Below are 71,147 nucleotides of genomic sequence, written 5' to 3' on the forward strand. Positions count from 1 at the left end.
ATCACCCAAAAAAATATTTGTCTGAGGATGCTTTTTTTTTTTTTCTCCCCAATTACAAATATTTATTACGTTTGTCTCTGTCTCTGGTTTTTTTTTTTTTTTATTTGAACATCTACCTGGTACAGTTTCACTTTAATGCAAAAGCCAATAAACAGTGACTGCCTGGGGCTACGAGGCTACCTGACTGAGGCTCCACTGGCATTCGGCTCCTGTGTTCCTCGCATGTATTGACCTTATGCAGCGAAACATCTGCAACCTATTGTACATTGTTAGTTATATGCTTAAGAAACAAAGCAGATCCAAACAGGAGCACGTCTGCTTTATACCATCAAAGACACGTTAAAGATAAAGGAATATCAGAAATAAATCAAAAAGGGAAAAGTTCTTTTTTTTTTTTTTTCGTTTTTTTCCTTAAATTAACTTAGACATTGAGACAGCTGTTTGGACCTTGTTAGTTGTCAGACGGAGTGTGTTATGAGTAAACGTGCAGAAAATAAGCAGTATACAATATGACACAGTAGCAGCATTCAGCGGAGCTGAGTAGCCAGAGCCAAGCTCTCTTGAGTCCCAGAAGACAATCCCTAGAGAGAAGGAATTGCTCAGAGTGGTGACAGCTTAAAGGCAATAAGCCAATAATAAAGACCAGCAAAGTGGCCATGAGAGAGACTGCTATTCCTGCTGCCTTCAAAACAACACAGCAAACAAGTGTGGCTCACAAGTCTGCAACCTCGTGAGCAAAGTTAAAGTGATTTTTCTTTTTTCTTCTTGTTCTTTTTTGCAGCACATTAATAGAAATGTACTGTTTTCACTTTTTTTTTTTTTTTTTAACAAATCTCCAAATTTCTCTAAATCTTTCCCAATATGTAAGAAGAATTTAATTTCCATGTGTGACTTTTTTTTTTTTTTTTTTTTTTGTCTTTTACAGCAGGTCAGTGTTAATCCATTCGGTACAGAACATAAATTCATCATCCATTTACAAAGGTACATTACAAGTATTTTAGTGCTATAATAACTGTACAATTGCTTCCCCGCTGGGCGTCTTATTTAGCTGCACTGAAATGCCTTCCTACTGTCTGTAACTACTCAGAAACACTCAAAGGAAATCTGCAAATTGCAGCTAGTGTCTCCAAAGTTTTTGTCCGAGTGTACTGACACGAAGCAGAATTTGAAGACGACTGTATTTGGAAGCAAGAAAAAAAAAAAACAAAATCACAGGACTTAATCAGATATTTTCACATTGATCTATTTGTTTAAATAAAATAGTCATAAATGACAAGAATTATCGTTTGCATTAAATCTTTAAAGGGTTCCCCAAATCCTCCAAGGGTTTCTCTAAAAGACAGCCACTAATTAGTGTGTGAGGAGGAGAGACTACACAGAATGCATCGTGGCCCAGTTCTTTCAACCCGTCACACCTAACTTTTGACTTTCCATTCGCCCTCCACACCATCAACTTTCCTTGCTTGGAACTTTGGTGTTTGACTCCAGCGTTAGTCCTGTTCTTCGGCGCGGCCGTTACCCAGGAAGGATGACAAATTTCTGGGCTACTTTGGAAAGAAGAGTGCAGCAGAGGAAGCCGGAGACTAGTTTGTGATGGGGGGCCACGCGGTGGAAAACTCATTTGGAATTCAGCACTGCAACATTGCCATCTTTTGGCCAGAGTGTGTATTCTAAAATCTCCTGGATGCTTCATCTCCAGAGCCACTCTTGAGGTGCTCAGGTAGCTTGGCACAATGGTAGGTGATGGATTTAATCTTTTATTCTATTTCTGTATGATATTAAAATAAATAAACATGTTTTTTAGTGGTTGCATGTTTAAGGAATAAACCTTTAACTGCTTATTTCGTTCAAACCAGATGTTTTAAATATTCGTTTCATTATTTAATGTTCCTTTTTGATACATACAATCTTAAAATCTGATGTGAATTAATTATACTGAACTCTTTAACCACTACAGACAAAAGCAGCTGCCCAAAAATATTGATTCTGCATGTTTAATCATTTTATCTTTTGTCATCATTCAACAATGTTTTTCTTTCAAAAGTAAGTTCACAGTCTTCAGCATCCACGCTGTGAGTTTGCAGACGTGTAGTGAACAGGAAAGACTTGAGAGGCTCTGCTTATCCCCTACCTGAATAAATATTTGTCTGATGCGGCGGCGCCGTCCTGTTTTCCCACGGTGGTGTATGGGACATCATGGATAAGCGAGAGGATGGGCTCTGACAGAGAGTGACAATTCATCCCTTCATCCCCCCCTAACTGACATGTCACATTCTCTGATGACTTTATTGTGCTCCCTGTCACTGCACTTAATCTGTGTGTCAGTCAAGCCGGAGCAGCCCACACCACCACCTCCAGACAGCAAAGCTAATACCCACCCTTTTAATGACATTAGATTTGGAGTAATGCCATTCAGTATAGCACTGATATTATCTTCTATTTGCATCATTCAGCCAACGACACAGCCGGAGCTCGGGCCGATAGAGAGCTGGTCATTTCCCCATCCATTTCCACTCGGATGACAGATGTCAAGATGGAAACTGACTATTATTTACTGTAGCCATGTTTTTATCACACGCAGACATGATGTCTCACTTTACCCCGGGCTGTCAGCCAGTGCAACAAAACCTGTCTTTTTGTGATATTTGGAATACACCCCGTTAATAATTCTGATTCTTGTTTGCACTGATAAAACGTTCTAGATGGATATACGCTCACATAAGTGACTGTCCAAATCAGTAAACTACATGATGTAAGTCCCATATCTTAATATAGTCCTGGAGTGACAAAGATTGATGACGATACGTTAGTTTTAGCATCTTTCTGGCACTCTCAGCGTAAAGTGATTTAATAATCCCTGCCTGTGCATGCTCAAACACTGCTTCGTAAAAATTCCTCATCTCAATAAGCACCCATACTCTCCACTTCAGGTGTGATGATGGCGCTGTAATGAACATGCCACAATTGCTTTTGAGTGATTCAAAATCCCCGTGCAGTGCGCTGGGTCCCCCTGTCATTGAGAATGAGTAAGCAGCATTACCAGCCCATCAGCATTACAGGTAACAAAATCTTTTTCTTTTTTTTTTTTTTTTTTTTTTTTTAACTGACAGTGAATTCTCCCTCCCATCAGAGCTCCCAGTGCCTAATTAAATGTATTTAGCATCATAAATATTCCAGGGGGACAGGTTGACACGATGAATTAATGTCTCGCCTCAGTACCAGAGCCTCTCTATTGGCTGTGGAGAGAAAGTTAGCCTGATGCCTGATGGTAAATGCTGTTCGGCGCACTTCTTGTTATAAATCAGCGTCGCGTTTGTTTTCTGATAAAGTGAAAACTCAAAACTGCATCAGTGCTTGTTAGTATCCTGGACTGGAGAGGTGCTGCTTTTGGAATATTTGTAATGAAACTCAGCTGATGTTAGTCAGTCTAATTTGTTAGTTGTATTTTTCCTATCAACTTGTGGAAAAATCATCTTTCAGCTCTTTGGTCAAACTGAACTCACCTTTAAACACATGACTGAAGAGTTTCATAGTTTCGTGTCATGCAAAGAAATAACTTTTACCTTTAAGAGTGAACAAGCCCCACTTCGCCGGTGAGACGTTTTTCAGGTATGGCTGAATATCACTGTGTCCTTGTAATTGAATATCTAGACTCACACTCACTCGGGATCCGTTTGCACACAGTGTATCCTACATGTCGTCTCAGTCAGGGAGAGGATTGTCCCCGGTGAGCTGCTTTGGCAGTGCAGCCGCTATAAGCTGCTGGGGTATTGGGGTGGTACAGCCCCACCTAACCCGGCTGGGATATCCACCAGTGCACGGCACAAATCCCCACGCAAGACAGCGACAATTTTGGATGACTTCCTTGGGGTTTGAAGCTGATCCCAGGTCTTCATCCTTGAAGAGGGAAATATTTCACAGCTTATTTGCTTCACTTTTTTTTTTTTTTTTTCCCTTGAAAAACAAGAAAAAGTGTCCTTGTGTGTTAAGCCACCAGAACAGATAAAGCTGCCAGGCTGGGCAGAGGGGGGGCTGGGCGCAGGATAGAATTACACATTATTGTGTTCATTTTTAAATCTAGATATTTTTCCTAATTTCCTCACATTTTCTCTTACCTCTGAAAATGCACAGACATCACTTTTCTTTCCCCCAACACATGTAATTGCAATTTGCAAGAGCTAAACTAATTTTACGACACAGGGACACCTGTATTCATCTCCATATTAATAGAAAACAGCAAGTATAAATCCCAATTTTCCAGCAGCCAGTGTCAGTGAAGATGTTCCTTGAGGGAGAAGGCTGTCTCTTCTCCATTAAAATATTGGTGCTCTCCCTTCGCTTCCTCTCCAGAGCGTCCGTTTTGAGCCTAAATCAGATATCATAATTATGAATGGCACCCAATCTACATCACTGGGTTTGACACTTGTAATATCCATATATGCCAATGCACATTTAAGTTTCCACGATTGGGGTGCTCTGTGCTGAATTATGGCATCTGTGTGGCGCCGCTCTAGAATACAGGCCCCTGTGAGTCTCATTTAGCTGTGGTAAAGGGGGGGTTTGACTGATCGGCTCATTTGGATTAGGCACAAGTGCTCTGCCCTGAAACATCTTTTGAAAAAGAAAAAAAAAAAAAAGAAGAGAACAAACTTTTTCTGAAGCCACCAAAGACTCTCTCTCTACAATTAATCCAAGCTATTAACAGAAGGTAAAACAAAAACAAAAGAAAAAACCTAAATTAGTTATAATACAAATTGAGAAAACATTTTCATCATTGTGTTTTTAATAGACAATTAGAATTACGGTTGAACATTTTAGCCGTTGCGAAGTCTGGCTTGGGGGCTGTATCTGTGCGCCTGTTTCCCTTTGTGTGTAAGTCATACCATGGACAGGGAAGCACAGGAGCCTTTGTCAGGTCAGGCTCTTCAAAGCTACGGCTGATGTAGGTGGCCTACGTCGCCTCATTAGTAACAACATGAGCGGTGGTCTAATGAACTTAAGACAATGCTAATTAATTGAAGAGAACAAAGGCTTAACATTTTTTAGAAAGTGTGAAGCGCTGGATCTGCTTGTATGACAGCGTTTAAGCCACCTTAATCCGCTTGTGATGCGGCGCGTGGCGCCTCGACCGCGCGGCGCCCCGACCGCGCGGCGCCGGGGCAGGTCAGCGGGAGCAGCTCCATACCTCAGCAGATACAGTCACCTGTGACAATCCTTTATGGGCTGATAAAGTAAGGGAAGTCTCTCAAGGAACTGTGCACTGACTTGGCGGAGGGTCTCCCCGGGGAGCAAGTGTCAGGGTTGTCTATCAGAAGGCTGAAAGGAGAAAAGGGACGTGTTACCGGGCTCTATTGTATTCCGGTTGTCATTGACTGATCGGGTCCATTTAGCTGGCTTTCACAGTGAATGAAACCACCTGAATAGATGAAAGCGAGACAGCCTTCCCGACAAACAAGGAGCCCTGGAATATTCATGGAGGATCTGTGAGGAAAAGATTAATGTATTAGAAATTAAAATGGGGCCCGGACGTATGATCTTGCTCTAACACTTGGCCAGACCTGTGTCACCCGCCGCTAGCGCCTGAAGTCGGCACATGCCGCTGCCAAGGTGGAGAGGAATCATTAAGCACCCTGCCATTGTGTGAGCAGAATAATCAAACTTCACCCCCACCGCCACCGCTGCCGCCGCCGCCGCCACGCCATTCTTTCCTGCAGCACTGACAATGAATAATTCTGGAGCCATTTGCAATGTTAACGGCACCTATCTGGGCCATCCATGCCTTTATGATAAGAGCTCCAAATATGCATTTCAACGGTCTGAACAGAAGCTGCTTCTCCGGCATTTCAAAGGACACCTGTCAGTCATCTGAAAGAGCTGTCAGTCTCTGTCACGCAACGGTGCCAGTGAAATGGCCCAAAAGATAATCTTTACTCTCTCTCTTTCTCTCTCTCCACCTCTCTCTTTCAGATCAGAGCAGTTACATTTGCAATGGAGTGACAAGTGATTTACACTGGAAAATGGATTGTGTTTAAACTGAAAAAGGGAGGTTTATTCTTTTAGGCTGTGATATTCTTTGCCAGTGTACAGCTGTATCAAATATGCTATCATAAATGTGATCTGGGCGGCACTGAATGTCATTATGTGTGATACCATGAGCACTAGATGGGCTACTGAGCTCAAAAGGTGACTTTGATAAAGCCTATCTCTTCAAACAGAGCTAAATGTCTGTGAGGGGAAACGCGTGAGTCGGGTGGGATCAAACAGGTTTGAGCTTCCTAAAAAGTTTGACCTTCTTTTGTTTTAACTGGAGTGAGTTTTACAAACAGAGGAACATCTCTGTGGCTCATCTGCCACACTGGGTATTGCTCTAAAGATTTTACCTCAGTAAAATCCTTCTTTACCCCGAATTGCCTCTTCGACTAGACATGCCGATGTGATTTAATGAGCCAGACTCTTCTCACACGGAAACTTAGCTGACAAGGAGGCAAGAAGCCCCTTGCCCCTCCACATGTAGGCCAGAAATTTGTTTAAGCACGACTAACTTGTGTGCCACCAGCTGTTGGTGATATTTACAGCTGAGTGCGGAGGATGTGTTTGGACCGAGGCTTGCAGGGCCAGGCCTGCTCCAGACCCGGTCCCCGCTCCCCTCATGGCCACTCCAGGGGCGAGGACAGCCAGCACTCACAGCACGGAGCATGATACCATGAAATCACAACACAGAGGTACACGGAATGGCACAAAACTCCATTTTACATGCCCTGGACAGCTTGCTGGCTCAGCAGGGTAATGAACAACCCATGTGCCTAAAATATACAGACTCTGGAATTAGAGAATGACCTTTATGGCAAGTCCATCCTCTCCAAAATCCCTGCTGTCACCCTGTAAAATGCACGGCCAAACAAAGTAAAGGAGATCCCTATATGAGAGGGCCAGCTATTTCTTTGACCATGCGCTCAATCATAAAGAGATCACAGCTGAATTGTGGCACATTATTTCATGCGTTGCACACATTTCGATCACTGAAGTCCACTACAAGTGCCTGAAACTGTCTTCAGCGCGCTCCTGGGAACGCTGCCAAAAGCCAGAGTCACTTTAGTTCACCCAGTGCGAGCCAATGCGGAGCTCTGTGGAGCTCCTTATGCTTACCCATCCAAAATTCTTTGTTGTTTTCCAGCAAATCGAGCCATTTTCACACAGAACAAACAGCAATTTGACAGGCCGTTTGAATCCCGGGAACTCCTCTCCGTCGCATACTTTCCACACCATGTCCGCTCCTCCAACAATCTCCTCATTGTGGCTCAGCGCGGACGCGGTTCAAGAAGTGAGTCACTCGATGAATGTTCACGTTCATTTCAGAGCGCAGTAGGACGGCATAATCCCTGATACTGAACCCTGACTCACCGGCTTTTTGAGTGTTGTGTCCTTCTTCTTCCATTGTGGAAAAAAAGCACTGGCACTTGCACTTTTGAGTGGCTAAAGTTCAGCCGCGCACTCGCCGATGACATTACTCGTGTCAAAAAGACAACAAGACCGTTGTGAACAAACACAGTATGGAGGAACCCGCCGAAGACGAACGAGCACGCGATCAAATAATTCACGAGTGAATGAAATGTTGTGAGTTAATCAAATGAAGTGAATAAAAGAACAAAAGGGGGTAGTTATCTTGTCGACTGAATCCCCCCCATTTTGAAATCCTCACACAAATGAATGTCAATAGATGTGCTTGTACAACAGCTTCCTTTACAAATTATTCAGTGACTACAATTTTGCAGTTGAAAAAGTCACACGTAGAAAGCCATTTACCTGAGTCACAAATGAGTATGTAATTGACTCCTTAGGGAAAATAACTCAGCTTAACTACTGGAAATAATGTGTAAATTCAATACATTTCCTAATGAGCTCATTTGAGTTTTGCTGCAATTATATTTGCTAGTCTAGGTGCAGATAGGATTCTGCAGCTGAGTTGAGGTGAATAAAACCACATCTCCCTTGTATTCATTAAAATTAGCATATGGACCTGTCAACACTTCTCCGAGGCTGGTTGTAACAATGCCATTTAGCCCTGCATCAAGCAATGCCAATAGAATGAATGCGCGCGGCGGGTAAATGCCTCCCCACCCTCAGCGACAGGGGCGGAATGGGACTGGCAGCGCTGGCTCTGACGCACAAAAGAGGCTGCATTTTAACAGCCAGGCCCTGGCCTCTGACCAGGGGCCATTCACATCAACACAACTTACACTCCACCATACCTCCCAGCCACCGGGCCAGCCAGCCAGCCAGCCGGCTCGGCGCGCACGCCGAGAGAGCGCAAGACGAGAGAAATGAAGACTGCGCGAGCGAGAGCGAGTGGAGGTGAGCTGATAGTAGTGGGCACAAAGAGCAAAGAAGAAAGGATGTACGGAGGTCCCTGAAAGATACGCCTTTGTATTTCCTTGACTTGCGCTTATCCAATTAAATAAATGCAAAAACTTATAAATAAATATCACATGAAAAAAAAAAAAAAAACACAAGGGTATATCTCTGGATAAACTTATTCTTATCAAAAGGTACCAGGAATTGAGAGGCCCGTGAAAAAAAAGAGGCCCTTTATTGTTGTTTGTCATCGTTACAGTGAAGCTGCCAGTGAGAGAAGGTATTGTTGCTCAGTGGAGCACACAAGGCCCTAGTTGCATTGTTGTGCCAGGATTTTAAAACAGGCGCGAGTTATCAATAGACCGCAGACTATTCGACTCACTCAGCTGTGCCTCTCGATACACTTCAGAACCCCACGCGCCGAACAGCCAGCTGCGATCGCACACAATTGGGCTCTTTTACTGACAGACACTTTGTTTGGATCCAGGCTTGCGTCTGATGGACAGGCAGACCGTGCCATCATCTCAAAGATCCAAGCTTGTCCTTGAAACATTTGGATTGCAGCTTTAATTAATAAAATCTTTCCATTCTTTACATGTGCACCAGTATTTTTTTTAAATGCACCTTGATGGTGACAGAAATCCTCTCGGGGAAGTCCCACCCCGTGGAAATAGGCAGGGAAATAAAAGGCTGGATAAGAAAAAGACAAGGCCTCAGCTGTGCTCGGCACTGATCTGCACACTGTGATTACCTGGAGCAGAAAGCCGAATGTAAAGGCCTTGGGCTGGCTTTGATATTTCCATCTTTCTTTTGTCTGCTATGACCTGGACTACATCTAACAGACCTAGACTGGAGGTCAGTAGGAATCAGAGGAGAGGAGAGCAGAGCACGGTAAAGGAAAACACAAAGCTGAAAGAGGGGGTGAATTTGAGAATGTCTCTTCTGTATTCACCTGAAACACACAAGCACACACACACACACACACACACACACACGGACACTCATTATGTTTTTTTTTTCTGTCCGGTATCGGTGCCATTACCTCTCTAGCTTTTAAAGCGCTGAAACCAGCTTTCTGTCAGGGTGCTTATTAAAAGATTGCATATTCACACTTCTGTAGAATAAAGTCTTAATGAGGGTGAAGGGAGACTCCTGCAGTTTGTCCCCCTCTACCTTGACAAACTATAAGAATAAAGTGTGGCTGAAATAAAAAAAAGGGAGCCTATAGTCCTGGTACAAATACTGAAGGAGCAGGGGCTCTTGAGCTGAATACTGCAGAGAACAGGAGAAAGAATTTTACAATATGCTTCAGATTCTGCTTCTTTGTCATTGCCGTTCAGTATTTTATGGACACATGGAGCAGCAGAAAGGTTGAGACGACTTCCGAGGCTTGAACTGTAAGATGTATTGTTATCGAGCACTTATGCTGAGGCAGATTTTACTGAAGATCTTCGGCATAAAACTTAGAGAAGCTAAGATTTTGCCCCCGATGGAAACTGTGCTTCTGGTATCTGTGTGTAGATATGTGTATATTTGCAGCTGTTTTAGTGTAAATGAAATTGCACTTGACATCCAACAAAAAAGAAGTAATCGACACAAAGCAATGAAATTGAATAACCAATTTCTTTGTGGTGGTTTATGGATTTTTACATTACTATTTGCTTGTTCATGCAACTAAGGGAGCACTAATTAGACAGTTTTTGTTTAAATTAATCATAAGCAAACAAAGTATCTCAACATGTTGCAGGCAACATTCCAACGTGCAAAAATAATACTGAAAACAACCTGATTTCTTTGAAGTTTGAATGATTAAGAACCTGAATCAAACTGTAAAGGCAATCCAAAAATCTCAGTTTGAGGCTGCATTCATGGCAGATACTATATTTGCTTTATTTTACAGCTGTTTCTAAAAAATCCTGAGATTTTCAGTGTGACAGTTTTCAAATCCCCTCTTTATCTTGCTGCATCTTGTAATTGGAAAGATTAACTTTCGTGAATGAATCAAACCTGCTTACTGCAGCAGAATTTAACGGCACTTTAGCTCTGCCTTAGGTTCCATTGACAGCTCACAACTGTTTCTCAAAACATGTTTTTGTGTGTAGAGTATTACAGCCAGGCTCAAATCTCTCCCGTTCCTCCGAGCGCAAAATACAAAAGGCCCGGGCTGCCACTACCTGATTCAATCAAGTGTGTTACATTGTATACCCATGGGCAACAAGGCGACTTGTATTTTAATTAATAATATAATACCCTGGTCTCAAAGGCCTAGCCCTTGGCATTTTTTCCTTTCTTTCTTTTTAAAAAAAAAAAAAAAAAAATACTCAAAAGATCCCATCAAAGATGCTTGAAGCATTTTTCCTCATGCAACTCGATTTAATGCATAGTGCTCGAAACTAACACTCCAAAACATTGTGTTAGCCAGCAGAAACATTCTTTGTGGCATTAGACGATAACTCACGAACCCAGGGAAGTGCTTTCAGGAAGAGACGAATGCGGGGCAGAAAAGGTCCAATTAATGTAAAGAACAAGTAAGAAATAAGACAGGGGTATGAAAATATCCTGTGTAATCAGAGAGCGCAGTGTGAGAATGGAAGTTGATGTTCAGGGCTAAGAAAACGGAGACATGACCGTGGGTGCTGTGTTGAAGGAATAACAAGCACAGTCAAGGGTAAACGCACGCTTCTTTGGAGATTCTGTACCGGAAAGCGGCCTGGGGGATGCTTGAGAGGCTGGTGGGACACAGGCTGTGTTCAACCTTTCTCTGGAGCCACAAACACCAGAACAAGGGGCAGCGATGGCACTTTTACAGTATGCCATGAGAAGGACTGACTCATGTTCTTACGCATAACAAGAACGTTAACTAAACATACAGAAGGGACTGTTAAGTCTCTGGAAGCCTGCAGAATGACTGATGTGCTACGTTTTTGTCAAAATGTTCCATTATAACATTACAGATCGAACAGTTATACCACAACTAAATAAATTATTCCCCTTAAATAATGCTTTCCTAAATTACAAAACCATTTTTTTAACAAAACAAACATTTTAATTAGCTGGCATGAGCGCAGCCACAAGTAAATCTGAAGTGATTATTCTTGCCCTCAGAGAAAGGCTGTCTCCCTGTGCTCTGTCAAAAGGTCAATTATGGCCCCAAACCGGCATGCAGTGACAGTGACCTGGAAGCGCTACTGATGACCCCACATCCAGGGGCCCAAAAGAGTTGATCATCTAACATGCAGGCTGCCTGGAGCCATGGAAATCTGACATTTGTCCTTATTCAAATGAACACAAACAATATGCATCTCATGCCTCTCCCTAACCTGTGCCAAATCTAAGGCATAGGGACCAGCAGTCTTAATGCATTGTCCTCCAGTCCGAGTGTACGCCCGTCCTTGTGAGTACAGCCGCACAACAATCACACAGAGAGCCTGCAGTGAAAGAGCAGGCTGCAAAAAGGCACCTTCTTCACTTGCAGCACTGGTCATTATTGCTCTAGTCCCGCAGTGCTAAGGTCACAAATTGAAAATAAGGTCATGCTGGAAAACCAAGACTTGGAAAGGAAAACAGTTTCCAGCATGAATCCTTCAAAGAAAGTTGTGATGTTTATTTTTTATGTTCTTCCTGTTGATTGTTGGGTCTTTTCACTTTCAAACATGTTGCAGTTTATCTTGTTGTATTAACTAATGAAGTATGTAATGTGAATGGGCTTTCTCAGAAAAAAGTGACAGATATAAACTCTGCAGCTCTGCAGAGCTCCATAATGTCCTGCACCTATTATTTTGATTTCTGGTGCACAGCCTGGCTGTTTTCAGCCACTGTTATCACTCCTGGGCTGTTTTGGAACAGAGTATGCCTGTATGTTGCAGTCTTCTGCTGAAAGGGGTTCATGCAGCACCTTCCCAGCACGAGACAGACAGAATACGGCAACATTATTTTCTGTCGTGTCATATCTGTCTGGATACCAGGATAAACACAAACTCAGCTCAGCTGACGGATCGCAATGTGCTTTATAAGTCAGTTCCTTTGAACATGAAAATGATTCTCACCTTGAAAATTCAAGGTTCACTCTCAGCAGCAAACTAGAAATACACCAACACTGATTAAATACAGGACATTGTAGTTTATTTGAGGCGATCTCTAAAAAGCATGAGTACCTATTGGATTTAATTCCAGTTCAGCTACAATAACCATGTTTGTAAAAGAGGGACGTCTTCCGGTAAATAAAGGCTTTTTGGTAAATTCCAGAGGAATAACATTGTTCCTTAACAATTCCTTTTATGGGATATTTGATATTGAATTGCAGCTGAAGTTAGGAATGGCCAACATGAGTCTGTTTATTTTACCGAAGTAAAAAAAAAAAAAAAAGCTTTGCAAAAAACACCTCTATAAGAAGGTTATTGCCGTAACAACGGTGTATATACAGTAAATTCCCCCTGAATAGCACTTGCCCGAAGCAACACCTACCATAGTAAATGTTTATCCTCCTGGACTTCCCATCTCGTGCTGCTTTGTCTGTGTGTGCAGAAGGTAACGGTCTGGCCTTGAACTGTGTGACACGGAGCAGGAACTCTCATGTCTTCAGGGTGTTCCACAGAGCATGATCATGAAAAGCAGGAAACATGAAGAAAACTGCAAAAGGTTGAGCCGTGGAAACGTCTTTCTTCTGCACGTCAGTTAATTTCCTTCTTTTTCCCCTTTGGTTCCACATCGCTTTTCTATTATGTTTTGAACACAGAGAAACCATAATACAAATCATGCTGCTGGAAAAAGGAAAAAAAAAAAATCTAATCATTACACCTTCAAATGAAAAAAATGGATACTACTGAAAAATGTAGGGGAATTGTTATTTTTCACATTCTAATTCACATCACAAGGAACCGAAAAGAAACACATGCTGTATATCAGATTGGTTTGGTGCCTTTTGCCCCAAGCCATGCAGCACACACTGATATTAGTTTTAAATACAGATTGCTGGCAATAATAGAACAGAAGAGTCCATGCCTGCCACATGGGCCCTGTCTGGAGCGCCTCGCGCTGCCGGCTCTCCAAGACAGCTTCAATCAAAAAGCAAAAAATAAATGTAGTTCTTTGGGCTCTGTCAACTGTAAACTGTTATTGATCCCAACAAATGAAATTTGTTCACGTTGATCGATCAAACATATTATCTGTGTTTTCCAGTCTATTACCAGCAAGTGGAAACTCAGGAGGCATCAATAAATAGAGTTGGGTCACCCCGGGTAGATTCCTCTCTGGCTGTAAGGGCTGTAAAAAAACAGGCGACCAAACATAAGTACTTGTACTTAAAGGTAATGGACCTGCATCCTGGCTAAACGCTACGTGCCCGGGGTGTCTAGAGGCAGCGAGCACTTCTCCAGCACCTTGAAGGTCTAGAGGCACTTGTGTACGTACTGTATACTTGCCCTCGTCTCTTCTGCCCCTGCTAATACCCCCCCCACCCCTCCGCTCCACTCCTCGACGTACGTAAGCCTTCCAGCTGGCACCCACTGCCTGCTCTTGGCAGGTCGGAGGGAACATGAGAATTAAACCTATATGGCCCCAGCTACCAGTTCTCAAATATCAGTGGAGTCCAGCACTTCACCAGGGATTGGTGAAGGGAAAGCATGTCGGCGGAACAAAAACCTGCTCCTGGCAGTGCTCCACTCAACTGTTCTGCTCTCCGCCATGACAGCGGGAAAGTTTTCTAGAGGAATTACAGAAGGTCTAAAATGAGGAAGTGATCCATCTCAAGTTGCTTAGAGTAGAATAAATGCTAAATCAGCTTGCACGACGCAAGGTTTGGCTTCAAGCTTTCTGTAGAATTATAATGATGTGATGAGAAGCCAAAGGCTTTTGCAACATTCCCTATTTCACGATTTAATATGAAGAGCCACAGCCTGATTTATGATGTCCGGTTTAGACTTGTTTTTAGATGTTGTCAAACGTTTTAACACTGTAGTGTACATGTGTGAGCAACAGGAACATGTAGACAACACCCATAAAACTTTACTGATTGATATAAAGTTCATACGTAACAGCTGTAATCTTGCTTACCTGGAAAATACCTAACAGGAAGAGACAACAGCCTGGGCTTTCTCAACGTGCTTTACGTCACTCCGTTTATGAGATGTGGGATTAAAACACGCACCGTAGGGTTGGACGACTTTCTTCCTTCTGAACTTTGGTCACATAAACTTTAGCAGTGACGCTGCATGACGCTGATGAGCCTGTTTTGGTGCTGGGCCGGTCTGTCTCAGGACAAGCTTTTTTGATGCCGACACTGTATTACCCCCCGTGTGAGATTCCGAGGCCTCGGCTGAACTTAACAAAATCGTCTCCCTCTGTCTTTTCACATTTCTTCAGACTAACGGGAGAGAGTGACAGCTTGTCCACAAGCCAAGGGCGGCCGTACAAGAATAGGAATATCCGCCCCTCTACAGTGATAGAGCTGCTCTGATAGCTCCTTTATTATGGAAAATTATTTTAAACAGCATAAAACGGCGGAGGCTCATTTTTTCCATGTTTCTGCCACTATCACTCCAGCTATTGATAAGATGTCTAAATTTATTGCAGAATAATTCTGCGGGAACAGAGATAAAAGGTTGCTGAATAAAATATGAGGCGGAGGCTGTAAATTGTAGCAATGCATATCATTTCATTCAAATGTAGGATGCAATTACCATCTGCTACACTCATCAGTCCCCTCCTTTATGACTTAATTATATGTTTAATGCTATCAGATCAAGGAAAGGGCAAAACAGATGAATGAGAGAGAAAGAGAAAAGATTCCGCAACAAGACAAAAGGCAGATGAAAAGTAACATAAAAGGATGGAATTGATTTCATTCACCGGGAAATAGAGAAAAGTTAATTTAGATACAATGTTCCCTCATCTCCTGTGTCTTTGTAAGATAATAAGCGCAGCGTGTTGCCAATAGGTCCCGTAGCAGTCAAACAAAAGGAGTCAAGTTCCTCAAAACTGCAAGTCTTCCTGCTTCCGTTTAGAGATGACAGCAGCTGGTGGATCGTTCAGGAGTTCTGGAGTCGCCGCAGTAATTTAAGCCCATGCGATTGTCTCCATGACTTGGGTGCGTGTTCTCAGTCGTATCTGCCCCAGACTGCATGTCAAATAATGTATGTCATGTGTATATCCTGCACTCAAAATGACATTTGGGCTGGAATGAAGTTATGACAACTCCCCCCTTCCCCCCCCTTTTTTTTTTATTCCTGCTGTATTCATTTTATTTTCAAATTTCTTCTTTGTTTTCTGTGCAATAAACTCAACACACTGTTGCGGCCTTTTACAGAGCAAAATGAAACTTCATCACACTGAAACTTTTTGTTTGGATGCAAATGGTCGGCGGCGGCGGTTCACAAAGAAAGCCGGGGTTGGTCCAAATGGCTGTGGGGTACGGAGCTCGCCAGTGGGCATCCCAGGTGCCAGCGGGCACTGTCCTAACTGTGTACCTTTGGCCAGAACTCATTACAGGGTGACATTTAGGACTGCTGCTGTCCATGCCAAGTCAGCCCTCTGGATTGAGACAAATTATGTAGTTATTTTTTATGTCAGACATTAAGCCATATCCAATGGGAGCCAAATCAGTATCACCTTCATGTCACCTGGAAAAAAAAGAAGAAAAAAAAAATGATAAAAGCGGTGGACTTCTTAAACAGGGGCATCATTCAATTTGGTGAAGTGTTCTGGCTTCACAAAAAAGAAAAAAGAGTGAAAAATGAAATTTGACTTGATTTATAATGCAAAGATTGACATAAAATACAGCAATAGAAATTACAAGCTGTTTAATATTTTTGGAAGTAAGATTTTTCTGCTTATTAGTTCTCAAAGGCCTGATTTAAAAGGTGGGTGAAACAAACAAACAAAAACTTAACAGTTTGTCTTCTGTGTCATTTTCTGTTTTTACTGACTAAATTAGATTTAAACCTTGATGCAGCTGAAAGTATAAATAAATTCATTTGGAGATCGTATCTATTTCTGAGAAGAAGAGCATGAAAGCAACAAAATGAGAATAATACTGCAATTTGATCACCACAGCGTTTATATTTCCTTCCCAAAAAAAAAACGCCTTTAAACTCAATCCTACCTGGTTATCAAACAAGGCCAAACACCTGCGTCACTTCACCATAGGCACTTTGTTTAATCATCAAAAACACGATTGTGCCACAAAACTCTCAGAAAATCACATTTAGAAGACGGATTATAGTATTTCTATGCAAAATTATGTATTTTTTATATTATTTATGTATTATTATATCTTTGCTTCATTCTCACTTCCACACATTGGGAGGAATAAAGCAGCAGGAGTGCTTGTTGCACATTTTGTCCTCAAGTCTTGTCCTCATGGTTCTGGACAAGAACAGAACTAAAGCGCCATCTTGTGGGTGAGAACAAGTACAGCAACGGAACCTCCATAAAGCTTCCCAGTTTATGTCTCTGATTCTGTTTGTTTGTGCTTCACCCTTGAAAAGACTTCAAAAATAATGTGTGCACAAGAATATTTTGGTCCCAAAAGCTATAAAAAGAGTGCTTGATATATTTAGTTGAATTATATGGCGCGTGTTTGACGGGGAAAAAGATTAAATCAGTCAACCAATCATTAAATGTTTTATAGGAATGTCGTTTGACAGGCGAGAAACAGGAATAATCCGAGAATCGCATGAATATATCACACAGCTAAATGTAATTAAATACAGACGAAGCCACACAGAAGGAGTTCCCGGGAATACACACGGCATGAATCAAAGATGTTTACCTGCTTTGTGTTATTGAGCAAATTATGGATAATTTCTCATCTGCTGTTTTTCAGAGGAAACCTTTCATATGATGCATTGGCTGTGGGGCATTTTCTCCACAAACTTCAAGATGCAACAAACAGAAAGAAATGGGATGTAATTGATTATAAGTTAATTGTGCAAAGGTCTCACTGATGGGAACCATCTGTCAAAACAAGCTGTACATCCAGTAATTCTAATCATAATTAATTAAATGGCCAGCAAATTACATACATCATAGTTAGTACGGGAGGAAACTACCGCAGGAACTGTTATGAAACAAATTAGCTTTAACAATGAAAGAAAATTACATCACATAACTAAATATTATACTCGTTTCCGCGAGCCATATTTCCTAATGAATTCTCTAATTAATTTAATTCACACAATGTGCATAATTTGGAGCTGAAAATGTCAGTGGGTCAGACTTAACCATATTGTTTCTGGCTGTCTATTTCAACGAGTGCCATATTAGCACAACATGACCTCTATGTAAATTACACACACCAACTGTTGTAATTTTAATTCCAGGGTCTAATTAACATGTTCCAAAGATATCATACAAGTACATTTAGCTCACTTTACACGTGCCGGTGTCAGATTGCCATTTGCCTTCAATTTGTGTAATCCTTTTGATGGGGAACGCCATGATAGCTTAAGCTTCAGATGTCTATTAAGACAAAAACTCTATTAGTTTTGGGTTTTTGTTTTGTTTTCGTGCCTGTTATGCTGAGTCCTGAACTTTCCTGTCAGGGTGTCTCACCACCACTAAAACTCAAAACCAGTACTGCTGAAAATGTTCACACTGCAGCACAGATACTATTTCATTGTGTTCTCCTGAAACCAATAAGAAAAAGTTTCTTGAATCCTGAAATCCAAGTTCGTAGGAGTGAATTACTCATCCCACCAACTGTCTTTTACATGCAGCACATGTTCATTGTTCCTCTTTTTGTTTTTAATCTGCTGATAATGCCATATATTATACACATATACACAGCCCTGTGTCCAGTCAGTTTGCACAAAAAAACAGTCAAATTCACCAAATGATGCCACCATGAGAGCGGACGTGTTAAACTGTGAATAAATGAATAAATTGCCCGGTGAAAGGAGCATATAAGCTTGCACATGCATTGTGAGGCTCGGGGGCTATCCTGAGGCCAATCATTTAGCTAACACGTTAATGAAAGTGTGTGTAGTGTGGCTAAGGGCAGCCGCCATGGGAGGTACCACTCCCCTCCCTGCTCGTGTTGGGGACTGTTAATAGGCTGGATGGAGCCCATGCTCGGTCCCACGAGAGGCCTGCTGATGAAGAGGAAAGCCTGTCGTTGCCTCCACTAATCACTGCCTAATTTCTGCAGTAACACACGTTTTACTAATGCAATAGTGCACATGTATGCTAGCACAGCGCAGAAACACTGCAGTCTAAATACGCTGTTAATTTCGCCTGAATGCTCACAGAGAGACGGATTGAGTTTAGAATCTTGGTGTGAATCGCGTTTTGCTTTCAAGTGAAATTACAGGGGCAATTCAGATTAAAGGAACAAATATAAATGATTCAAGTGATCCTTGTAGTCACTCAATTATTTGCATTTTATTTTATCTTATCAGGTGAAATGACCCATTTCTTATGGCAAAAAAAAGAACAACACTAAATACAATCAATCTCTAACTTTTTTTTTCTTCTTATAATAATGAGTTTTTAGCACTGATATGGTCAATTTATTGTTGCAATAAACCAAAAAAATTCTTTCTTTCTTTTTTCTAGCTGATCAGGTATTTTATTCAGAAGTTTAGTCAGTTCTCACACAAGTAAAAGAAACAGTTACACTGCTAATATTGCACTTCAGTCAATCAAAATGTGGCACAAAGTGCTTTACATGTGAAGAACAGAACTTGATTGCAAATTAAAGCACTGTTCTTGAACAAATACTCAAATGAAAATAGTTTTGTGCAAACTGCTGAAGGCGTTAATTGTTTTTCATGGTCAACAGAAGACATTCAAATCGATAGACCTATTAGTTATAAAAATGCAAGTTAGCACGTTTGAATACTGTTACAAAATGATGGAGTAGAGTGTAGTGGTTTTTAATTTTAATAGTAAAAGTAGATTTCATCTTGAAAATAAAACATGTATGAGTAAAACAACAAACTTGAAATAATCACAAATACCTTAAAATGCTGATGAAGAACAGTAATTTATTACTTTCACCTCTTATTTTTGTGAACCTCAGGTGAGGTTTTATACATTTTATACATGAAAATGAAATGCTTGTTAAGAAGTAACTAATACTTTGAGTAGTTTTTCAGTTGTACATACTTTAAGCATGAGGTGTGTTTTTTGAGTTCCTACAACCTTGATGACTGAGAACAATGTAACAGTGCTGCTACTCCTTCTCCACTGTTTTACACTGTGTCACCACTAAAACACACGTTATGGTTGTAAATCAAGTTTTTCCACATTCTTTGGCGTGTTCAGTGTCTGCCGCGTAGATAGAACTGGTTCCTACAGCGAAATGTGCTCACATGATCCTTTAATAAACCAAGACGTCATTCAGCCACAGACTGTTAAGTTTCCTAAAGCTCATCCTGTATCATCATCCTGCATATTTCACAAGGCTGCAGCACAATACCTTGTACCTAATGAAAAAGTATGAGTATTAAGAGACATCCGCTTCAAGTGAAGTTATCTTTAAATGTGATTTATAACAATCATTCATTTAGTCTAGTTAGCATTAAGCTTATATATCAAAATAATGAGTACATCATCTATTTTCCTTTTTTCTGTTTTTATCATTCTCCTCGTCGAAAGTGGCGGTGGCAACTTGGGTCCATTATCGTGAACACCTTGAACTTTTCTTCAAGGTTGATCTAATTCATCTCGGTTTGTCAGTGTTCATGACCTTGAAAGTAGCAGCCCACAGACATCTCCGGACGTTTCTGTCGTTCAGCCAAAGCATTGGACTGCAGTGCACTGTCCTCATCAGCAGGGTGGCCTGGACCAGGAGCAGTCACTGTCCTCAGCGTGTCTGAGCATCTGGCTTTCCATGGCAAATGAGCAGAATTTCTGTTTTTCAGATTGTGACTGCCTAATTTAACCAAAGCTCCAGGTGTGAGGCCCAGGCACCCTCTGTGGAAATCATGATGGGGATAAGCGGTACTCCTTTTTTCTTGCCCAAAATATAATTTGAGGAGGGTAATAGTTGAAATAGGAATCACTCAAGTCAATAATATAACCACAGTTATGTAACGGGATCAAATCTTTATAAACAGTCAGTGGTTATGACATGGAAATTTTTGCCTTCCTACAAGATACTGATTTTCACATGAACAGGAGTTTAATGTGAGATACATGTAAGAGTTACACTTACCAATGCATTAGTGTTGCAGCAGCCAGAGGTGAAATTTTATTGGTTACTTTACATAATGCTGTGTCAGCCTGTGTATTTCCCCTGAGGCTCAATAAAGTCCTACCTTATGGGACCGCGCCTGCCTGTAATTAAAGCGTAGCCCTCTGAAATGGTTAGAAGGCCTTTTAGAAGGCTGCATTGTGCAGAGCATTCATTAAGAGTCTGCACAATAGGCTGCAGCGGAGATTAAAATGCATGCAGCATTGCTGGGCATCAAACTCTGCAGAGTTGCAGTTGGGAACTTTCAGAGCAAGTTTGTGTTTGCTGAGTTCTTGCACCAAGGCTGTTCTTTGCACATTGATTTAATTTTTTTTTTTATCATTAAGACCTGAAATGTGTGTTTTTATCAGTGATTGTGAAAAGTTGCTTTTGTCTCCAATACAGTAAAACAGTTCAATTTTTATCTCGTAGTTGTGATTTCTCAATGAATTGTGTTTTCCAAGGCCCACCTATCCATACTAGCAAAACTGTATCCAACTTTGTCGGTGAAACCATGGAAGAAGGATTGATATCTGTCCACATGGAAGGAATTTCACATACTAGTTTCATGACAATAACCTCAACCTCAAGACTAAGGAAATAACTCCCTTCAGAAATTCTCAATCAGCCATGGTGTGGCTTCTGACACATTGCTGCCCTTTGTGCCTGTCTAGCTGAGCAGGGGTGAACAGGAAGGACCTGCAAGTCAGGCCTTTTCAGCACAGAGCACCTTGTAGTTTAAATAAAAATTACGATAAATTAAACCCACGTGATGATGTTATGACTCATCACTCACCGAACAGTCTCACAATTCATGTGGGGATCCCACTCCAGACCCTCAGGGGAAACTGTTCAGATAGGAATCATGCATGTTACTACACAATATTAGGCTGCATATTTTATTAAGGAAAGTAAAAAAAAAAAAAAAATATGCCTTCACATATGAGGTTTATTCATATAAGTAAGAGCATATTTTAGAAAATGTATTTTCCTTCCTGCTTTCATGTCTTGTTTCCTGAAGTCCTTCACAAAAACTAAATATCTCAATTTTATGTCATATACAACCATTCCTCTTGATATGATATGATATGATATGATATGATATGATATGATATGATATGATATGATATGATATGATACTATGATGAGTCTCTCTACGCGCAGCCACTCCTCCCACTGCATGTCCCAGGTGTCTTCGGCTCTCTCCGTCACTCTTCGGCTCTATTTTCTATGTTCGTCTCCCTTCGGTTCTCTCCGTGTCTTTCCGGCTATCTTCGGTTCTGTCCGTCTCTTTCCGTCTCTCTTCGGCCGTCTCCGCTGGGGCCGTGCATGTGTTAGCTCGGCGTAGACTGTCTCGTGTCCAGCTCGTCCGTCCAATCACGTCACTCTCTCGGAGGACGTCGGCTGCTACGTCCTCATACGAATCTGAGTACACTAAAGTCAAAGTTGCGGAGCTGCCACGACGCTGGAAGTTTTGGCCAAGTTTTGCCCGACGCGACGAAGAGTTTGTGGATTGGAATTCTTGGATACCGACGCGATAATGTCTCCGGACGGGTGGACTTGACGGGAGCGGCACGGCGCGGCAGCGTCGCTTCAGGTAGCTGCTTCAGGTTGGTGACTGACAGCTGAGCGCTCTCCGGCTCGTGTCTGTAGCATGCCACGCAGGCAGCTACTTTCTCCAAGGACGTCTAGAGAAACTCCTTCACCATGTCACGTTGACAGACTTTTCTGCCTGAATTCCTCTTGATACCATTTTTTTTTTTTTTTTTTAAAGAAAAGACAGAAACAATGAGGGTTCGAAAATACTTGCGGGGCAGTGGGAGGGTGCTCGCCTTTGTGTTTGTCGCCTCTGTCATTTGGCTGCTGTTTGACATGGCTGCGCTCCGCATGTCTTTGAGCGATGTGAGCGGCCAGCAGCTGAAGGAGCGTCTCATTCGGGAGAGGGAGTTTTACAAGAGGCAGTCCGTCGAGGGTCTGCACCCGAGAAGGAGCTTCACGCACCCGGTGAACAGGGCGGACCCGCCTGGGGGCCAGAAAGCTCCGCGCAGGCCGAGCAGCGAACTGGACCAGGTGTACAGGCACAAAGGCGAGCAGCAGGGTCAGAGGTCAGAGGAGAAGGAGCCCAGATTTATTCAAGTTTCCAGAAGTAACCGCTCTAAAGATGTAGATGTCAAACCAGGTAATGGAGCGGCCCATCCAAATGAGATTGCACCAGAGCAGGACAGTGCTGCGAAGAAAGAAGCGGTGAACTTAAATGTAAATACAGTGGGGGCTGATGGATTCCAGGTCCCACAGAAAGTAGCTGTTAAAACCCCGCCTGCTGTACAAAAAGCTGTGGATAAGATTGATCCAGAGGCAAATGAGAAAGTTGAGGATAGCAAGATTGGAAAAGAAGCGATCCAGCCTGAGGCCACCAAGTCACGCCCTGCACAAACAACTCGTGGACGTCCCAACCAGGATGTGAAGGAGGTAAATAAAAAAGTGGCAGAGATACAAGTGAAAGTGACAGATAAGAACCAGCTGAATGCAGATAAAGAGCCTCTGAAGCCTGCTGTCAATCACCTGGCAGTGGGTAACTCCAGTGCCAACGCCGTTGTCAGAAAATCAAGTGTCCACACGGTGCTGTCTCTGGATGTCACAAACTCCCCAAGAGACCCGAAAGCGGTGGGCCAGTTTGGTCAGGCAGCACGTGTCAGCAATCACGAGAATTTAGAGGTGGAGAAGAGGTGGAACGAAGGCCATTTCAATGTCTACCTGAGTGACAAGATCCCGTTGGACCGCGCCATCCCCGACACCAGGCCTCAGAAGTGGGTCTCTCCATTCTTATGCACATCGCCTCTTTATCTGCTCTTCTCTCTGCAAAGCTGACTCGCTGTTATTGCTTCCATACTTGCAGGTGCTCACAGAGCCTGGTCCATGACGACCTGCCCTCCACCAGCGTGATCTTCTGTTTCGTGGATGAGGTGTGGTCCACGCTCCTCCGCTCCGTGCACAGTGTGCTCAATAGATCTCCACCACACCTCCTTAAAGAGATTATCCTGGTGGATGATTTCAGCACCAAAGGTAATCATGTCCTTTATGTTTCACAGGCAGATGACATGACTCAAAACTCTTGTTAAAGCCTCATTGCATGCATGATGTACTTTCTTTCAAAGTGTAGGTCATACACACTTAAAAGAATCTAAATTTATTCATCCAGTTTGGATTTTACATCATTGTTTTGCCACCACAACAAAACCTTAAAGACAGAATGTGTTCCCTGTTCTGAATGTGAAGGTTTAAGCAGAAGCGCTTGACTTTCAGTTGACTGAGTGCACAGGTCACAGACACAGAGAGAAGGAATCACTCTCTCATTCACAGTTTTGTCACCAATTCATTTAAACTATTGTCCCAGACAAAAGCAATGCACAGGAAGAACGTGCAAACTCCACTGTGTGGCGAAAGCATTAACTACAACCCCACTCTCAGCCTTTTTAATTAATGTTTTGTTTTTTTGAGGGTTTTTTTTCGGGTTTTTGCAAATTTCTTTTCATAATGCGACCCAGCTGAATGAAGTGATTAATAAGTGTTACTATATATTGGCTGTAAGTGCGACTCAGATAGTGCTCTTCATCGTGTTTTAATTACAGGCCACTCAGTCCCGTTATGCTGAAATGTTTTATCTCACTCTTCAAACTGTTTTCCCGTTTTGATGTTTTGTTTTTTTCAATACTTTAATTGAACGCATTCACAAAGGCAGGATCTGTATTTATCAGCAGACATACTTCTGATGAGCTAGTTATGAAATTCACATGTTGTTTATCATTCGCTCAGTTCCTCCAACTAGAATCCTGACTGGAAATAATAATTGTTTGAAATGGTGCTGGTAATTCCTTTTTTCGCCGTGCTTTGACTGAAACTTGCTTTCAGTGGTTTGACCAGTGGTTTCTGCTCTGACAGATTATCTGAAGAAGAAGCTGGATGACTACATGTCTCAGTTTCCCAAAGTGCGGATCATCCGGCTGAAGGAGCGCCAGGGCCTGATCAGAGCCCGGCTGGCCGGAGCTGCTGAGGCCAAAGGTCAGCAGGAGCAGGTTTCTCTTCTTTAAAAACACTCCCTCAGCAGAGGTGAAAGTTTATTCAGAGAAAATCTGAAGCACTGGCTTGTAGAGAGCTCATAAACCGTCATATGAGCGGAATAACCATGTGCATAAAACCTGATGTCAGCCACTGAAAAATATATGATATTGATTTATTTATTGTGCATGTTGTTATTTCTTCATGTCTGTTATTCAAACGGCGTCTTTTTTTTTTTTTTTTTTTTTTGCTGTACAAACCCAGGTGACATATTCTGCCTGGTTTTTCAGCTTTTATCCTTGCAAATTACTAAAGATAATAAGAAACCTGCAAGCAGAAATGACAAGGGCAAAATGTTTTAGTTTGTAACAGTTTTGAGTCAATATTAGTAATGAAAAATTACTCCTTTTTTAAGTTCGAGCTGTTTAAATGTTATTGTCCTGATGTCGTTTTTAAGATTCGTGACCAATCAAATAATGCAGGAAAACATGATGGCATTCTGATTCAGTTCAGTTGAATTTATATAGCACAAATACAAGGTTTCATGACGCTTTCAGAGAAAAAACAACAATTTCTCATGAGAAGGAGTAGGAGACGAAGAGTTTTTGCAGAAATAAACTCGGATGTTGCTTCTTTTCTGCCCGACTGGTTTGGGGTTGGAGGAGAGAAAATCATCAGACAGATAGAAGCAAACAACATGACATCAAACAGCAGGCTAATCTACTTCCTGCAGACTCGATGGGGGAAGGAGGAACAGATCTCAGACTTCCAGTTTCACTTGTCGGAGATCCTGCGGGAAGATTCTAACACAGGGGAGAGAGGCGGGATGTTAGTGGCGTACGAATCTATGGAGAATGAGAAAAATTTCACACCAATAAACAAACATGTTGCAGCTTCACTAAATAATAGTCTAGCATGACCCGAGCCAGCATGGAGTGTCAGTTTTATCAAACTGGAATGTTTGAAGCCCGATGTTTAAAGTTCAGCGTCTGTACGCATCCTTATCTGAAACTAAGAGCTGGTTCAACAAGATCACTGCGTGATAGCTGACATCTCTGCCTCCTGTTCTACCGTTACAACCTGTAGAAACCCCCAGTAAACAACACTCTGAGATCGAAGAGATCTGAACGAAGAGAAGCAAATAATCATAAAGTGATACACAGAGCTGTTGTTTACAGTCTTAATGTGGCAGATGACAAATCTCAGTGGATCGTTCCAGCGACTGCTCTGGTGAAATGACGCCGAGCGAACGACTGACTGCAGCGACTCGTTTCACTGCCTCCAATGCAGGTGATGTTCTCACCTTCCTCGACTCCCATGTGGAATGCAACGTGGGCTGGCTGGAGCCTCTCCTGGAGAGGATCTATCTGGATCGCAAGAAGGTGCCGTGTCCGGTTATAGAAGTCATCAGCGACAGAGACATGAGGTGACTGATACAGACTGCCTTAACGTGAGGTGTTGCTGAGCGTTCAGTGTAGTTTTAACATTGTAACGTGTTTTTTTTGCTCTTCATCCACAGTTACATGCTGGTTGACAACTTCCAGCGAGGTATTTTCAGATGGCCTTTGGTGTTCGGTTGGAGCCCGGTGCCCGAGGACTACATTAAGAAGAACAACATGAAAGTTACAGATCCGATCAAGTGAGTTCCGTCGCCATTACTCATCCTCTAAAACGCCTCCAACCGAGCCCGCCACCTGTTTGACTTTCTGCCCCCGGGGCAGCTGTGAGAAATCCTGTGCCTCCACACACACTTTCTACCCCTGGGCCATAACAACAATAAGTCAACCGCACTTCACTGTGTGTGTTTGTGTGTGTGTTTTGTACACGCAGGATCTGATTCATGGAGAGGCTGAGCTGCATGCTCACAAAAACACTTTCAGTTGGGGCTTGTTAAGCCGGGGATCAAGTTAGAATAATGGCCTGATTGACAACAGGAGCACACAGTAGCATTTAAATGAGGGTTTTGTGTTTGTTGCTGCTTGTCTCGACCACAGAAAGATTTACATTTAGAACAAGAGCAGAATAAAGTGTTGTTAAAGAAGGATAACAAGCATATTGGAGAGATACAGCCCAAAAAAATCACAATGTTATTTAAAAAAATGAAAGAAAGAAAGGATACTTTATTAATTCTCTTGTTGAAATTGCTTCTCTGCATTTAACCCATCCTATTCATAGTTACCTGTACATATCAGGAGCAACAGGCCGCCATGGTTAAGAGCAATAATAGCTTAATATGGGAAATGATCAATCCCGATGTCAGCGCTTAGGGAATAGTTAACCATCTCTGCTAAGGGGTGAGCTGCGTTACACCTTTATCAGCATTTATGGATATTGGTTATTCATTTCAAACATTTGCAGTTGACAAAATATCACAATATGAAAACATAATTTTCATTCAGTGTCCCAAAAGTTTGAATCTTTCAAATATTTTGTGCCTCATTCTTATGTCCATCTTTTCTTTTACAATTGTGACATCCCTGTCTCTTGTTTCTGTTGCATTATCTGGATCTTGCAGATGCCCGGTTATGGCTGGAGGTCTTTTCTCTATAGAGAAAAAGTACTTTTATGAGCTTGGTTCCTATGATTCTGGCCTGGATGTGTGGGGTGGGGAGAACATGGAGATTTCCTTTAAGGTTTGTTTCCTCGTCTCTCAATGTTGGCCACATTTCAAACTCCTTCGATTTTCACTTTCAGCAATGAAAACACTGTTTTAACAGATCTGGATGTGCGGCGGCGAAATCGAAATCATCCCCTGCTCTCGGGTGGGACACATCTTCCGGGGACAGAATCCGTACAAATTCCCCAAAGACAGGCAGAAGACGGTGGAGCGTAACCTGGCGAGGGTGGCGGAGGTTTGGCTGGATGAGTACAAGGACCTTTTCTACGGCCACGGCTACACCCACCTGCTGAACAAAAAGGTCATCGACATTGGCAACCTGACGGAGCAGATCGAGCTGAGGAAGCGGCTGAAGTGCCAGAGCTTCAAGTGGTACCTGGACAACGTGTATCCAGACATGAATGCTCCTTTAGTCAAAGCTGACGGCCTGGTACGAGCCATTTGTGTTTTTTTTTTAACCTTTGCTTTCAATATTTTTGCCGTAAATTTTAGTTTATGTCAATTATTGTCTTAGATTTGTCCACTTCGAAGAATCTTTGCAAACTCTACCCAAACACAGGCTCTAGTTGTTCTCATTGCGAACAAAGAATCACTGTTCATCAAAGCCTGTGACAGCGCTGTGCTAGGATTCAGTGAAGTAATGAAAGACGCAATAAGGACCATTCTGTGCCCCTCCAGATTAGCACACAGTTTTGGCAGCGTTTTGGTTTCAGCTCCGTGCGATGCTCTCTCGTCTCGCCCGCAGGTCTACAATCGTGGGTTAAGAAAATGCCTCGCTCTGCAGCAAGATTCTCTGTCGTTTGAGACATGTGATCTCAGCAAACAGGTAGGCCTTGCGAAAAAAAAAAAAAAAAAATATTTGCAATTGTACAAATATTGTGCAATTATACTGTCACACCAGTTGCAATTATAGGCAGACAAATGCAGCTGGAAGTGGAGACAGGACCCAACCCAGAGTAAACACGGGTGGAGACTGACTCCAAATGTGGTCTTTCTGGGTTCAGTTCCTCGCATTGCATGCTGGTCATTCTTGCATTCTGTGGTATTCAGAGTCAGCACTTTAATTACACCTGGATGAGGAACATTCGACACCGGGAGCTGTGCATTGCCCCACACGTCCAGAGCAACAGCCTCGCTCTGCAGCCGTGCGACAACGCCAAGAGCGAGCTCCGCTGGTTACACAAATCCACCGTCTCGTCTCTGGTAGGTTCACTTTAATGTGTCTGTTTTTTTTTCCTTTTCAGAAATCTGTTCTTTCATAAAATGTTGGTAGTTCTCCGCCCAGGGTGGATCAGCCTAAATTCCAGTGCTAACAAATGTCTGTTGCCTAATTATGTCTCCTGTTTTGTCTCTGTCAAGGCGGAGCACCTCACCGTAGAGGTTTTCAGCAGAATGTGTCTGGAAGGACAACTTGAGGGTCCAGCTGTTCGCCTCCGCTCATGTGACGCCAAAAACCTTTTCCAGAAGTGGCAGTTCACGCACTACTACGCTCAGTGATGACGCTACAAACCAGTTTTATGTGTTGACCGCATACTTATGAAACTCTGGTTAACCCACACAGTTTATTTGAGCTGTGTTCCAGCCACACGCACTCACACACACACACACACAAAAAAAGCCTGACTGCACAGGGAGGGGAGGTGTATCGTTTTGTTTGCGGTTATATGGGATGTAAAGTAGCCGGCGTGGGATTTGATGCCAAAGAAATCCGAATTTTTTTCTTTTCGGGAAGGTTTGCACTGGGACTTTCTCATATTGTAAAAAGAGTTGTTTAGTGTCTTTCTGGGAGCAAGTTTCTGAGACCTTTCATGAGCTGTGGACTTGCCTTTGGATGAAAACTCCCCTTGATGTCTGCAATATATGCAAACAAACATGAATAATAAAGTCAGTTCTGTGGTTTGATTCATATTGGTACTATTGAGATGCAGGGTAACTGAACGTGCTTTAAAGAGGCAGAGGAAACTAAAAAGCCTCGACTGGATTAATCTGCTCATTGTTTCTTTTCAGGATGTTGTGTATTTGGTGTTTTTTTTTTTTTTTCTTCAACATTTGGGTGAAAAGGCTGATATAGTAGCAAAATGTCATGTGTGTGCGAAAAGAGAGCTGTGCAGGTGTGTGTATCTTCCTTTGTGAATGCATGTTGAAGTTTATGGGTCCACAGATTTACATATCAGAAGTTGTGCGTGTCTGCACAAGTTTGTATGTACGCAAAAAAAGAACGTGTGGTTAGATGTGTGTGCGTAATGTGTTGGTTTTGTCCATTCTGTTTTCCGATTCATCTCATTTTGCTGGATTTTGCCCCTGCCAGCGCAGAGGTTTGTTGGTTCCAGGTATTTTTAGCGCTCAGTGTCGTCTGGCACGCTCACTCTTCTCAGACTGTTAACCTTTCGTGCTGTAATACATCTGATTTATGCACAAACTTTCTTCTGCAGCAAAAAAAATGAAGTGTTATTTTTGTGTTTGATGCATACAAGAAAATACTCAAGCAGTCCAAATTTTAATTATACATTTTAAAAGCTGTGTATGCACAAGTCAGTACTCACAATTGTCATTATGGGAGCACAAAAATACACATGCACAAGTCATTTTGCTGCTATAGTAGCCCTATAGAGTCTCTGGTTTAACATGTTGCGTTCTTTGGGCAATGTTGTGACAACCATGCCATTGTACTGTTTTCTGTTTTCTGTTTTGTTTTTTCTCCTATTTGTCACTAGAGGGAAGTATTGGTTCAGAACACTCAATGAAGCTGTGCTGTTTGTTATTCTCTTTTCTACCTGTTCAGTTGTCAGTTATGTTTTTTGAGAATAAATTGATTTACAAAAAAATGCAAAAGGTAAGATTTGTTTTTTTTATTTAGGTGTTTGTTTTCTCTCAACCATTTAGAGGTGCTGCATATGACTCCATAATATCAATCTCTTCTGACGAGGTGGACAGGCTGCATCTCTGATAGCAAACATCTGTTAAAAAGTTTGTTTCTTTGTCAGTTACTCAAACACCTTACATATTGAGATTTTTGCGAAGCAAAAAAAATTCCAGTATTTTTTCCAGTGAGTGTAAAGTTAGTCATGAGAAACGAAGTCTTTTAAAGGGGTGGAAAAGTTTTGACACTGCTGGGTTATAAAGTGAACTGCAGAGATGCTTCATGTTTATGTGTGAGAAATCCAAAACCCGCTTTTCACTGATTCTTCATGATGAACTCGAACTCGTCGATCTTCTGCCGGGTGTTTCCTCTGCGGATCCTCCGATAGGAGGTGGTGCGGTATCTGGAGGAGCTCAGGTGGTCGAAGGCTTCCTGGTGGCTGACGTCAGGAACTGTCTTCTTCACCAGAGGCAGAGTGAAATAACCCGGACCGTGGTTTTGATGAAACTCGGCGTTGGCGTCGAAGTCATGCTCCTCGCCTTCTCGGTCCTTCTCCAGCTGCCTGTTTGAAAGCTCGAGTGGTTTGAGGGTTTCTGCACCCCCGTTCAGCCGCTCGTGACTTTGTATATTCGACGCATCAAAGGTGTCATGGTCTGGTGACCGAGTCTCTTGCACATCCTCTTCAATTTGTTGATTTACTGAAAAGAATTAAAGAAAAATCTTCTTTTGCATGTTTTAAATCACGTCTTTTGTTGCACAGTGATAAAACTACACCCAACTTACCTTTTTCTGCTGCTCCTTCATGCTCAGGTGATGTGCCCTCGAACTCAGCTCCTCCGTCTGCAGCCACTGAGATAGCTTGTTCAGTTTTTGGTGCTTCAAACTTTCTGCTCATCTCTTCAGTCCACATTGTCTGCTGCGTCGTTTCTTTCTCAGTCCCAGAATCTTTTTCAGAAGCCTCATCCTGAGCAGGTTCATTATCCGCTACGCTGTTGGCAGGACCTCGACACATGTTGGTACCAGGAGTCGGTGCTTCTCTCCGGTCCTGGTGAGCTTGCTCCTCGTCGCTGTAGAACACCGAGTCGTCTCCTTCCTCCGCTGACCATAAGTCTTTTTCCTCGGGCTCCTCCGGCGTTGGACAGGCTCCACCGGTGATCCCGCCGATCAGCTCCATTAACTGGGAAGCCAGAGCATCTTGTTCTTCCGCTGTTAGTTGGGACTCGATTGGAGGGATTGTACTCGTCTCCATCTGTCTTGCTGTTTTCAGCCGAGTGCCGTTGAAGCGTCGTCACAGCTTCTGCTTGAAGCGTGTTTTTCCCCCCATTGTCAAAGTACTAAGAAAGACTCCATCCTATGTTTCAGCAAACGGCAGGAAATCAGGCTGTGGACTGTTCTCCAGAGCGCAATGTAAATCTGTTGGTGTAGAATCGGTGAAGAACAGAGGTTTTATTGTACGTCCAACAAGCGTTCATTGTGACTTTGGCATTTGCATATGGAGCAGTTGTGCTCGTTCTCAAATCTCTGCTTTCTGCTACGTTTTCAGTCTGGATTAACATTCTCTTCCAGGTTTTGTCCGCTCAAACCTGTAAAGGTTTTTTCTCGAGCACTGAGGAGAGCATTGTGTTTAAAGAACATAAAAGCTTTAAGGCCTTAGGATACCTGAATGGCTGATATGACATAAGAAGCAGAAACATTCAACCTTTATCCACCGTTTTTTATATAGATGTGTGCCAGATCAGTGAACTTCCTCCTCTTGGAATCATTTTCCTGGTTGAGAGTTAGTCGACTGAGCTCCGTTTTGTCAATATCGTCCCACTGCAATCATAAGGGTAAGGTTTCAAGGGATGAGTTGCACAAAAATCTGTTGTTACTATTTAAACTCCACGTTCTTAGGAGTCACATGTTCAGGACTTTTGGTTCTTAAAATACAGACAACCTAAGACTTTAGTTACTAATTTGTTTTAAATGCATGTTTTTGGACTGCTGGAGGAAACAAGGGTGCACAGAGTAATGCAGGGGCAGAACCCGCAAAGCACGTGCAGAAAGGCTCTCAAGCAGGGACTGAAACCAGGGATGTTATTGCAAGAGAGCTAACCACTGTACCACTGTGCATTTTAAAAAAAAGAGATTCATGCTGTATCAAAATTCAGTGCATCGCCATGAATTGTCACATTTGCAATTAGAGTGAGTTCATTATAGTCTTCCAGAGCACACTTACACAGTGGTTAGTGCTTCTCAGTGAGCGTACGTGGGTGGGTTCACATCTACAGCAGCAACAGGAAACCAAAATGGGTGAGACTTTTTGCAGGAAACAGTTCTCTTTCTTTTCTCACTTAAATGTGTTTCTCAAAAAACTAGTGATTTTCAGTAAATGTGTCTTTGTTAAACATATGCTTGACTGGAAATTGCGAGTGTATCTGAAGTCTGTCTGTTTCCTGGTGAATTTTTAAAACGTACTCGCCAAGTCCATCACACACTGGGATCAAAACACAAGGACAGGCATCAAACTTTACAAGTTTATTTTTTTAATAAGCCTGTTTCATACATATAGTATCAAGATGATTGTGAATTGGAAAGTAAAAATCAAATACACATTATTTACAAAGCTGCATTTTCTCACATCTGAAGGTGGAAAAAAATGCATTTTTAAAGATTTTCATGGGGAAATAAAACTTGTCTGAGCACTGAAACTCAGCTGCATGCCACTGAAAATAGACTTGGATCTGAAAACACTGGAGTAGTGCTTTCATGCCCACATCCTGTTTTGAGATGAGCAGCCGAATCTATGGTTTAAGGGTTTTGAGCACCTGAACGTCTCACGAAGGCTGCTGAAATCTCTGCTTCACTGCAGAATGAAGGCTCCTCATTGATCAGTCGAGGGAAACTCAAAGAGTCCGTTATGCATGCAGCTATTGTAGCTCAACCTACTCTCATTAATGCTGATGACACTATGAGTGAGATATGAAGAAAAGAGCATATATTCAAGTCAGTAGGATTCATGATTTCATCGCTAATACTTTGCAATCTGCTGTTTTACATTCATTCAGGACACTTTCATTTTCATAATGCTTCTGTGCCTCCAGTGTCTGAGTCAGATCACTGTGGCCAACTTTAATAGAGGCAAAAAGTGTGTGTGACAATGTTTCGTGACTTTCTCCAGCTTCTCGGATGTTTGGAAACTCAACTGAGCAGGCCTCGGCTTCAAAGAGACAAAACATCTGCAACACATGTCACTGAGCGCCTGTTCCTGTCTCCTCCTCTTCAAGCGACCGCTGAAGTCCGGGGATTAATTTCAGGATGTGCTTGCGTACGTTGCCTCTCCTGCCCTTCCTGGGAAGAGTCCCAAACAGGGACGAGATCCTGGTTTCCTCCCAGGAGGGGGAGAGGGAGCCGCTGCTGCCGGCGACGCTGGAGCTGCTGGAGCGGCTGAGGGCCTGGTGGAGGTAGCTGGAGCCGGAGGAGAACTTCCCAGAGCCGCCGCCGCCGGTGGAGAAGTCTCTGGTGAAGAAGCAGCCGTCGTCCGTGGTGCTGGCCGCGCTGCAGGGGTCGGGCGAGCTCACGTCCCCGAACACGCTGGCGTGGTCGCTGTCGTCCGTCATCACGCTCCTGCAGCTGCTGTCGCTGGAGAACCGCTGGCCGCAGCGGCCCGCCGGCGAGCTCAGGCTGGGCGAGGAGTCCATGGAGAAGGCGGGACCGCTCTCATTCATGTTACCTAAAAACACACACAAAGTCAAGTTACTGATGGTAAAAGGTTCATCTAACGAGAATTCTGACACAGGAAGTTCGTCACACACGTCTCATTTCTCAGGGGAACGCCACCGTCTAAAGCATCTTGAGTTTACACTTCGCTTCACATCGGCAGCAGAAAGACGTGAGAGAAATGAGAATAGCTGTGAGAGAGGAAGTGCTGCGGTCTGACAGCTGAGCCCGGCTCACCTAGCATCAGCCGCTTTTCCTGTAATGTCAGCGCTTGAAGCTCCTTCAGTTTCTCACGTAGGGACTTCTGCATACGTGAAGAACGACACAGTTATTTCTTCTGCATTGAGAGAATCGATGCGGCAAGTCTTGAACCACAACGTGATGAAGAGACAAACCTTCAGCAGGTTCATCCTCTTCTCCAGTGCGATCTGCTTCACTACGTTTCCACACACTGTCTCCATCCTGGGAACACACAGTGACACTGTTGCAACACACACCCCAGCAAGGCAAAGTGGAGTTGAAATCATGTCAGACACTCACTTCAGACTGTTGCTTGATTCTCTTATCAGATCGACGACGTCGTCGTGGGACGAGCCTTCAGTGCTGACCCCGTTGATGGTGACAATAACATCTCCTGTGAGGAACGAGGAAACAACCAAAAGTGAGCTACTCCTTTACAAGAAAGCTGCACATTGTAAAAGTTCATCAGTGTGTTTTCACATGTGTTGTTTACAAGTGTGCCAAGTCATATATCTGCAGCTCTATTTTAAAGTTGGTGGAGGTTGGGTATCAGGTCTGTGCGATGCCTGTCAGGTTGAGAGGATGTGGGTAGTTCACCTGCGGTCAGGCCAGCGCTCTCTGCCACGCTGTCCTCATGCACCTTGCACACAAACGTGCACATCTCCAGCGCGGAGCTGCTTTTACACAGCAGGCCGTACGTCTGCAGAAAGAGAGAACTGTGTCATGAGTACTACTGATTGAACACTTTGCCAAAACTGATCATCCTGAAAGTCTGTGAAGATGAGATGAATCAATGAAAACAATGCTTGAAACTGTCTAGTCTTCATGTTATGCGTGTAGAAAAAAATTGTCAAAACATAAAAAAAAAAAAAAAAACACACACACATTGAGGTGCATCTGTACTTAATGCAATGATTCTGATGATAATATAAAGTGTATATTGGCTTACCTGAATTTCAAATCCAAAGGTTTCATTGTCTTGTTTTTGCAGTACAATTGTTGTCCTGTGCAAAAAGAGATCAAAGGTAAATGTAGTTCAAAATAAAATGTGAGAGAGGAGCTGATCCAAAATCCACAACAGCATATGAAGGTTAAAAGTGAAATTCATGATCAGAAAGTGCCGATCAAATCTGCCGATCTTTACCTTTGTGGGTCAGTGTAATCAACCAGAGAGTTTGATCGAGTCTGTCTGGGCTGCAAAAGAAGAAGCGCTTAGTTCCTCTTTACAATAAAATGCATCGCCGATCTGCTTTCAGCCTGTAAACTTCTTCAGTATGTGTGATGTGGAAAAACATCCTCTTATTACACTAATGTGAAAAGAAAAGAAATTATTTAAATAGTTTAAATCTCATAAAACTCACTCTAAAAAAGTAAAATCTTCAACCTGGTCTTACTTCATCAGCCGTTCAACCTCAGTGCAACATATAGTTTGCAGTGCATTTGCTTTGTTCATGCCCTTCACCTGGCTGGTCGTCTCACCTTGCACCCCCTGGGCAGGGGGCTGCTGGTCTGCTGGCGTCGGTCGCTGATCCCCCTCAGCGAGCGTCTGTACCACAGGGAGGCTTTCTTCCTCAGAGTGTTATCCACAGAGCAGTTCTCCTGGCCGCCCTGGTGTTGAAGATCATTGAAATTCATGGTGGACTGCACGGTAGAGTAGTCCTCAAAGCGGCATGGCGTCCCTCTGCAGCAGCAGCAGCAGCTCCTGGGTGACTGTGGCCCTGCCCTGCTGTGCAGCCAGAAGCAGAGTGCGTCAAAGCGGAAATCCACACCATGTGATGGTTGTGGTGGACCCGCTTCAGCAGATTACAGCCTCACATACCTAGTTTCCTGTTCACCTCTTCTTCTTTTTTTTCCCTCAGCTTCTTGAGAAGCGCTGATCTGCTGCTTTGAAACGAAAGATAAATGGAGTGTTTAATTCCCCTTCAAACAGGTGCTTTCTGTGTTTTTTTTGCAGTCGTTGCAATTAGATTTCTGGTCAATCAAAGATCAGCAATGCATGAGAAACCGCCAGCTCTCTCCTCTTCCACCTGCTTCCAGCCTCTCTCCCGTTCTGCTTCCTCAGTGGGCAAAGCTTCAGCCCGAATCCCGTGTTCTGTCAAGCAAGGAGACTTTTCTTATGAGGACAGACAAAAGCCTGATTTAGCTCGGGGCCAATGTCACGCTCCCCAAACAGACAGCATGGGTCACTGGGCTGAAGGCAGCAGACATGCTTGGATCAAAAGAAAACACACACACACACACACACACACACACACACACACACACACACACACACGGGCAGCAGGCTGGGGGAAAACAATAGCTGATGTGATAAAGAAAACTGAACACACATACTCTCCACTCTGCTCTCAAAAGTTGTTTCATCTGGACGAGTGTTTGTACCGTCTGCGACATCTGCCGCAAGTTAAAACAATTCCCACTCCGTTCTGTCAGAAAATCAGCATTTCATTCCAGTGTGATGTTGAAATTTGGTTGAAAGGCTCCTTGACTAACAGATTGCTTCACAGCAATCTGTTCTGCCCCACTGACCCGCAGCAGCACCCAGCAAACCATGGGACCGTCTGGAACACAGATATCCCATTTAACCGGCTGGGGTCAAATCCCCATCCACATTTTTGTTGCATTAAGTACAGAAAAGCATTCCACACAGTTTTAATCCCACTCTTCTGTACCGCTGTTATACAACAGCTACACAAATCCTATTATTTAGATGATGGCAATGAACTGATCTTAGATTACTGATCTTTTGTTGTGTGTGTGTGTGTGTGTGTGTGTGTGTGTGTGTGTGTGTGTGTGTGTGTGTGTGTGTGTGTGGCATTAAAGGAGAGAAATCCCAAAGGAAACGTTTATTTGCATTGCATCAATTTCTTGCAAACACTTCTTTTTCATCTGAAATGCAAGCGAGCAAAACTTGTGTGGCTTTTTCCACACACACACAGAAACTCTGTTGACCCATGTTTCAGCACAGCATCAAGGCCTTGACTCATCTCTGTACCTCCAGCAGCTTCTGGCTCACAGCTTCGTTTCCTCCTAACGGACTCTTGCAGTCGCTGCCGCCAAAGCGGCCGCAGAGCCGAGGTGACTCATGTCAGTTGAGGCCGCAGTGTGATGGAGGAGATAAAAATGACCTGTTTCATACGAAGGTGCTCCAGGAAATCCTACCCTGCGTGCCGTAATTCGCACCGCGACGCGCAATCTGTGCTTTCAGAATTACAATGATAATATGACACACTGTGAGAGAAAAAAAAAAAGATATCTGCATTTTACATCTCATTGAAGAAAAAAAAATACCCAAGCAGCAAGTTTATGAAAACACAGTTTATTGACCCACTGAAATGACATTTGTATACAGAATAAATAGTGCAAGAGAAACAAAAATATGATGCAGTGACATGAAATTCACATTTGACACACAAAAAAACAAACCAAAAAAAATTTAAAGTGTGAATCTAAATGTGTCTAATGTGAGTGTGAAGGTGTTCAGATCAGGGGCAGGTCGGACTCTACGAAAGCATCTGATTTAAAACAACCATGCTGTATACAAGAAGTGAAAAAAGACACCAGTTAAAAATTGCACATGGTGAGAACTCGTCTTTGGAATGACTGATAAGCCTTTATTTTATACGCTTCCATGTCTCTGAGTGGATTTTCTGATTCTCACAGACAGATCGACAACATGTTTGGCTCAGCACAGACAGAACTTTAGGTGGTAGTTTTCAAAGTATGGGAGGAAGAGCGCACAACACTCACACTGCACTCCTCAACTCTGATACAGCACACGTTTTCTCTCACTCCATATGATGCTTATTATATACTATAATGGCTGTTTGGATCCATTGGCATTAGAAAGCATAATCCTCCTCATCCTTTATAGATGTTAATCAATTTAAATGTCTTTCTATGAGCAGCTGCCGTAACTGAAATTTACCTCGAATACACAATGAATTCAATTTTTCAAGTATATTTTAATTAATTTTTTTTATTAATTGCTGCCCTTCACCTGTTTCTTTTAGTGTCCTGATAAAGTCAGTCATTTGACCCTCATTCAGCTCTCTGGTGCCCCCCAGGGGAGGGCGCCCCACACTTTGAAAACCACTCTGAACAGGCATTTGTCAGTGAATGGATGGAGCACAGTTAGTTGACTTGATTGACATTTTTTTTCTTTGCATTTCTGAATAACTGAGGTCATTTCACGGAAAGAAAAAAACATGGAAACTCTCAGACGAAGCGGCGGACCGCTGCTCGTAGATAATCATCAGGAACCAACGCTGCTGGTGCCGTGATCGACATGTAGATAATAAAAGTACTTTCACATCATAATATGTGTCAACACTGATATCAAGCACCTACATGGAAATATGTCCTTCACCTTATCAACTAAAAAAAATGATCAAGAGCAGAACGAAACGGTACAAAAAAGCCCCAATGAATTAATATGCTGTTTTTTTTCTTCTTCTTTTCTTTTCTTAAACGCAACAGTTTCACAAAGACTGCAGTGATTTTATCAGATTCACATTTTTAAACCCACGGTCACTTCACATGGTATGAAATGCAGACAAACACACATACACACGCACACGCGCACACACACACACTCGCAGGTATATATATTGGTTCACACAAGCACAGCAAGTTGACCTGCCTGCACTTTCCCTAAGCCTGTTACGTCAAGGCTTTATAGGCCACGTCAGACGGTAGCATTAGTGATCCTAATGTTCGCCCATTGAGCTCCCCTTGTAAAACAACTCAGACTGATGGAGTGCCGGCATCAGCGTGTCATTTGACATAGCATCACATTGTGCAACACTTGCTTCTAAATCAAGATTTTAAGGATTTCGTGAGGGGTTTTTGCCATACTAGTCTTACACCAGCCGCACATAACATATCTTTTTAGATATATGTTCATATGTCGTCACATACGCATGAAATTACACTAAAACTGCATCAAAGGCTCATCAAAAGTACATAACGTCTTGAACTTTTCCCCTTTAAAAACATCTCCAGCCGACACTGACAACACTGGAATTGATGAATGAGAAGCTTTGGTTCACACAAACGCTGTGACTCATCAGTCAGAGGGAAGCTGAGCAGAATTATAGTATTTGAACAGGAATCTTAAGTAAATGTTTGCAGCACTTCGTCTCATCGCACTCCCAACATGAAGAGATCTCTGTAAATGTGCCGTGTAGCTCGAGAAAGGTGTAAGAGAGGGTCAGGTTGTCTTTACAGAGTCGGTTTTAGTCACACTGGAATGTGTTTTGTCAACATGGAGTTTTGAATCAACTGAACTTGAACTGAACTGAACTTCATCTAGTGGCAAAAGATCAACATTTGAACCCCAGGTTAGCGTTACTGCTACCATTCATCCAGTGTAAACTTGCAGCATATAACTTTGAGTAAAGTAAATTAAAAAAATATACATATATTTTGACTAATTAACAAGTTGGAACATCTGTTATTTTCCCCTAAAAGCCAATGATGCTCAATAACCATAACTTTGAACTAGATTCATACAGTTGTGTGCAAAGCTCTGATTGAAAGACATTCAGATTATCAGGGAAAGTATACATATGTGTGTCATTAACAGCATTCCCCCCCCCCCCCCCCCCCCCCCCCACAATCCAGTGTGCTCTGTGATTGTCATTTAGTGCGCTACCTATTAAAGAGTACTGCATCTGCAACAAGATATGGCACAAAAAACATAACGTGCAACTTCAAGCTTTTGGCACTTAAAATACTGAGGTAGTTAAAAAAAAAACAATGTTTACATACATAACTTACATCATATGGCTCTTTCCTACCCGGTGTCTTTGTGTAACTCTTCCACACACACCTCTATGATAATTTGGCACCGACAACAACCCGCTGAAGCTTTCTGAGGGGGGCGGCCGCGTCCTGAAGGACTGTGGGAGACCACGGACTCTCCCGATTTGCTCGCGCTCGTGCCAGCACCAGCGCAAAGCTGCAGGGGCAGCGAGTCCCGCTAGTCTTTGACGTCCTTGATGGCGGACAGCTGGGAAACGGTCTTCTTGACCCGCAGAGCGGTGAGCCGCGCGGCGGAGTTGGCGTACCAGCACTCTCTCATCAGTTTGCCCATCACACGCAGAGCCTGGTGGATTGACGAGGAGAGAAACTGAAAGATTTACTTACTGCTTTCCCTGTTTCCTTGAGCTTTTATGATATCTATAGAAAACATTTTTGAGGGAATTTCTGGATTTGTTATTTAGAACTATATGGCTCCGTCTCACCTCGCAGCTCTGCCACTGGTTGGGAATGTTGGGCCTGAGCTTCTGATCACAAACCACCTTCTTCATGTCCTCGATGGAGGGATCTGAAGGCACCATGTCATAGTAAGGCAGCTGGAAATCCTCATGAAGTCCTACGAAAACAACAACAACGCAGGGGACATGTTTTGTTGACTGTCCTGTTTTCTTCAGCTCTGTGAGCCATAAGCCAAAAAAACATGCATGATGAAGATTTTCTGTGTTGTTGTCGACATACTGCTGTTTTCCATTGGACTTATCTGTTTTTTATTGTTTTTTTATTGTTTGTTTTGAATGAAAACGTGTGTGTTCTGTTTGTACCTTTAACCGAGCATCTTCTGGCCAGTTCCCAGAACACCAGGCCCAGTGAGTAGATATCCGCCCGCTTGAACGACTCAAAGCTGTTCATGTTGATCGTCTCGTCCAGGATTTCTGGGGACATGTACCTGCAGCGCACAACATGATCAAACAAAAAGGCTTGTAGTCATTGGATTGTCTAATCAGTGTGTGCATGTGTGTGTGTGTGTGTGAGAGAGAGAGAGAGAGAGAGGGCCAGGGCTTGTTAAAAGTCTTTTCATACAATCTTAAAATTTAATACTGCATTACACGGATGTGTCAGTTCAGGAGTGATTTTGACGACTGAAACTTTCAGCGAAGTGGAACTTCTGAATGCAACATTGAAGAAAAAAAAATCTTTTGAATACGTTTTATCTTATGAAACATCTTTTTGTATTTTCAGAGCTTTTGCTGATGAACCATCCAGCAGTGAAAAAAAAAGCATGTCATGTAGGCTCACTATGAGACCACTAGGAGGCACCAAAGTCCAAATGTTTTAAATCTTCACATACAGATTTGCCCGAAGCATAAAACCATATAGATGGAATATTTTATCCTCTGTACAAATCTACTTTAACAAGACTGCAGTGAGGATCTGGTGCCTACAGCCAACAGAGGGTAAATAATAAAGGCTAAATAACAAAGTCAGGATCTTGTTGTGTGAGTCATATTTTCACTTTAATGCCAAATACTTTGGAGGTTTCATGACTTTTGCTCTGAATTTCTCATCATTGCCCCACAATAATCCTCTGAATAACAATATTTCATTGCGGCAAACCTACAGCTACGAACAATCCAAGTCAGTTTTTCTTGGAATATATGGCTGAAACTGAATGTCCAAACCTCATGCTTGCAATTACAGTTCAAAACAAAGTCTGGCCTTTTTCATGTGAACAGCCAGTCTGTTCTGAATAGTACCAACCAATTCACCTAAAACATACAGACTTCGGAGAAATTCAGAGGTTCAGAGCTGATCAGGGAAGTTTTACTACCAAACTGTAAGTGTTCATCAACACTTTCTTTACACTTAAAAGGAATTGGTCCAGTGCTATGTCTGCTAGTGATATTTGTTTAAAACTCTATGAAGAGGATTTCTTTTTTCCTGTCCAGAAGAAGGACACATAAATCCAGAGGGAGGGTATATCCAACCAGTCTGCTCGTAAAACCGTTTTCACACAAAAAGTGCAGTTTGAAACCACTTTCCTCTGTGTGTTCTGACGTAAATCTGACCTCTTGGTTCCCACTCTGTGGTTGGACGGAATGTCGATGGTGTTTGTGTTGGAGTCGTGCTTCACGGCCAAACCCAGATCGGCGATGACGGCCGTCCCGTTCTTCTTCACCAGAACATTTTTAGACTTTAAGTCTCTGTGAGCGATGGCAGGCTTTCCTACAAGGGAGAATGGATGCAATTAAGTGTGATCAATTATTTGATATGTACAAAAAAGGAAATATAAAAAAAAGTTGACGAAATTAATCCTTCATGTCGTTCATCAAGAATCACTCAAAATATTCTCCTATTTCACTTGATTTAGACTAAAAAGGCTAATTGAGACATTAAAAAACTAATTAACCAGCTTGATTAACAAATTAATTATTGATAAACAATCCAAGTTAGTGGTGCACACAAAAGAACCATTATAATATTTAATATAAGGCCGTCCTTGAGCAGGAGGTCCTCGTGTGTGTACCCTGCGTGCCGATGATCTCCATGTGGAGGTGGGCCAGCCCGCTGGCGATGGACAGGGCCAGGACGACCATGCTTTCCACGGAGACGGTGAACTTGTTCAGGTAGTCATACAGAGATCCGTGCTCGTGGTACTCCGACACCAACCACAGCTGAGTCCACGAGCCGTTATCTGGACGACGAGAGGTACGGTCACACGGTGACAAACCATTCTGGGATCTGTGTGTGTGTGTGTATGTGTGTGTGTGTGTTCGATCAGGCCCGATCGCTACCTTTGTTATCAGCAGCAATGAAGCCCAGGATGTTCTCGTGCCTGAGCATGATGGTCTGGTAAATCTCTGCCTCGCGAAACCACGACCTCTCGTCCCTGGAGGAGAAGATCTTCACGGCCACGTCTTCTCCCCGCCATTTCCCCCGCCACACCTCGCCGAAACGACCCTTCCCGATGGTCTCCTGCAGGACGATGGTCCGAGCGATGGTGCGCTGAACCAGGAGGGGCAGTCCTGCAGCGGGAAAAGAACACCTCCTGATTTACGTAGCAGAAAACATTAATCAAGATAAACATTCATGTTCAAAAAGATGTATGAATTTATTAAATCCTTAATTCTCTCACCCGACCCCGAGCCCGAGGTGCTCATGTCGTAGATGAGGTCTTTGAGACATTTGTCTGGAGACATGAGCAGCTGGTCGTCCAGAGGCTCCTCTGCGTCCTGCTTGTGCGCTCGGCTGTAGGCACACCGGTGGCCCTGCACCACGAACACCCCCAGCAGGACCCCGAGACACAGCAGGCAGCAGGGCACCAGGATCACCGCCGCGAGCTGCAGCCCGCTCCAGCCGGCGTCGTCGTCCAAAGGCCTCTCTGGAAAAAACACACACACAGGTACGCTCAGTCATTCCTTATGAGAAAAAAATAAAAAAAAATCAAAGAGAATTAGAAATTCCATGCTTATTGTGTCCAAGCTTAATGCATCTCCTGCACCCTCTGGTGGCTGTTATTGAACACAGGTCTGGATACAGTATTTATGATTCTACTTGTTACTTTTTTGCATAATTTTTGTCTGAAACACTTTCATGACCCCATAAATTTACTCTCAAGAAATGCACAGCTTCATCTAGTAAAGCATTTCTCCAGAGTAGCAGTGGATGTAACCAAGGCCCATTAATTAAACTAATCAAAAGTACTGATTAAAGAGTTCTTCAGTGTTTGCGCTCCAAAACTAACGTGTATTCATTTATAACAGGTGACACACACTGGCTAGAAGCAGGTGTTCACTGAGACCTTGTCATAAAATGATGGGTTTAGTGAAACGGCGTCACCTGATATTTCTATCTCTGACCTTCCTTGTGCCAGTGGGTGGACAGAGGAAACCTGGGCACAAACAGAATTAGCGGAGTGGGTGGGCGCGTGATGTGATTTACAGACCTGCTAACAAAATAACGCGTAATGAGGGCAAGTCAACATTTGACGTCCTTGTAGTACTGCAGATAATAACTGAAACACAGTACATGTTGTAACCTTGATTTCATCAACTTTACTTTAAGCAAGATGCCCAAAAGCAGGAAAAATTTCAACACACACGTGACTATTGAGAATATTTTTTTATCTCATTTTTTTCAAATCCCAGATGGATGAAGTGTCCTCACAGCAGATTAGACAACATCTGCAGATGGCCGTTTGTGCAAACAGCAGCATATTGTGAACCCAACCACAGCTTCTTGGGACATCTTTAGCCTTTTACCTAAATACATGTCCCGCATGGCGTCCAACTGGAGCTCAGCGGAACTTAACCCTCCTCTGGCCCAGTGGCATGAAATCCCCTGCAAACTGCCACGGTGACTGTGCTCGGTCACGGAGGTCATCTCAGTGAGACCTTTCTGCCTTTACGCTGTTTGGTTGATCATAAATCCAAATGAACGTTCAGAAATTAGGCACAAATTGGAGAAGAAGTGTGTTTGTACGTATACGAGCGAACACATTGGACGAGCAGGATGGAACAGATTGATCCTGATGTCCTCATTCGCGGCCGACGCCACCGCCGCCTCGGGGCACTCACTACCCCCAACCCCTGTCAGCAGCAGACCAACGGGTTTAACTCTTTAGATCTGTTAGATTACAGCTGTATTTTATAAAAGTGACCATCTTCTGACAATACTGATGATGTGAAATGATTTATTTCTGTGATTTTTCTGTTTCAACTAACCTGACTGTGGTGCATCAACCTGTTCTAAAGGTCCAGTGTGCATGTTTTTCATACCCTTCAACTGACTAAAGTCTGATTGTGCTGTTTAGTATGAATATGATATTAGTATTGCAAAGAAATCTTTTTTTTTCTTTCTTTCTTTCTCTAAAGCTCCACAAATCAATTCCTTATTTGCACTGCAGGTCATAAAAATGTGCATATTGTGTAAAGGCAGGCTCGTGTTAAACACACTCACATAATTATCACCTGACCTGTTAGCTTTTCTCAGCTATGAGGAACATTTTTGGGGGGGTATTCTGTTGTAAGCTTGTTTATAGTTGTTTTTTTCTTTTCTTTTCTTTTCTTTTTCTTTTTCACAGCCCACGTCTCACAGATTTGGTTCTGTCTGATCACCCACAGCAACAGCAGGCGAAGAAGCTCTGATACACCCACTGCGCTGAGCTTTTCTCACACCAAACAGCAAAGTTAGCAGCTAGCTGGCGCACACGGTGGAGCAAACAAACTCCGGCGGAGTCACGAGGACAGGAGCTCAGCTCTGAATCGATGCGAAATGGTATTCACATAAACTTTGCGAGGCCTCGGCTCGGCTACCATCGGACTGCTGTGAGGTTCCGGGTCTGAGTCTGGAAAGCAGCTCAGCTGATGATGGAAACAGAAAAGAAACCTCGCGTGACCTTGACCTCCCGGCGGCCTGCGGCGAGCTGTACGTTCAGAGGTGTGTAAATAACCACGCCCCCACCTCATTTGCTTTAAGGCCAGCTTCCACACAGCACGGCCATGAGAGGCTTTCAGGACTACATGCCTGACAAAGTATTTATTTATAAATCAGCGGAGGGAGGGGGGGAGGATCACTAACTGCCGTCCCGTAGCCTCTGCCAGATTTGTTATGTCACAGGATCTAGGAGGATCAGCATCCACCTCGTCTAGCCGGGACCAGAATGAGTGGGAAATCCCACACAGATTTGGTGTTGCTGTTGACTGAATAATGCTGAAAACTACCGAGCTGTGCAACAATAACAGACTGCCCGACGGGGATGCCTGCAAATGTCTTCTGTTTAATTCCCATTCTGTGTCTTTCCTTTCAGATGAGATCTGCCTTGCAGGATATTTACTTTCTACATGTCTGATGTGGCACACTCATGGCTGCAGAAGCGTTGTGGCGTAGTACCGGGGTGAAGGTGCAGGGTCTCGTTGTTGCAGAAGTCCGTGTAGCAGCAGTTCCTCTTGTAGACGTTTCTGGAGCTGTAGCAGAAGAGGCGCCCCTTCATCTCGGACGGCGACAGGCAGGACTTGACCATCTCCTCCTTCCCGTCCACCAGCATCACCGAGTTCCAGCAGGCGCCGTCCGCCGACGTCTCGCAGGTGCGGTTGGCGCACAGCTGGCACACGCACTTCAGACCTGGGTGACAGAGCGTCGCCGGTTAGGTAACCGCCCTCTGCACAAAACACTTTGCGGCCGACACAAGTTAATTTATTGATTTGTGAGACGTCAGAGGGAGGAAAGAGGCATTAGACAAACAGTTTGACTCACTCACTGGCATGGCGAATTGGTCTTTAGCACTTCAGCAGCATGATGCTCCTGTTCTATAAGAAGGCCTCCGCTCTTAAATGGCTGGAGGTGGAGGGCCCGGTGTAATGCCTCTTAGTTTAACACCCACGTAATCTCGTGTTCCACTTGAAGCCGCTGTCATGCTTTGTTTGATAAGCTGAGTTGAGTGATTGATAAGTAAGGCCGCGCTCCACTCATTTGAGAAACGTAGATATGATAAAGCATATTATCTTATAGAACCATTTTAATAGTAGACTCAGACTCTAACAGTAAATTTAAAAGTTTAAAGAGCACCTACATATGAATTATATTGTGTAAATATAGAACTAAAAAACTCATTATTTATATATATTGCAAAGGAATTCATTTGTTGTTTTAAGGAATAAGCCCCTATGATCACATTCTTCAACTGTTTATTTATGGATAAATCTATTTAAAAAAATGATATCTCTTGATTAAAGTGTGTCTCAAATAAGTGTAAGAGTGGTGAGCGGTGTTCCTCTAAGTGGGTTACTTCTGTGTGGACTTTGCAAGTTCTTCAGGAGTGTGTTAGGTTAACTGGGGACTCTTAATTGCCTGCACTATGCCGTATGTGTGTGTCCGTCTATGTTTTGGCCTGGGATGACCTCTCCATTCGTACAGGGTGAAACTTCTCCTCCCTCCCCCTGTGTTGGGGTCGGGCTTTTATCCTAACACCCTAATCTGGATATTCCAGATTGATAGATGGGTATTGGGACATCAGCACATCTATCATTACGTTTCCATCCTTCCTCCATAGCCACTTCATTCAGAGTCTTGGATTTGACAGTGGGGGGGGGGCAGGTGAAAGGCCCTCTGGAAAGGCGTCTTATTATAATGAACAACAGGCTCCCTCTTAATAGGCTTCAGTCCATCTCTGGATGCATTATTGAGATTTATCAACACACATAGCTGCTCCCGGTAAGGCAACTTCTCCACAAGTAATTGTTGTAAATTAACACTGGCTGGAAAGCAGGAAGTCTGATTGCATTTCTTCCACAACACTCGTTTTGCTGTCTGGCCAAAGAAAGTTCAATCCATTTTTCATTGATTTTGTGTTGCCGGCTGCTGAGTCCTCAGCTCTGCGGCTCATTTGGCCAATTTCTAACAAGTTTCTATGAGCTGTGAGCGTCTTGAGAGTGAGCTGGTGTTATGCAAGTCAAATAGATGGAGTCTGATGCGAACGGGGGTGTAAATAACAAACAGGGATTTAAATCTATTCTATTCAGTTATCAATTCAGTGTTACTTAAATAGTGCTGATAATGACACAGTCATCTTAAGGCAGTTTTACAGAGAGGAAACCTGCAGAACCAGGGTCAGCAGAGAGAAACAGGTGGCATATGGATGGACCCATCCATCCTTTAGATCAATTTATGGGCAAAGACAGGATCACCAGTCCATCACTGAACAAACAGAGAGACATGCAGTGACAAACACACACACCAAATCAATTGACCTCACACACACATTTTTAGGACTGTGGGAGGAAACTCGGACATGCACAAGATGAACATGCAGCAGGCATCTGCTGGACTTGAAGCGAGGATGTTCTGGCCGTTAGACCGCTGCAGTCAAGTAACATCAGGATTTAAAACGTCCCAACATACAGTCACAGTCCTGTCCTATTAGCTGAAGTGCTGTGATCTCTCTCCATTTTCCTGCTAATTCAAGGATGTTGTCAAATTTAATTTCGGTCCTGCAGCTCAAATAAGGCAGTCGGTTGGTTTGAAATAAAGTGTCTGTGCTTTCTGGGAGTCGTGGCAGTGAATTGGTATGTCTGACTTTGACGCGTTTGACACATTAAATTCTTCATCTTTGAGATTTTTTTTTTTTTTAATCACAGAGTCTCACCATGTATGTCTTTCTATCTCTGAGAGTAAAACAAGCTTCAAATACTTCAGGTTGTCTGTTTTTAGGAAAGACTGTGAGGAATATGACTCTTTTTTTTTTTGTCCCTTCACAACAAACCTGGGAGTTGCTTAGTAACAACCTGCTCAAGGACAAGCAAGTTTAAATACAGTGCAGCTCTTTTATCTCCTTTAAAGCAAGTAAATTAGTCAGCATTGGAATTGAAGCACTTCTTTATGTTATGTGTGATGGTAAGATGTGAATTTATTAACATTGTGAATTACATGTGAGACCTGGGCCTGGTTTGGGGAGTAAATGTCACAAGATCCAAAACTATTAAATCATCCATCTACACTTCTTCTCTTTCATTTTATACAACTCAGGGTTTCCTGGTGTTAGAGCCGAGCTCGGCTGGCTATTCATTGCCAAAAACACACTTATATTCACACCTGCAGTCAATTTAGTCACTAATTAACCTTGAAATACATCAAACATAAACTCATGCAATTATACCTTTTGGAAAATGTAAAAGTATTTCTGCAAAAACCAAGACAACAAAGAGAAAATCAAAACATCCTTTTTGACTTGGTGCAGAAATATTTAATTAAAATGAAATAGACTCACAGTACGTTGCGTTTTTTCGGCCGTACTTCCCAACAAAGCATCCAGCATCATTCAGACATGAGGAAAGTCAAACTTTGAATTGCAACAGACCTGTTGCAATATTTTCTGAAATCACAAACCTTATTACAAAAAGATAACCTTGGCACACCTCGAGCATGTCCACAGTGCTCGACCTCTAGAGAAAAGTATCACATTTTTCCTGCAGACCTTCTGATTCCACTTACAACAAATAAGTCTCAGTTACTTTGATGAGCGACGACTTCAGGGAAAGACAGGGATTCTGAAAATTCTGAAAGGTGCACCACAGCCTGGCTGAACAACAAAGATTACCACCATCAGATTTCATAAAAACATCTCACAGGGGCAAACCCATATTTCTTCATGATCGTATAATATCAGCCTTGGACAAAGATGCTATTCAATCTCAGTTAAGTTCACTTTCATCTATATTTTTCAGATTATAGCACAGACATCTCATGACACTTGTCTAAAGGAAAAGCCTTCAATTCCATAAGATCAGGCCAGGGTCAGAAGAAGTAAACTCTGAAGTCTTTTATCTATATATCTTGCTCATGTGTATATTAGCTCATTCTTTATGTTTTAATTGATTAACAACCAGAAAATCTTTGCAGCGGCACAGATCATTTAAAGAGAGAAAACATATACACGATTAGCATAAATAAAAATGAACCAAAGTCATACAATTAGGTTAAATCACGTGCAACTTATTTGGAAATCATTGATTTTACAGGTAGTTTTTCTTCAAGGCATGATAACCTTGTGTGTATGCATTCTCACCAAAAATTCAGATAAAAATCCAAAACAAGACGATAAATTTGACCTGTGATTCTGACTAAATATCTAAATGCTTTAAATTAGAAAACAAGCTGGAATGAATGAACATGTTTCCTATCATTCCACTCAATCATAACATCAGGATTAAATCACTTCAGAGCAGCTTTCCCAAGAACTGCGGGAAATGTGTCTCATCTTTACTTACAGATGTTTAGAATGTGATTTTTTTTTTCTGCTGGATGCTCATTGCAATATTTAGAAGGAGTGAAATGCAGTGCATAAGCAAGACTGTGAAGCTCTGAGGAAAAATCCACTACAGATATGTCAACAACGGTTTTGACAATTGTGGAAGAAGAATAGGGAGCACTTTACTTGAACCACCCCTGACACATTATAAGTATATTATAGCACTGTATAACTATAGTTATAAACACATAAATTATCACAATGCTTTATAACATCAGGACCTAACCCTAACCCTAACCCTATGCTGTATAGTGGGTTATAAAGCATTGTGATAATTTATGAGTGTTTATACGAGTGTTATACCAGGTGCTTCAAGTAAAGTGTTACCGAAGAATATTTACCAAACTGCACAACCAACATTGCACAGATGAGGAGTGTTTTAAGTGCAAATACTGGAAAAAGCATATTTTCCTGTATTTGTGGCAATGTCATTGTTTTGTTTAAATGTTTCTGCAGCCTGAGACCTGTTGAGCTGAGATTCAACTCTATTTCAATACCACTGTATGCCTGTAGAACAACTTAACACTGGAGAAACAGAACATTAACTGGTTTCTTTCAACAAACACATTGAGCATCACATTATTTAATGTATATAGAAAGCGCCAGTACTTATGATAGAGTTCCTTAGAGGCCTCTATATAATTCATTCACCTGTGTTACACTATCTGTAACCTTCAGCAAGGACTTACAGTTCATAAAAGCTACAAAGCGACACAGAAGTGTGCAGCACAGATACTGTTTTCCTGTGTTTGTCATGGTAAATGGCCACTGGCAGGTTTGTGAGAGTGTGAGAGCAACTAAGGCAATTTTATTCCCATTCACATGGAGCACACAAGACAGACATGAGCCACAAACCAACAGGAATCAGGAGGACAGCATCTACACCTGAGCTCCAGCACACAGAGCAGGAGGAGGCTCATGTCAGGACAGGAACCCAGACAACTTTTCGGCTTGTTTTTGCTAAATTAACCAGTTAATGCACAAATTTATTCTCGATGTTTGATTTTCTCTCTATGTATGTGTGCGTGTACGCGCGTTAATGACTCAATGTATTGCTCTTGTACATCCTAATCTCTTCATTATGTCACAGCAGACACGTGTATATATATATATATATATATATATATATATATATATATATATATATACCCAACATGTTAAACCATTGTTAGTTCATCTCCTTTGCCCCTCAAAAACAGAAAACGCACGCTCCTGTAATCTCTGCCTTCACTTTTTGTTTTAACTTTCACCAGAACAAACAATGCGGCCCATGAGGGATCACCAAACTGTATTTGTTTGATGACATAACCCCTAAATCTTTTTTTAGGAATCGCTTTAGGAATAGCAGAACGAGCGATTTAATAGATCGGCTGGATTTAATCCAACTTCTCCAACACTGTGAAGTTCAGCCAGGATAATCCCCTCCATGAAAAAAAAAAAAAAAAGTAATAAATTAACGCAAGCGCAATTTACTAAATGAGAAGAGGTTAGATGGAGAGCGGTGTACCTGCAGTCAGCTGGGCGACGCACAGGAAGAAGACCGCCGCTTGCAGGCTGCGCTTCCCGGATCCGCTCATGGCCAGAGCCGCATCTGCTCGCGCCCTCCTGACGCACCGTCTTTACGCAGCGAGCCTGGAGAGTCTCGCGCCCGAGCGCATCGCCGGGAAGTTGGTGGGCCACGCGAGCCGCCCGTCTCTCCGCTCTCTACGCCGTGAATGGCACCGCAGAGGGGGGGAAACTGTGAAACGCTGCGGCTCGCTCCGCCTCTGATGACTGGAGTTTAAGAGGATTAGCGCTGCGGACCTCTGATGAAGACATGTGAATGGGAGCCAGAGCGAAAGTGCGCGGCGGCACATCCATTTAACCGCCGCGGGTCCGCGCGCACAAGCCGCCTCCTCTCCGCCTGATGAATGTGGAAACAACCTCTGCTCGGCAAACGTGGAGGGAAGCCAAATAGTTCACATTGCACCCAATAGATTAATGTAATCCGGAGGGTTTTCTGTTTTTTTTATATAAAGCACACAATGCAGAATGCAACCTGCAAAATTACAGATTGTTTGCAACTGTGAAGCACGTTTGAACACTGGAAATAACCCCTAAAGCGTTTAAACTTTATTCATTCTTGACTCAAGTTCATTGAACACCATTATATGCCATTTATGTACCAATATCCACAGGTGGGAAAAAGAGTGAAAGACTTGTGTTCAAGTAGTTCTGACATATCTCAATAACTTGCCATTTGATCTAATTTAACATCTGTTTGAAGCACATGTGGGAGACAAGCAGTGAAGTATGTCAGTAGAATATAATTGCACGACTATAATTTGTGTTCAGTGTAAATGTTAAAATAATGAAGTTAATATGAAGAAACTCTGAATACATGTTTTTTTTTTCATTGTTGACAAAGCAAGTAGACATTTTAGATATAGAACATATTTGCACTCAACTATGAGTGAAAATCCTGGCTTAAAAACACTCATGAGACTACAGAAGAGTACAATCACTCAAAAATAATTACAGTGATTCAAGTATCTGTAACACATTATCTCCAAACTTCTTTTGGAGCATTTGGCATTTATTATCATTGATACAATTATTTATTTTTTTTGCTTGACGTTTGTATTGAAAGGTTTTACAACCCTACAAGCACCTCATATACTATAAGAAGATCATATGTCTGTTCTCAAAACATTGCTCTCTTTTTTATCTTACGTTCCTTGTCTTTATTTTATGGTTTTCTCTTGCTGTTCCAACCTCGGTCCCAGGCTTACACTGTTTTGTTGATGTATTGATGATTTGATCATTTATTATTTATCATGTTATTGACTGAATGCATGCATAAATGGAAAGCTACAAACTGCTCACTGTGGGACATGTAAAGTTGTCTGAACTCAAGTGAATGACAAACCACATACAAAATCAAGCGTTTGAGAACTGACATCCTGCCTTTTCACTAGTTTCATGTGCACAAAACAGACATGAAATGTAGTATCATCACTTTGTTTATTTCTTTATGTTTTGAGGTTCAGTGCATGAATCTGGTGCAGCAGTCAAAAAAAAGATGTGCTGACAAAGCAAAAGGGGAAAAGACATTATGGGAAATGTAAGGCAGAAGAACAGTCTGCACATTTTTTTTTTTTTTTTGGTTCTAAAAATCACATGCAAACCAAATGACCTGAAACTTATTCATGAACATTTTCTACTTCATCAATTAGTGTTTTGGAAGAAGCAGAGCAAATTTGTTACATACAGTCCCTCATTCATTAAAAAGTTGATTGATTTTAGAATATTTCTTCATGTTTATAAACAACAAAACACCAAGAAATACAGTCATGAAGGGACAGTTGAATTACACATTGTGGTTGGGTAATTAGTTTCAAACTATGTTTATATGATGTTTCCAAGGCCTGCGTGATGGTGTAATGGTTTGATTCCGGGCCAGACCTCTTTTGTTTATGGAGTTTGCAGGTTCTCTACGTGTGTGTGTGTGTGTGTGTGTGTGTTCCTTCTGGTTACATTGGTTTCCTCCCACTGTCCAATATGGTCCTGAACTTTATAAAACAGCAGAGAAGATGGATAGTTGATGTTTCCCAATATTTACAGAGTGAAAAACACAAGCAAAAAAAGAATTGGATTATAAACACATGGTGCGTGTGTGAATAAAGCAGTTCCAAGAGTGAGAAATATGTCTGAACAATTTGCAACACCCCTCTAGGAAGGTTGGAACTTTTGAAGAGCTCCAAGAAGCTGCAGAGTTCGGTAGGAATGTTTTGTTGTTGTCATGCGATTGTTCCCAAGTTAACAGCTACACAAACGCCTCAATATATACAGTTCAGTGATTTTTAAGAGTGCTTCATGTGAACATGGATCAATAAACAGCAACATTATGGTCAGATTATGCTGGATACAGTGTTACTGCAACCCTATATTGTATTATCAAAAGGTTCGCCTTCCAATGTAGAGCAATTGATGTCAAAGGACATTATACAGATGGTCATTTGTGAATTTGCACCGAGTAAGATCTTAACTTTGAAAAAGCTCCTCTAAGCAGTCATGAGATTAATAAACAATACAGGTGATCTCCACTAAAAAACACCAGCAGTTGAAAGTTGTGTGTCTCTGAGGGACTGGCAGTTGCCAGGCTGGTAATCCGGCCTGCAGTCTGTCTCACACCTCTCTGAGGATGTGAGCAAAAAACAGAAGGAATCGAGCTGCACGTGCATCACAGCAGGAGAGAGAACACCCTCAGCCGTGAATATAAGATGAGCTTACTGCACGTTGACAAAGTTCGACTCAGCTGCATGGAAGAAGTTATTTACAGCCGGCCATGTGTGACCGAGTCGTTCTGCTGCCGGAGCTCCATAGCAACAGCGGAACGCCGGCGTCACCAAGGAGAGGGAAGAAGGGAGCAGGGTAAATCACAGACGCCACACAGAACCTTTTCTACCTAACGGTAAGAAATCAGGATGGCTCCAGCTGCTGCATAATCCTGGATGTTTTTTTTTTTTTTGTTGTTGTAAGTTTCGACAACTCAAACACACCTTTGCTCTCGCTGTGTCACTTGTGACAGCTGAAAGGTTAATAAATGTTGGCCATACAAACATGTTGCCAGGCAGTCTTCATGAAAGCACCACCAAGAGGCGGATATCAGGTCAAAGGTCAAAGTAAAACTAAAACTTTTAAAGATACAGTGAATGGTAAAGAGCAAAATGTACTTTTGACCACTTCAGGTTGAGTTTTGAGTTTTTGAGTTGATATTTGCTTCTTTCCCCTCACATGATGCAAATCTAACATGGACGCAGTCAGAGCAGACGCAGCCTCCAGCTCACCTGTGATTTCTGGTTCCTCTCCACAGTGGTCCTGGACCCCACGTGAACCGCTGCTCTAAAATATCAGAGTGGAGTCGTAATGCCTGTGATTGAGAAGCACATCGAAATCATACCGGTTTGCTGAAGGCAACCTTTCTATAAAATAAGTGATCTCCTTCTTTAGAGCACAGTCAGCATTCAGTACAACAAGGTGACACTGAAGCGCAAACTGGAGTCACTCCTCTGTTCTCTGCACAGGATGATTCAGTGATGCTAAATATTGAACACTTTATATTTAAAAAGTCTGACAACTCTGGATGAATGCAGGCTGGGTGTCTCAGCACTGTTTCTGTCATCTGGCCTCAGACTTTTCGAGCATATTAATTAGAGTGTGGCCATCAGGACCAGGGTTTTTTTTTCTTTTTTTTTTTTGGAGCTCGACATCTGCCAAGGTATCTGCTCTGTCTGCAGCTTCAGCTCACAACTGGCGAGGAAAAAGCAGCGAATTCTGACCTTTAGCGGATAAATATTCATTTGCCGCCTCATCATTGCTGATGTCGGCAGCTCAGGAGGAAAGTATCGAGTAGAGATCACTAGGATTCACACAGCGCCGCATGAATGAATATAAATGTCTAGGTCTAAGATTACTTGGAGAAGTAACTTGCTTCTTTCATTTGTCTCAGGCAGGAAGTCTTAATAGAGTTCATGTAGTTCGTGTTCATGAGAGTTCCATCTCTGTTGCTGATTCAGGGAATTGAACCTACGATGTTGAGGTTTCAACCAAAGGGTCAAATCCAGCTCACATCATTACCCCACGAAGTGTAAAAACTGCAACTCAAGCATTCTCTTCAAATTTTAACATAAGTAAAAACAGTTTTGTTTCCTAAATACTAAAGAGTATTACGAGGCAGACTAGTAAAGTAGCATCGGTACACATTTTGTTGGTGAATCTGTAAAATCAAGCAGGCGAACAGCTTGAGACTTCTTCCAACATTCCCCTGAGGGGAGAGACTCTACGGGCGCCAACAGGATTTTAGATCTTTCGGAAAACTTCAGCAGTCATTTCCTACATAAAGAGAAAATACAAGGCAAAAATGTTTTTCCAACATTTCATTGTATTTTTGCACGAGAAGGCCTCGTTAAAATGGAAAGGACTGAAATGATACCTTTTTAAAAAAGATACTGGATTAGACTTTTAGAATGCATTTGCATATTTTTGTTCTGAAACAAGAGAGAAACATTTGGAGTTGTGGTTCTTTATGCTTTAATCATTTCACTGGTTCCACTTGAGATCCAATCATGCTGTATGTGGTCCCTGAACTAAACTGAGACCCCCAATGTGGAAGCAGGAACTTTCCCACTTTAATTGCACCACAAACAGCCACGACGACCTGATGGATGAAAACTGAAATGATCGTCATTGTCTGAGCAGAATGTCATGGCTACTCCTGTAACGAGCGTTCAAATTCAACATTTCAGACAAAAAAAAAAAAACAATGAGTTTTACAACAACCCAACACACATGATGTTACAGCAGACCAACACTCTGGAACTGTACACTCTACAAAACGCTATAAATAAATTGATCTAACAGACATCAAGACATTTGAGATATATAAAATATTTTATTCCTATTTACTCAATAGAAATGACTAAGTAATATAAAATGTTAAAGGAATAACAAATAAAAATAAACAGCTGAAGTTTCACTTCATTTACTTGTAAATGCACGCATTAAGACAATGATGCCTGCGTTAAGACAAGAGTACAGGCTTTACAGGCGTACTTACAGGCCACTGGAGGAATAAAGTTCAGCATCTAGTGGGGATTTTATTTGTCGTCGTAGCGTTCTTCTCCGTAAAGCTGTAAAAACACATACCGGGACAGGTACAGAATACAAAAATCATGACGATGTACAAAAGTTGTGTGACCGAGTACCTGCAGACGGCCAATAAGAGAAAACGGGCGTTGTCACAGAAGACTTGCTCTGACGGCGTTGTAAACAGCGGCGCGTGACACGACGTAAAATAAAACAATCACAACATTTCACGTTCAATCGGCAGGCTGGCTGCTTTTCCACACGGATTCCCCGCAACGCAAACGTCGCACGGATGAGAATAAAAGAGTGAAACTGTTATGTTCAGATATTAAAAAAAAAAAAAAAATGTGAAATTAAATCTGCATGTCTAACAAATGTAATCCTATTCAAATGCCCAGGAAACACTTTCTTCCTAGAAGAACCTTTCAAACATTTCACTTCCTATGATATAAGTTGACTCGATATATTCTTTTTTTCCCCCCCAAGACGAGCAGCAGTCTTAGAAATGCCCGGAAAGCCATCTTTGGATTCCAAATTGTGTCCCTCCAACAGTTTTAAAATAAATACAGGTCAGTGCCGCTATAAGGGCCCGTGAACCCATGAAGTCCCTTCTCTTCTGAGAGTCTTTTTAAGATAATCCATCCCCTGGATGTCCTGGAAGGCCCTTTAATTCATCTGCTGTCCCTTCAGGAGAAACGCTCAAATGTCCGTCTTGATTTTATCCAGGGAGTTGTCGATCTTTGTGAGAGTCTTTTTGATGCGCAGCGCCGTCAGTCTGGCCGAAGGATTCTGGTACCAGCACTCCTTCATGAGTTTAGCCATGGAGGTCAAAGTCTATGAATGAAGAGAGGAAAAACAAAACATCAGTGCATCCTGCCTCAACACGAATACAATTGGAATAGTTGATTTGAAATGTACTCACTGGGTCTGAAAACCATCTGTTTGGGATGATGGGCCTCTGCTGGTCCACACACACAACCTTCTTCATGTCCTCAAAACTGGGATCACTGGGCACCAGGTCATGAAACGGCGGCTTGTAGTCCTCCACGATGCCTGCAGACACAGCAGAGAATGCACACATAGCAGCTTAAACTGATAAATGACTTGATATACAAGAACAGGTGGATTAGAAAAGGAAAAAAAAAAAAAGATTCATGTTGTGGTTTTGCACTAAAGCACAGCTGTGGGAAAAACCAGCAGTGAGGTTACAGCGGCGAGGGTAAATCAATACCGTAAGTGTTTCTGAAAGCCCGGTTCCTTTTATAAAGTGATAAAACTGATTTGACGGCGAATGAAGAAAGTGGATTTTATTTCACGTAAATGGGCGCAGATGCTTCTGCTTACTCTACAAACCACAGACACAAAGTGGACGGAGGGACACATTCGTCGGGGGCCGATCTTCCCATCAGGAGCAGAAAAAGCTTTCACTCAGTTCTGCGTCGTCGTGTTAAATCAGGGGACCGGAGCCGTATCGGTGTTAAGTGTTTTCAAGGATTTTCAACGCATCCAACCGGCTATACCGACATGCCTTTTCTGATCAGAGACGTGGATGACAGACAGTCCAGTGGGTGTTAACAGCTGAGAACATAAATAAGGGGAGAGGACAGTGGGAAATCCGGACTCACCGTTGCTCACCGTCCTCCTGGCGATCTCCCACAGGACGAGGCCCAAGGCCCAGATGTCCACTCTCTTGTAGGACTCAAAGCACTCCATCTGGATGGAGTCGTCCAGCACCTCGGGGGCCATGTAGCGCTTGGTGCCGACTTTGGGGTTGTTCCCCACGTCCAGCTCGTTGGTGTCTTGAAAATGCATGACGGCCAAACCTGCGACAATAAATGAAGAAGTCCTCTTTAGCCCTATTTATCCACACAGGATGTCCTCCAAAACAACAACTCGCTGAGAAGACAAACAACTGCTGCCATGTTTATCGGGGCACCAAAATGAGTCACCCAGGAGAGAATTTATTTATCCGAGCCAGCATGTGAAGCCCGTCGCCGGGTTATGGCTCGTACCTGCATTAGATGTTATTCAGGCGTCCTCAAAGGGAACATTGGTGGATTAGATAAATTGTTCCCGGGTCCTGCAAATGTGTTTTTAGTTAAAGGCTAGGTTCAACATTTAGTTTCGGATGCGCATCCTAATTTGACGACAAATACGGCTAAGTGGAAATGCGGGAGGAGAGCGACGTTTCAGCAGACGCATGTCTTATACAATGCCCATTGAGCCGCTTCATTAGCTTTAAGGGAGCTCATGAGTTCTAACAGCTTTTATTGAGGCCATATTATGTTGAAATATTCAGCAGCTGTTATTGTGCTTGCCCAGTGCGTCATATTGAACATCTCTACAGAAAGGTTCCCATTTTAAATTATCTGACAAACACAGTAACCCTCACCCAGATCAGCGATGCAGCACTGCCCGTTCTTTTTCACCAGGATGTTCTTGCTCTTCAGGTCTCGGTGGGCGATGGCCGGCTTGCCCTGCGTGCCAAAGATCTCCACATGCAAATGCGCCAGGCCGCTCGCAATGGAGAGCGCCATGCGGAGACAGCCGGGCGCGTCGAGGGTGCTGAGCTGCAGGTAGTCGTACAGGGAGCCCATCTCGTGGAAGTGGGTGATGAGCCACAGCTGAGTGCTGGAGTTCCTCGAAGTCATGTCCGAGGCGATGAAGCCTGCGAAGGGAAACGGTTAAATTACTCAACGTTATTCATTCAAATACAAAAGAACAAATGAGGCACCGCATCAAAAACACAAGGTGTGTACATCATCATAGATTATGTAGAAAATGCTGCATACCCAGGATATTCTCGTGTCTCAGCAGCACAGTGTTGTAGATTTCAGTCTCCCTGAACCAGGATTTCTCGTCTCTGGAGGAGAAGATCTTGACGGCGACGTTCTCTCCCTGCCACTGACCCCGCCACACTTCACCGTAACGGCCCTTACCTGGCAGGCAGACAGACGAGGGGAATCAACCAGCAGAACAAGTGTCCATGCTTTCAAAAATAAGGGTGTCCTTATGAATGGAATAGGGCAAAAAACACGTATTGTCTCAGTTAGACGGTAACCGTTAAAAAAAAAAAAAAAAAGAAAGCCAAGATGTGAAGTTTAACTTAACTACTCAATCTGAAGGAAGACTCATTTCATAGAATATGGAATATATTTAAATCAGAACATAATCAAAGTAAAGAAAGAAAACAAAAAATTCCAATTGAACACACACCAATTGTCGAACTTCACACACAATACACAAATTAATTCAAGATACATTGATTAGTAATAAATATTTATCATTCAGACACTAAAAAGCTTAATGTTTGTTAAATCCAGCTGCAACTAAAAAAAAAAACTGAAGGCAGAATAAGTTATCATCTAATCAATCAGTCTGTATCACAGAAAGATAAATAAATTGATAAAATACACATGAATTTATCTGATGTTCAACCAGGTAACAGTTTCCCAAGAAACGTGGCAAATTTGTTTTTTTCTGTTAAAGAGTGATATTAGTGTAAATGCCTGGTTAATTTACTGCCCCCTAGCGGCCACAGAGAGAGCTGTACACTCAAACAACTACAGCAGTGTGTTTTCCTGTTTATAAGAACATGAGCATTAGTAACAGTAACTCCTGAGACGCTAAAAAGTAGTAAAATGCCAAATCCTGATTTTAAAGGCTCAGATGAAATATATTTAACAGGTTTCAAGTACATTTAAGAGGTAAATGGTAAATGGACTACACTTATATAGCGCTTTTCCTCTGCATTAGCAGACCCCAAAGCGCTTTACACTGCATTATCACATCTAGCCAGTCACACACACATTCACACACCGGCAGAGGCGGCTGCCATTTCCTTAAGTTCTTGGAGTTTTTGAACTGTATGGTTTTACAGGCCTCACAAACATTACACATGGAATAATCCTTTATCTTCCACGGCACTTCTTTGAAATAAGGATGTTTCTTTAATCCTACATAACTCAACGATTCTCAATATCAGAACAGCAAACTCTTGTAACACTTAATAAAGACACAGCTTCAGTGTTGATCGATCTTACACATTTCAAATGATTACTGTTGTATTGTTATTTGTTTCTAATCCATCTTATTTCCATTATAATTAAGTATAAACCTACTTTAATTGGCATGCTAGTTGTTCTGTTCATCTTTGAACACTTCCAAAAAAGAAAAACACCTTAGATTAACTGCTAATAATTCCTGTGGTGTATGTGCACATCTGTAACGGCCCATAATGCTGTGCGGCTACTCCCAGCTCAGAGGAGCGGCATCCTCTGCAGCTGGAATTCAACACGTTTTCCTGCCAGAGGGCCATGTGTCAGTACAGCTGGAGAGCCTCGCCGAAATGAATGAGGCCGCGCTGACTGAGGCTGCATCACGAATACAAAAACAACCTTTAACGGGACACTCACCCACGCACTCGTTGAGCGTTATTTGTCGAGCAACAGTTCTCTGAACGAGGAACGGGAGCCCCGATCCACTTCCCGACGTGCAGGAGTGATCCAGCAGATCCTGGCAAAGAGAAAAGAAGCGACTATAAGCGAAGGGCAGAGAGTTTGTGTATTTCAGAGAGTCTGTGTATATTTTGGGCGATCTGACTGAAAAACCTTCCCAAAGGAGTCCAGTGGCTCAAGCTTAAAAAATGATGAAATACGGAGCATCTGGGACTCAGACGGAGATTAATACAAGCAGGCCGTCTTTGATGTGGCACCCACATGGGATGGTGGGGAGCAAGCTGTGCATGTGTACACCAGGATAATGTGTGTGTGGGGGTGTGTCTGTGCTGGAGGTGCAGAGTGCCCCCTGCTGAGTAAACAACAGAAGTGCCGCCCCCTCCCGTGGTAACCGGTGTGGGCGCTGGAGATTTTATCTAATCCAAGAGCCAGACTCCAAAACAGGCGCAATGCCGCTAAGCCTTTTATTTTTATCTCATCTGTAAGACGTGCAGCGGCCCGGCGCTGACGCAGGAGGGCAGTGCAGAGCAGCTCAGGCAGCAGCAGGCCGGCAAAACAAATGACTAAACAGGGAGGGGAGAACCAGAATTGAAAAACAGACGAGTGATGCTTAAGATAAATAGATGCATAATGCAAGGGGCTGCCAGAGAAAACAATTTGGAAACACAACACAGGAAAGCAAGACAGTGGCGGTAAAAATAAATAAATAGATAAAAATGATGAGGTGCTCTGCAGAGATTTTAAATCTCTCTCTTTGGTACAGGAGGATTGTGTTTTAGGAGGGTTTTGTTTGAGCCGGGCCGTTAAGCAGCAGAATGCAATCAGCGCTGTAATATCATAATAATCACTGAGGGTGTCTGGGCAGCAGGCAGCAGGCAGCGGAGAGGCGGCCACATGTGTTCGGGTCCGATTTGCTGCTCACAAGCACAACACCGTTCCTAATAACCTTTCTCACGACGCTGCCAAGCGCCAAGCACTTTTTAATTATGCTGGGGCAAACACTCAGGGCCGTCACTGCCAGGCTCACTGATGGACTCTGGGAATAGATGGAGTGTGTGTGCGTGCGTGTGTGTTGCACACATACATAAATAAATAAACTATAATTCAGCAGTCAGGCATGTTTTGTTTTTTTGTTTTTTTAAAATGTCATGATAAAAAATTAATGGATGATGTGAAAATTAAAGCGCTATGGCATGATTCCCATTAAGGTTTGTGGTTTTATAACTGCCAGACATGATGGGTTTCTGCGAAGATATAAAGTTACAAAACTGATGGCAGCAACTTTGGGTTTTGTTCGAGTGCCAACTGTTCTGGGAGAAGTTTCTGCTGAACTTGATTACACAGCGCAGGGAGCCAGCGAACGCGCAGGGCTGTCTTTCGGGCCCAACGCAAACCACAGGACTCCACCTAAACTCTGGATCAGTTTAGCAGGCCTCAAAACATAAACCACTCTGTAGAAAGGCTCAGAGTCCCTGGGTTTAGTGGAGAGGAAAATAAAACGCTAAAGACATTCCTGAAAAGGAGTGGAAGAACGACCGAGAAGGTGCAAAACAAGTTTTGTTTTTTCTAATCTCATCAATAGTACTGCCCACACGTTCACACACAAACCTCATGCAACTGCGTCTAGTTTTAAATTGCTTCAACTCTAACAGAACATCTAGAAATACTCTTGAGGAAGACCTTACACACAGAGAACTGCATCTTTACCTGCTTCAAAATTCTTTCAAATTTCATTACCAAACATACAACATAAAGCCATGAACGGAGTTGCAGACATTATTCTTTAAAATTCAATCATGTGGTGTAAGATAAAACTCTTAAAAACAGAACCACCCAACGCGTGGATTAATCTCAACACCGTCTCCTATGTCACAGAGAATACATCTATCATTACCATGCATGTGGTGCTTATATACAAAACACAGGAAGAATTCCCACTAATCCCACCGTCTAAGTTCATCCTCCTCAAGCTCACAGTCTATACAACACATAATTACAGAAAGAGGGCCATAGGGTAACATTTCAGTCTAACCAGAATAACTTCTGAGTTCTTTTGGTCATGATTTCATTTCACAGCGGCCGCCGCTCACCGCCAGAGTGCTCTCGCCAACATTCGACGCAATCAGGCCGTCGATGGTCCCATATTCAGCATCTCGTGACGTTAACCTCTCCATTTGGTTGTGGTGAATCCGCCTGAACACCAGTATGGCGATGACGGAGAGGACGACCAGGACGACGATGGGAGCCGCGATGACGGCAGCCAGCGTGGTCACGCTGTGGCTGGAGAGCTCGTCTGCTGGAGGGTGAGGGGGGGGGGGGGAAAACACAAAACCGTGAAAAACAAGTTTGTTTTTAAGAAACATAAAAGGTGTTTAGAGTTTAGCCTGAAAATCTGTCCCATTGAAGCCGACTCTCCTTTGCTGGAGCCGTTTTGTCTGACTGGACCACACATGCTGCACTTCAACCAAACACAAATCACAGGTTTGCCGCACTGTGCAAACCTTCTGAAGGAACAAACCCTGCGAGGCGGGTGGGGGGTGTCGGGGAAAAGGCCGCACGTACACATGAGCATTCACTCATACGCACACAAAGCGGATCTCATCAAGTCAGCGGAGGCCAGCCGCAGGAACTGACTGACCGCCATTCACACTTTCCAAACATTCCCGGGGAAAGACTGCTCAGCTCTGTCAGCGGCACAGACAATGATCCCCTTTTCTCAACTTGCAGAATGAACTCCTTCTTCCAACACCTAACTGGGGACACTTTCTGAGAGCTCAGACACACAGGAGGGGAGCGACTCCGCTTTAAAGCTTCACATAAAGAAACAACATTCTACATTTTGTGTTTTCGGGTCACCCGAGAAGATATATAGTAAAGGTCAAAGGTGTGACCCCATCTTACACTATGTTAAATAACAGAAGTTTTACATACATATTCATTAACTTGCTACAAAAGCCTTTGTAGAGTAAAAAGTACAATTAATAGAAAAACGACAGTAACTCCATGTTTAGAACATCTGAGTCCAAAACCTTCCGTCCCTTCATGTCGCCTCCAGTACCAGGCAGTCTCTCCTCCTGACAGCCACTGAGAGGCAGGGGAGAAGTGGACCGTGACTAAATAATAATATTCAAAACCTCCCTCTCATATGTTTCATGAGGTGCCAGGAGTGTGACCACAGAGAGGTGCAACTCAAGCCAACAGAAACCATCTGAACAGCCGTGTCAGATCATTTCACACCTGATGGCGAAAGCGTCACAGCGGAGGTTATAGACCGATTCAAATGTATTTTTCTCTAAGCTCCTTAGATTAATATGAAATAAATAGACAATCAAGGGGGGAAAAAAGCAATAAAAGCCTACATTCTGATTTTGAATGAACGAAATGTCTTTATGTGAAGGGATTAACTTGAAAGTACACAAAGTTCAAAACAGAAATCAACAGATGGAGCAAATGAAAGTCCTGGACAATGTTCGAACACGTGACGTATCCCGGGCCGTCCGCACGCCGTACCTTTGACGGGCAGCTCCACGGTGCTGTTCATGTTGCACAGGTGACCCTGACAGCACTCCACGATCTGGTCCCTGGTCGGCGGGGTCTTGCAGGTCAGCGTGCTCTGCTCGTAGATCTTAAAGCAGCCTTTCTGGTACAGCAGGGATCCGGCGTTAACCGTGAGGGACGTGAAGCACTGGTGGCCCAGACAGCGGCTCTCCACTGCACAGCCGCTTCCCTCACACACACACTCGTGCTCATCTTTACTCAGGGGTTTCATTTCTTCTGCTGCAAAAGATTCGAACAAAAGAATATTTATTAGAAAATGTGAAGATCTAAATCTTCTTTTTCTAATACACGAAAAAAAATCCTCAATTTTGTATAAATTTATGTGACATAAGGCACATGATGAGCGCAAGCCAAAAAAAAAATGTGTACAATGTGTACAAAGTCACCTTTCCCCGGAGCTTGCACAGTGACGTTCATGTTACACAGATGGCCCTGGCAGCACTTGACAACACGATCCGACGAGGGCGGCATGGTGCAGGTGGCTCTGCCCCGCTCGTCGTCCCTCAGGCAGCCCTTCTGTTGGACGGCCACCCCATCAATCAGCGTCATGGAGGAGAAACAGTGCTGGCCCGCGCAGCGGCGGTCGCGCTCACACACGCCGCCCTCGCACACACACTCTTGGTCTCCGAGGACCGGTCTGCCAGCAGACAGTCGTACATCTGATAAGAGGAAACAGAGATATGGGAAACCCCATTACAGCAATACCATTAGCGAGCCATTAAATTAAATGGCATTCACTCACATCAGAGCGGGCAGGTTGGAAACGCCGTGTTCGCGGCCGCTCGTTCAAGAGGCCACTTGAGTAAGTTTAAAAGTAAGGGGAACTCTTTCCCTGCTTGATATTGTTTAAATCAATTAATTGTTTAACTGATGTGCGTACAAACTAGGCTTCAAACAGTATTTAGTACATGGATCATTTTAATATTGACATGATAAACAGTGGGAACAAAACCTGAAACTGAATATGTTAATCTTATGATATTTAGCAGTAATATTACTCAACATGGAGCTCAGCCAAAAGTCAATACCTTACCTAGAGTTTAGAAGAAGTGTTTCTGAATTGTGTTTGTCCTGTCGGTTGTTAAATAGCTATAGCTGCTATGAAGCAGAGTTATGTTTTGGAGGTAAATCCCCTCATTCTTCAGCAAATACCCCACTAATCTGGTAATGTTAACACATATTTACAAAGGTAAACAACCTTTTTTTTGGTTAAAATGAAACCACTCATCATCCTCTTTGGCTTCATTTTAAAATTATGATATCCGTTTTAAAATAACTGCATGGATGCTATTAGCCATTGAAGAAATTGCCCAGAGTTGATGGAATTAAAAAAGCACATTATTTTAAGCAGCATTTCACTGATAATTTGCAGATGGAGGACGGGTAAAGCCTCCAGAGTATAAATGACGGCTGGTCTTCACCAGCGTTCCTCATAAAAAGCTGCTGCCCTGGCTCATGAGGTCTCTCCTGTTTGTCAGGTCTTCAGCAAGATGAATGCCGGCAAACTGGTCTGCAATCCAGTAAATGGTTTTTAACTTGACTTTTTTGTGTATTTCGGATTGTTTTACTGATTGGTGAAAAACTGTTTTCAGCTGATTTCTGAGCGCTTAAAATGCTTTGCTTTATTCAATAGATATTGTGACCCGTTTATTAGGCATACACAGTATAGTAACAGACCTGTTTGTTAATTTTTTTCCTTGTATCTATACAACTGTTTGTTTGGATAAACTGCATTTAACATCATTGATTGGAATCTTTGTAAAGAGTCAGCATTCAATCAAAAGTGAAACTGTTTCTATAAATGCAAGCTCCGATTTGTAGACATTTCATTGTAAACTGACTCGCGTTAAAGCACAAAAGCACGGAGAACAAAACGGGTGCAGCTAACCAAACACTCAACAAAGGCGTTAAATCAACACAGATAAATACACAAACTGCAGAAGACACAGATGGCACAAAATATAAAGCGATGCAAAAGATGTATACCTCACTTATTTGTATTTTTTGAGACTGAATAACAGAGCTCAGAGCAGTAGACCACGACATTTTTCTGCGAACGGCTCATCTTTACCTGGAAACTGTAAGGAGACGTTCATGTTGCAGAGAGACCCCGAGCAGCACTCCACCACCACTTCAGGAGTTGGTGCGCTTCTGCAGCGGAGGAGCTCCTCCTCATTATCCTTAATGCAGCCCTTTTTAAAGACCGATGTCCCGTTGAGTAAGGAGAGAGAGGTGAAGCACTGATGGCCAAAACACTGGTTCCCATTGGAGCAAGATGGCCCATCGCACAAACATTCATTTCTCGTACTGCCATTACCTGAGGGGGGAAAACACACCGAGACAATTTTGTCAGGAATGAGCATTCCTCTTCAAATGGATACTGAATGACTAACAATAAGGAGGAATATTCCCCCCTCATGTTGTTGGCCGTAAATGTAAATGATCGGCGCTTAATCATCTCCACACCGCGTGTGTGTATATCCTGTATGCACAGGGAAAAAGTGTGTGACGTGCAAAAATAATAATAAAGAAACACTTTCCACTGCGATCCGCTGCTGCTATTTAAAATAACACTGACGGACAGCAGATGACAGGTAAACAGCCCGAGCAGGGGCGGAAAAAGAGGGGAAAAAAAAACTGGTGAATACAAAAGATACTGTCACAAATGTCGAGTGTGTACCTCCTTCAGGCTCCTGCAGACTGATTACAGCAGTCCTACCAGTTTATTAGTTGCTGCACTGTGTGACATGGGTGTAAGAGTAAGACTGACTGCATAACAAGCAGTTTTTCTAGTAGAATTTATGCGCCGGTAAAAATCCAGGCATGATCGCAGCTGGAGAATGTGGGCCAAGCATTTCACCTCCTTCTGAAAACTATTGTTTTGGTTGCAGCTTTGATGATCGCGTCATTATGTGCTGAATTCCCATTGGCTGTGGCAGTCACAGACTGGAGTGAGACTGCTGATGTGAAATTTCTGATACCGTCTGTGGTCGCACAACCATGACAATAACAATCAGTGGACCTCTCACTGGAACACATACCATCACTGTACACCATAAAAACACAGATGTGGTGCCGTGATTAAGGAGCTAGCTAAAACTGTTCATATTCAGTAGGGGACGGCCATAAGAGTGTCGCGTGATGAGACACTTACCTTCCAAACTAGAACAGGGAAGGACCAGGGCGATCACAACCAACAGAGACACGTTCCCACTCGTCATCGTAGACCTAGACGTTAGGAAAACACAGAAAATAATTCATCAATTTTGTCCGAAACTATGTGGCGATTTCAACATTGCACCAGTGAAATCCAAGTCTGCTCTTCAAATATTTGTAAATCACCTTCGTAAACAGGATCTTTATGGCCAGGCGTGTAATGGCCGTATACTGTCAACCTCAGTATGACTGAGTGATTTTACAGAGGGAGACCTTTTCTTGTTTTCAGAAAAAAAGTCAATACCAAGTTTAAAATGCTCAAGTAAAGTGGGTCTCATGCCTTCCTGTTGTCCTGGCAACAAGGCAATGAGTGGCAAGCAATGGGGAGACTGGTGCTCTCCTATTGGCTGCTCAGTGTGTGTGTGTGTGTGTGTGTGTGTGTGTGTGAGTGTGTGTGTTGTAGGGACAGGCTGCTTGGCAGTGAGGGGAGCAGACATGAAGAGGAGGAGGAGAGTAGGACAGTGAGGAGTCTGAGTGTAGGTGCCTGAATACTATCGCTCAGAGACCTGGAGACGCTCTTATCCTTCAATATTTAATGTATCTGTAGAAACATCCACCGACCGCTGCGCGGCTGGGTTGGGTGTGTTTGCTTCATCACGTGACAGATTTGAACAGTTTAACTCAGAGTACAAACTCTAAAGGGGGGAATAATCCCCCACCAAACAACCCGTTTTATAAGGATAATAAGTGAGTTTTGTGGAGACGGAGCCTCGAGTGTGCCCCCGCGATGATACGCCAAGCACCGGGGACGTTATCTTGGCAGCATGTGCGTGCGCGCCTGAATGCATCTGTGCCACTGATAAATACCCCGGCACCCCCTAACCCCCCGCTCACACCCCCCCCCAAGCCTTTGTGCCCGTCTCTCAGACATAAATGATTAAGCACGTAATGTTAGCATTAGCCCAACGGCGACGTCTGCACAGGCCGCTCACACACAGACCACATGCTGCTCCTTTAATCAGAGCACAAAACAGAGGCTGCCACACAGAGATAATCAGGAGCTCTGTCTGCTCCCCCCGGACCGGAGGAGAGGGGAGGGGGGAGGCGCAGCGGGGGCACGGCGTGGGTAGGAGGGCATGGGGAGGCACGGGGTGGGGGTATGGCCCAGGGGCAACTGGGGGACAGTGGGTCACATGAGGGCAGGGGACACGGCGAGCGTCAGTGAGAGACGGGGGCTGCGGTGAGGTGGGACAAGGAGGCGTCTAGTGTCGGCACCCAGGGGGACAGAGGGGAGACGGGCACCATGCTGGTGGGAGGAAGAGGGGGGAGGGGGGGGGGGGGGGGGGGGGGGCAGAGGGACGGCGGTACAGTCGGGAGGCTGAAGGAAACAAAAGAGACACAGAGATGCCAAAAAATAAATAAATAACTGGCTACCTTGATATTGACTCATGAGAAGACAGCAACAAGCGCACCATCGTGACTGATCAATAACTCACCTCAATTAACTAAGCAGAGCGTCACCAGGAATCACTTAATGGCCTCAATTAGCGTCGGTGAATGATTTGTTGCATTTTTTTTTTTTGTTTATATTTACTGCCAAAAGATCCTCAATGGGGCCGTCAAATAAACTCTCACTTCACCTCTCCCACACACATGCTTGTTTTAAATAAGCTATAGAGAGCCATTCACAGACATCCAAACAGCCAAGCAGCCCGTTGTGTTCGCTCAGATATTTCAATCTACGCTCAAACCCCAGGGTCTATTAATTTGGCTGGTCTTTGGGTTTACATGTAATGCAAAAAAATACCTTGACATCCTAGATCATGCTGTAGCGGCAGCCTGGGGTGAGTGGCCAAAAGGCATTGTGGGATATGTTCTGGAGGCGGGCTGTTTTCTTGGTTTAAAAGCAATTGTGTTATTGTTCTTAAGTTGTTGTTATTTTGTGCCATAAAGTTATGTTATTCAGGGTTTACTGTGTGTCTTTGGCCGGGTTCTGTGTTATATGTTATGCTGGGAGTTATTTCGGTACTGCTGCTGCACAAGATGCTGAGTTTGTGATGTGTTTGTGTTCCTCAAATAAAGTCGGGCTTGTGAAATTCCAAACCGCTCATTTATTTCAACCTGCACCGACGCTACAATACTAATCTCAATATCCTGTCACATGTGAGCACTTTCACATTCTGCATCTGGAATATCACAATTTTTACTGGTTCTATTGAAAAAGAAGGAAAAGTGCTTGGTAATGTTGTGCTACTCTGTGAAAGATGGAAATCTTAACATGCCCACTGCAAAAAAAAAAAAAAAAAAAAAGTGAGGCGAGATTTTCCACGCATGCAAAATTACTGTATTCACTTCGCATGAGCCCACATGGCTAGAAGCTAACACATCGTCAAACGAGCTAACAGCTTGCCTTGATGAATGCGCAGGCAGCACCGGGCCTGACACTGGAAACCTCAAAAGGGATTCATAGGAAACAGAGAGGCAGGGCCAGCATCTGCAGAAGTGATTACGATCTGAGCAGACAATTTTGTGCTGTGGTGTGTGTGCGGGTGTGTGTGTGTGTGTGTGCGGGTGTGTGTGTGTGTGTGTGTGTGTGTGTGTTGCACCGCTCTACCCTTGCGTATTGAATTCTCTGGCAGCGTCGTGTAGTGTGTGTTCACAGCGCTGACATCCTGCCAAGGGTGTGCTCTCATTTTCCCCCCCTTCTATCTGTCTCAACCCCAATCGTTCCTTTTATTCCCTCTTCCAGTGTCCTCTGATGTGGCGGCGTTGTAACACGAAACTGCAAGGTAATTATAACTTTAGATATATATTTTCCCTCTGCTTATTGTGGCTGGAACTAATAATCTCATTAGCTTGAGCACAATACGACATGTAGGAAATATGACATGAAATGTGTCTTAACATGAGAATGAAGAAGAAATCTGGTTTGAGTCGTTAAACAACACAATCTCCTCACTATAACTCCCTTCAGTATTGTGTTTAAGTTTAAGAAAAAAAAAAAGCTGAAGTGACTTGTATTTATGTTTATAACACTTTTGTTGGCATTGATGCTCATTCATGACGAAGCACAGAGAGGTGTCAATAATCGCTGAATCACTGCAGTGCAGACAGATACTATATTTTGTTTAGGTATGCAAAAATTGTGCTCATATGCACATAGATCCAAGTCGACAGTTATTCCAAAACCAGTACTGACGACAGAAGGCTTTCTCCAGAGAGTGGCTCAGAGCTCACAGGGGGAGCCCAGAGGCTCCGTCTGATCTCATGTGGTCAAAATTAGATTTGCACAAGTCACAGAAACCGCAAGAAAACACTTTCTAAAATGGAGAACAGATCTGGAAACTGACCACTGTTTTTTTTTTTTATTCCTGCTTTTATGTGTTGTTGAGAGTAATTTTCTGGCTTCATTTGTAAAGTTTTGTCAAATCAGAGGTCGGTGAAGGGGACCAGTGTTCACGTTTAACCTCAGTCGAAACATGTCCCAACAGACTCTGTGACGAGTTCATTCAAAGGTTTTACAGATGATTAAACAATAAGGAAATTGTTTCCCTTCAATGCAAGATAAAAATACCTTTCTTCTTGATTCCAGTTTTTCTAGTCTGAAGACTAAACACTTTTCCTAACTGCAGATTCATTTTTTTTTGTATGATGACTCAAAAACCCAAGTGCTGACCTTGTACAAGGAAACTCTGCATAATCCAAGAGAAACAGTTCGAGTCGGCACGCCCCAGTGAAAAGCATGTTGGGGTAAACTCCTGCAGAGTTCTGCTTGAGGGACTTGAAAG

General features: G+C 43.0%; 4 protein-coding genes across 5 annotated transcripts in view; 1 reads left to right on the top strand and 3 right to left on the bottom strand.

Moving 5' to 3' along the window:
• The first annotated feature begins 9,199 nt into the window (after positions 1-9,199).
• On the top strand, positions 9,200-28,852 carry galnt5 (polypeptide N-acetylgalactosaminyltransferase 5). The gene is made up of 11 exons (XM_030111695.1): positions 9,200-9,211; positions 21,921-23,331; positions 23,421-23,587; positions 24,464-24,583; positions 25,871-26,006; positions 26,100-26,219; positions 27,096-27,213; positions 27,298-27,627; positions 27,943-28,023; positions 28,248-28,400; positions 28,557-28,852. The coding sequence occupies exons 2-11, from the start codon at positions 22,313-22,315 to the stop codon at positions 28,692-28,694; spliced, it is 2,382 nt and encodes a 793-aa protein (XP_029967555.1). The 5' UTR covers positions 9,200-9,211; positions 21,921-22,312; the 3' UTR covers positions 28,695-28,852.
• Positions 28,853-32,559: 3,707 nt separating this feature from the next.
• cytip (cytohesin 1 interacting protein) lies at positions 32,560-36,952 on the bottom strand. The gene is made up of 9 exons (XM_030111213.1): positions 36,949-36,952; positions 35,476-35,789; positions 35,141-35,190; positions 34,946-35,000; positions 34,594-34,696; positions 34,297-34,390; positions 34,152-34,218; positions 33,994-34,060; positions 32,560-33,769 (listed from the first exon to the last, which is right to left on the bottom strand). Exons 1-9 carry the CDS (start codon positions 36,950-36,952, stop codon positions 33,288-33,290), a joined length of 1,236 nt encoding a protein of 411 aa, XP_029967073.1. The 3' UTR covers positions 32,560-33,287.
• Positions 36,953-39,602: 2,650 nt separating this feature from the next.
• acvr1c (activin A receptor type 1C) lies at positions 39,603-51,221 on the bottom strand. The gene is made up of 9 exons (XM_030111696.1): positions 51,069-51,221; positions 45,649-45,879; positions 42,893-43,138; positions 42,552-42,782; positions 42,284-42,451; positions 41,826-41,982; positions 40,581-40,705; positions 40,245-40,375; positions 39,603-40,105 (listed from the first exon to the last, which is right to left on the bottom strand). The coding sequence occupies exons 1-9, from the start codon at positions 51,136-51,138 to the stop codon at positions 39,980-39,982; spliced, it is 1,485 nt and encodes a 494-aa protein (XP_029967556.1). The 5' UTR covers positions 51,139-51,221; the 3' UTR covers positions 39,603-39,979.
• Positions 51,222-56,669: 5,448 nt separating this feature from the next.
• Positions 56,670-71,147, bottom strand: part of LOC115402972 (activin receptor type-1) — a 26,771-nt gene continuing 12,293 nt past the window's right edge. The window contains exons 2-12 of one of the 2 annotated variants that reach the window (XM_030111686.1): positions 67,358-67,431; positions 66,275-66,520; positions 64,590-64,862; positions 64,156-64,422; positions 62,736-62,938; positions 60,604-60,703; positions 58,981-59,127; positions 58,581-58,856; positions 57,814-58,011; positions 57,111-57,241; positions 56,670-57,022 (exon numbers count right to left, since the gene is read on the bottom strand). In XM_030111686.1, coding sequence (XP_029967546.1) covers positions 56,888-57,022; positions 57,111-57,241; positions 57,814-58,011; positions 58,581-58,856; positions 58,981-59,127; positions 60,604-60,703; positions 62,736-62,938; positions 64,156-64,422; positions 64,590-64,862; positions 66,275-66,520; positions 67,358-67,424 — 2,043 coding nt within the window. In that variant the 5' untranslated portion in view covers positions 67,425-67,431 and the 3' untranslated portion in view covers positions 56,670-56,887. Of the gene's footprint in view, positions 57,023-57,110; positions 57,242-57,813; positions 58,012-58,580; positions 58,857-58,980; positions 59,128-60,603; positions 60,704-62,735; positions 62,942-64,155; positions 64,423-64,589; positions 64,863-66,274; positions 66,521-67,357; positions 67,432-71,147 lie in introns of both variants that reach the window. The other variant, XM_030111684.1, reaches the window with a different exon arrangement.

This window comes from Salarias fasciatus, chromosome 16 (genome assembly GCF_902148845.1).
Source record: "Salarias fasciatus chromosome 16, fSalaFa1.1, whole genome shotgun sequence".
NCBI classification, from domain to species: domain Eukaryota; kingdom Metazoa; phylum Chordata; class Actinopteri; order Blenniiformes; family Blenniidae; genus Salarias; species Salarias fasciatus.

Coding starts and splice junctions, on each gene's coding strand:
- galnt5 (XM_030111695.1), top strand. CDS start 22,313: ATGAGGGTTCGAAAATACTTGCGGGGCAGTGGGAGGGTGCTCGCCTTT. Junction 23,332..23,420: donor CCCGACACCAGGCCTCAGAA/GTGGGTCTCTCC, acceptor CCATACTTGCAG/GTGCTCACAGAGCCTGGTCC. Junction 28,024..28,247: donor CATGTGATCTCAGCAAACAG/GTAGGCCTTGCG, acceptor TGTGGTATTCAG/AGTCAGCACTTTAATTACAC.
- acvr1c (XM_030111696.1), bottom strand. CDS start 51,138: ATGAGCGGATCCGGGAAGCGCAGCCTGCAAGCGGCGGTCTTCTTCCTG. Junction 42,452..42,551: donor CATTGCTGCTGATAACAAAG/GTAGCGATCGGG, acceptor CTCGTCGTCCAG/ATAACGGCTCGTGGACTCAG. Junction 40,376..40,580: donor CAGAAGATGCTCGGTTAAAG/GTACAAACAGAA, acceptor TTGTTTTCGTAG/GACTTCATGAGGATTTCCAG.
- cytip (XM_030111213.1), bottom strand. Junction 34,391..34,593: donor GAGCGCTGGCCTGACCGCAG/GTGAACTACCCA, acceptor CGTTCCTCACAG/GAGATGTTATTGTCACCATC. Junction 33,770..33,993: donor GGAAAAGCGGCTGATGCTAG/GTGAGCCGGGCT, acceptor GTGTGTTTTTAG/GTAACATGAATGAGAGCGGT.